Raw genomic sequence first — 70,763 nt, 5'->3', positions numbered from 1 at the left:
CAAATCCTTGTGATTTGTCATTTTTATGAGCCCTAGGTTGATGTATGTATGTGAAATTGGTTATGTTAGTGTATTTGGTGATTTTGATGCACAATTGGAGGGTTGGTGTTGCTTGTGGAGCTTTGGTGAGGCTTGGAGCTAAGGGTTGGTGGAGACTTCCATAGAAGAGGCTTAATTGGTTTGGCTACAAGAGGTACGGTTTAAGTTTCATTTAAGTACCGTGTGGTGTGATGAGAATTCCTAGGCTAGATACCCCTAAGATTAAGTTTAGATTATGTAAATGGTTGGTGCTAATATGCATAGTTGGTATGTAATATGAATTAATGATTGGGTTGAGAATTGTGTGGCCTTGTATGCTTGGTGTATTGAGAATTTGATGTATTGGGTAATGAGTATTGATTTGTGGTTTATGTATTTAAATTGTGAAATTGGGCCGAAGGCCGTGAATCTTGGGCCGAAGGCCGAAAAAAGGTAAGGAAGGTAAGTTGATGTGTGCATTGTATGATGACACAAATGATTGGATGAATCTCAGATAATGAATATATGAATGATTGGATTGGTTATTGAATAATAAGGTTTGAGGCGTTGAAGTGTGGAATTTGGTAACTTTGGGTGAAATTATATAGATGAGGTATGTTTGGTTTTGGTTGAGACATATTATGTGATCATATATGTGATTATGATTATTGATGCCTTGATGGTATGATGATGCATGAGAGATATGTATGTTGTGATATATGCTTGAGGGATGATTAAGGTTGATTTGTGGGTGAAACCATGTGATAGTGAGTATGATATTGATTATGTATAATAATGATTGATTGGAAATAGTATTGTTGGAAATTGGGATGAGGAATGATGTATGACATGTTAATGTGTTTGTAATTTAGTCATTTGTTTGAAATGGGTAAAAATGGTTATATGGCGGTTTTGTGAATTGTGGTAAAGTGTTAATGTATGAGTTGAGGAGACGTGATGTTGATTTTGGTATATTTTGATTGATTTCAAAAAGGGTTGAAATTGGCTTCTTTGGTTGATTTTGAAAAGGGTTGAAAATGACTTGTTTTGAAAATGGCACCTTGTGGTTTTGTATGAAAATATAGTTTTTGGGCATACTTTAACGGGACATAACTTGGACTCCAGATCCTCATTTTGTGCCAAATTTATTTAGAAATGAAATTAGATCCGAGATGTCCATGCCGTTCGAAGAACGGGCGAAAAATGATTTAAAATGAGCAAGTTATGTCCGTCGGAAGATTAGGGGTTGAATCTGTGAATTCTGCAACATTTAACTTAGAAATATTTTTAGCAGAATGACCCCCACGCGTGTGCGTCGTTTTTCAAGATGGCACCATCCACGCGTGCGCGTAGTGTGCGCGTGCGCGTCGACGTGCTGCACCAAATGCCCAGCCACTTTCCCGAGAGTTGTGTCAGAGTTGTGCCAGCTTTGTGCCCGGGGCACAAATGCACCCACGCATACGCGTGGCTGACGCGTACGCGTTGTTTGGCTGTTTTTCAATCCACATGTCCGCGTGGGCAACGCTTACGCGTCGATGGACCTTGTGGCCATCCACGTGTGCGCGTGAAGGACGCGTGCGCGTGGCCCTGTTTTCATGCCAAAGTTAATTTTTGAGTTTTAAAAGCTAAATCTCATACTTCTAAGCCTCCGATCTCACCCCATATGTATTAAATTATTATGATACGCCTAGCAATGAGAAAGGAGCTAGGGGACGTGGTAACTTACGAATGAAGCAAGGGAAAAAGTTATGATCAATAATGATCAAAGATGATTACATGAGATATGGAGGATGACGGTGGAAGTACCATGTATGCCATAAGCCGAAGGGCTATATTTAAAGATAAATGGCTGGTTCTTGATTGAACCATGAGCCGGATGGCTGAGTTATTGTCGGGTTACGGCAAAGCCATTATTGATTATAGATGAGTATAAATGCATATATGATTAATGAATGAATGTGTTACATGGATAATAATGGAAAATGTTAAAATGTGATGTGTGACCCCGGGTAGTAGGCAGTGGCATTGTCCACTTGCTCCGGGTTTGAGACGGGAAAGGATGCTTATGATAAATGAGTTTAATTATGGAGTTTTGAATAAATGTGTACTTGTGATACCTGGGCAATAGTAAGGGTGGTGGTTTATCCCGCTTGCTCCATGTTAATGTTTGAGATTTGACAACAATGATAATTGCTTTTTAACTGAACGAATGTATGTTTTGAGGTCCTGGGCAGTAGCAAGGGTTGTGGTTCGTCCCACTTGCTCCAGGTCAAAGATTGTGACGCCTCGGTAGTAGCGGCAGTAGTGGTAAATCCACTCGCTCCAGGTTGAGCTTTTAAACACCCGCCTGGGTAGTAGCCGCAGTAGTGGTTACTTCACTGGCTCTAGATTGAGCGAGTAGTAGCAAGGGGGTTGTAGCTCAAACTTACTTGCTCCGCAAGGGGTGTTTCTGTCCAATGGTTAGCTACTAGGACATGTCGGGTTGGCTATATAACCGACAGATGATATCATCAGCCATAGGGCAGGCATACATCATTTGCATATGTTTGAATTGTTTGGGTTTGCCTATTTGTTTTGGATTTCTACATTGTATATGCTATGTTACCTAATTATGTGCTACTTGTACCTTATTTGTGTATTGTTTACTTGTATTGCTTGTGTTTGTACAACTGAGAGGCCCCTCATGCTGGTGTCGGTGGATGTTGAGGATTTTTCTTGATGAGATGAATTGATGATGCGATTGCATGATGATGATGATCATTGAATGAGATAATTTGAGCTCCCTGGGTAGACGCAGTGATGTGGTTTCACTAGCTCCAGGTGAGGGTATGATGTATTGATATAGAATTACTGAGGTAGAATAACTGGTGATGGTTTTGCTTATGATTCTAAGTCTGATTTGTGGAAGAGTCAGCGAGTTGGGAAACATGTGAAACATGAATTAGATTTAGCACTCCCTTATGACAATTGCCTATTCATGGATTAGCGAGAACTTAGGATGGATAATTGGTGAAGAAGTTTAGGATGATTAGTGAGTTTTTATTGTAGTGCATTGTATTTATTTAGCACTTTTACCGTACTGGGAACCCATGGGCCCGGGGTTCTCATTCCGTATATATCTCTTGTTTTTCAGATACAGGTCCAGGTGCTCAGAAGTGAGTTGTGGGTCGTCTGAGAGACGGCGAAGATCCTTATTTTCTCTACTTTGTGTTTTGCTTAGAATCTCTACACCTTTGTTTGAAAAAGATTATATTATGTATTGAACTCTTTTGAACTTGCCTATAGAGGTTCTCATGTTTCCTTTGGGAGAGATTAGGATATAATGTTGTCAACTACTTTCATACTGTACCCTAGCCAGCCTAAACTTTGCGGGTCGCGGGACTAGTGGCTATTTACTTATGTTATATATATCTATCTGTTATCTATCTCTTAATCTCCTTTATGCCTTGTCTGTATATCGCTTTCGGCTTCACGATTTATCTTTTTGTTGTCGAAACGTGAGTGATACGTCTTCGCGATTTTATTTATACTCTTTTCAGGCTTCTCGATTAATACTCTTTCTGAAATTACCTATATTTATATATTAAAAATCCACCTGAGAGTCGTACCACTGTAATATCATTGACTTATGACTCGAGCATAAAGATTTGAATATTAGGATGTTATATATTATATCTGTCTTATGCTTAGCAGTTTTGTTTTGTTTACTAAATAATGTCTGTTGTGATTTAATCACATCAAAGTTATGTTTTAAGTTAGTCTCAGTGTGTCTTTTATTCCAATAAGAATATTAGTGCTATGCACATAATTCATTATCCTACTATTATAGTAAGTTGTAGATAAATATTCATGTTATATGTAACTCTTCACGGTTACTCATGCTTGGTTCTTATGTATTAACTCAATTTCATATATTTAAATTAGGATTATTATCTTTATTGATTTCATTATTCCTTTATTTACAATTTGTATTCACTCTATTTTTTAAATCTTAACACAAATGAGTACTGTTATTTGATATCTTCTTGACAAAATGTCATGTAAATACCTTTTTTATTAATTAATAAAATCTAATTACACTTATTTTGTAACCACCAAATTTTTGAAAAATTAAATAACAAATTATTTATGATTTATTATAATTGTTGAGATTTTTATTTTAAGAAAATGATTTTATTGATGGTAATTAAATAGAGTTTTATGATAATTAAAGTTTAAATTAATTAAAATTTTATTATCATCTTTATTATAATTGAATATTGCACATCATTTTAATAATTGAAAAATAAGAAAGAATTGTATAACTTAATTTAAGTAATTTTTATTATAAATAATTTATGATTTAATTTGAGTTTCTTATTTTTAGAAAATAATCTATTAAGAATGATTAAATCGATTTTATAAAATTCTTTAAGTAAATTAATGTTCTTGTATAACTTTATTTTATATAATTTGAAACTAAAGTTCTGGTAACAGAAAAATAATAAAAAGTTATATCATTTAATTAGAATAATTAATATTTTAGGTTTAAATTGTATTTTATAAATAATAATTAATCTATTCATTTTATAAATTAAATTAGTAATAATTATTAGAACTCAACAATATGTTGATAAATTGTGTTGTTAAATATTTTAAACGAAGTACATTTAGTTTTAAAATTATTATTCTACTCTTTAATTTTATCAAAATATCTATTCTATCCATATTCTTTTATAAAAACCAGACCTTAACCCTAATGGCCAAATTAATTCAGAAATCCTAATTCCCGAATTCCAAAACCTTAACCCTAATTTTGACCCTCCCTCACCGTCACTCAACCGCACCCCCACTACCCCTCTTTACCCTAATGGAACGCACCCATACTTACAGCGAGGAGAAGAAGAGATGGGAGGAGAAAGGGTTGTCCCGCCATCACTGCCGCAACCCTGGAGCCCATCACTGTCGTCGAGCAAGACGGAGATGAGGGAGTGATGCGAGAGGGAGGGCGAGGGAGACAAAGAGGGAGATCGCGAAGGAGAAGAAAGGGAAAGTGCCGCCTCTGTGGATCACCAGGTCATCGCCATCGTGCTTGATTACTGTCGCTGCTAAGGCTTGTCACCATCCTTGTAGCCATCGTCGTCGCCACACAGCTGCCGTCTAGTCATCGTCACCGTCGAAGGGAAAAGACGCGAACCAGGACACGCCAAGGGAGAGGAACTCGCATTGCATGCGCCGCCATCGCGGCCAGACCTCCATGGAGCTGTTACCGTCGCACTGTCGCTACGAGCTATCATGGAGCCACCCCGAGGAGGACTGATATGAGTATTATCGTCAGTTAGAAATTTTACACAAATAATTCCGTTGATAGTATAGCTCCCAACTAACAAACAATACTCAATTAAAGTTTAATTTTTAGTTGTCACAAGTACAACCCAATAAAAATAACCGAGAGTATTAGTCCCGAGTCGTCTTCTCAAGAAATTGTGGTGAGGTATGCATATTGTTGGTTATGGTATCCAAGGTGTGGGTTGGTTGATAAAAGGGCAAGAAAATAAATGGCAAGAAAATAAAGCAACAAACAAATAATAAAAAGAGGCATTCATGGCAAGGATGGAGAATCTAGGCTTTCTATCCTAGTCACTAATCATATCACAATATTTATCAAGAATCTATCCTATTAAGTCATCTCCAACGAAAGAAGGTACAATGTCATCTCCAACACTTGAAGAAAGTCTAATAAGACTAATTAATCTCAATCCAAAAGTCCAAATTAACTCACTAATTGAATTAGGAAAATATTAGCGTCAATGGAAACAATATTAACTAACAACTCTAGATCGCCAACATAAGTTGGGTATTAGTGACTCAAGATTGCCTAATTTCTCTTTCCAAGCCAATAATGCTCAAAAACTACTCCAACATCCAACCAAGCATTTTGTCAAACACTTGGAAGGCATAAAAGGAAAACATGGTAAAATTGCAAGAAATGTAAATCTACAACTACCCAATGCAAGAAAAGTAAGAATAACAACTCAATTAAATAATAAAGGAACATAAAACATAAATTGCATTAAAGAAATGGAAATCCAACAAGAGTTCATCAATATAAAAAGAGGCATAAAAAGGAAAATTAACAAGAAGAACTAAGAAAAATAAAGCCATTAAACAAGGAGAAGTAAAAGGAACTAGATGAAAACCAGAATTAAAACTTAAATTAAAGAGAAATTGACCTAAATCTACCCTAATTCTAGAGAGAAGAGGGAGCTTCTCTCTCTAGAAAACTACCTACAACATGATGTTAACCTAATCTAATTGCTCTCTCCCTTGTCCAATCTTGAATTCTGCATCAAATAGCCTCAGGAATGAGTTGGATTTGGGCCTGAAAAGCTCAAAAATTGCCCCCTGTATTTTTACTTTAATGAGGTCACGTGCCGCTCGTCACGCGCGAATTCCTTTCTCACGCGTATGCGTGGGTGACGCGTGCGCATGGCTTGCAGATCGCGTACGCATGGGTGACGCGTGCACGTGGCCTTCAATTCTCCAAATGTTCATTTCTTCATGAACTCTCCACTTTGCATGCATTTCTCTTCACTTCTTCCATCCAATACTTGCCTTATGAATCTGAAATCACTTAACAAACATATCAAGGCATCAAATGGAATTAAAGTGAATTAAATTTAGCTATTTTAAGGCCTAAAAAAGCATGTTTTCACACTTAAGCACAAATTTAGGGTGAATTACAAAAGCATGCTATTTCATTGAATAAATGTGAGATAATTTGATAAAATCCCCTAAATTAAGCATAAGATAAACCATAAAATTAGAGTTTACCAAGGACCCGACATGAAGAGAGAGAGAGAGAGAGAGAGAGAGAGAGAGAGAGAGAGAGAGAATGTGTGTGAACAGAGAGAAGGCATCGTGAGGTGGTTCTACCACCATTGCCGCCGTCTGGCTATCACCAGCAGAGGCTACTACTAATGGAGTTCATCGAAGCTACTGCCGCTCTATCCTTGGTTTCGTTTTACTACAGTAAGTGTCTCTGCTCCGGAAATCCTTTTGATTAATATTCCATTATATGTTGCTGAAGTTCTGGGGACGTAAATGTCATAGGGTTGAATTTCAGATATTGCATGTCGCGATTAAAGTCGTTGTTGTTACCGTGAGAGTGGAATGGAGCTGTGGTGGTGATTGCTGCTATTGCCGGCCGAGAAAAAGGGGGTTTTGGATGCGTTTTGGGTTTGTGAGTTTCGAAGAGTTGAGGTAGGGGCAATTTCTTAAACTCAATTTACTATCAAGAATTGTTTTAAGTTGATATTAATATGAAAAATATATTTCTATGATTTCGTAAGTTTTATGAATTGAACTGAGTTGCCTTGGATGAACGTAAATGCTAGTTTGAATGGTTTATTGATTGATTAAAGATGTTTAGTCAAGTTTTATACTTCGACTAAGGTTATTATGATGATGATTGGACTGTGGCTATTTCAAATTATTGAGTTGGAAAGCTGGTTTGATTAAATACTATGTAAAATGATTTTCTCAGTTTGCGGTTTAATTTGATATTGAAAATGAATTGGCGTTTGAAATGATTTGAGATATTGGGAATGGGTCTTGTTGATTTATTGAAAATGATTTTAAGAATTTAAAAGTGATTTGAAATATTGACAGGCGTTTGGTTAGGTTTGGTTGGGACCCGAAAAGAGTGGCAAAGTCTGAGTTTTAGAGGAGATGTTGCCAAAATTTTTATAAAACAGTGAAACTTTGTTTGGAGCGTTATTCAAAAGAAAATTTAATTTAAGGATCATATTATTTGATTTCAAATTATTAAGAAAAGCTTTATGTTTTTAGTTTTATTAAAGAACTACATTTTAAGGAATTATGATTCAAGGTGTTTAATGATTTTAAAGAACGAGATTGGTGGCCGTCCTCCCTAAAGTCTCGCGACCCTGCCATGAAGTTTATTTAATAAATAATTCTTTTAGTATTTGCAAGAGGTTTAAATCTAAAATGGTTTTGAAGTTGGTTTGGGAAAATCTTGATTAAGTAAGAATTGAGTTCTGTATGAAAGAAGAACTTGTTTTAAGTAAAGTGGTTTTGGAGGTTTTGGATAAGGTTATAAGGAGTGGTGTTGGTTTTAAATAAAAAATTATTTGAAGAGAATGTGATTACTGCCCGACAAAGATCGTGGTATTATACCGCTTGTCTGGTGTTGAGTATATATTGTGTTGAGTATATTGATTAAGATGGATTGTCGGGATCATGGTTATTTACCGCCCACGGGTTGTGAATGTGTTTGTAGGGATCATGGTTATTTACCGCCCACGTGAGTGTTATTTTTCCAATTGAAGATCTTGCAAGGTTTGTGGTGGTGTACCGTTCGCAATGGTGGGGTTCGTGGTGGTGTACCGCCCGCCAGGTGAGGATCGTGGTACTGTACCGCTCACCGGTTTTCAAGAGGACAATATCCAGGTTAACTGCCGGATGTGTCGGGTTCTGACAAAGTAACTGACACATGAGCTTATAGCCAGTAGGACAGACATGCATCATGTTGCATTTGTGTGCTTTGTTTGGGTGTGCTTAAGTGTTTTGGTTTGCTTATTTGTTAAACTGTTTAACTGGTAATTGTGATACTTGCTATAACTGTTCTTTATATGTGTTTGCCTTGAATTTGTTTGTGTTTGTGACTGATTCTGTTTGAGATTGAGTTTCAATGGTGAATTTTTTTATTTGGTCCAGAGGCCGAGATCTGATTATATATTGCGCTGGAGGCCGTGATTGGTTGTGTTTGGGCCGGGGGCCATGAATGATTGAATATAAGTTTTGGTTAAAATGTCATTTTGCTTGAAATTCTTGTAAGAAAAATACAAACTTTAGATTTGAATAATAAACTGATAATCACTGCGTTTCGAAAATAGTTTTATTTAAAATATCTTTTTATAACAATTCTTAAAAATTTCCTTGAACCCTTTCGAGGACGATGTTCTCACTCCCCTACATATTCTCTTTTCAGGACAGACAAGAAAGCTGAGGAAGTTTTATTTGATAAGTCCTTAGCTGTATTATTTCTGTTTGTACATATATTCGTCATAGTTTTTCCTTGCCTTTGTCATTATAATTTTGTAAGAGGGATAAGAGCTATATGATATGTATGTATCTAACATTTGTAAATTAATTGTATAAGAAGTTTTGTGTATATGTATATGCATATCTATTTTCAAGTTAAAAGAATTTTCGATTTCTCAAAGAAATAGTGATATGGTATTCAAGTTAAAGGCTTATATTTTATTATTATTAAGTTTAGAAGTTGCCGTAATACCCGAGTTATCAGAGTGGCGCAGCCAAAAGCGTGACATTCTGGTAGTGAAGGTGTTACATATTTCACAACTGTTGTCAACCAGTTCGTGCATGGACTAACATATCACAGTTAAAATTGTGTATTAAAAACCCTAAGTTTTATATATTCTTCTTAATGTATAACCTCTAATTAATCTATATTTATATTCATATTATATTTATATTCTCTTTTTACTTATTCACCAAACAGTTCTTTATACCATACCACATAATTTAATGGCTAAAAATTTAATCTTTTTTATTTGTCTTTTTTTTAATTCCCGTACTAATTTATTATGCAATGAGTACACGTACAACTATTCTCACTAGACTTGATTCTTCAAGACATTATTCCTAACACATTGATATCTTACAACATGCACTAATTACTTATGTCAAATATTTTTTGTTATCCCCGTTCTACGTAATTTATATCTTATATCTTATATGTACTTACTATAGCCATTAACATTTTCAAGAAGACTATTACATCTATATAAAGTACATCCACCCTTTGCAATTCATTGCTTTTTCCTTCAGAGATATTTCAACAATTAACAAGTTCCTCCTACTTCTTAAGTTTATAGTTTTTTTTTTCTTCGAATTCAATACTGATTGTCTCTCCAATATCATATCTTTTGCACATAGTCATTTTTTATACCATTATACGTTTAAATTTGCTTCTTATTTTTGTTAGTTACCAATATCAGAAATGGATACTACTCATTTCATGCCTCCTGAATTTGATCGTGACAGAAATTTGTACATGCAAGGGGATCCTCATAGGGTAATATTCTTAAATGATTGCTCATCAACTTATATCTTGATCAACATTTTGTACTTTTCCAATAATTATTTTGTGTATTAGTATTTAAAAACCTTTTAATTTTTTTATGTATTAGATAATACATGAGTTGTCTTCAATTTTTTATCGCACCTACAAAGATTATCTCAAGAGAGGGTGTCATTTGTGATCTGAATGATAATCAAATAGAACTGCATTTGGAGAAAGGCAAAACTTCTGGTTATAATCTATCAAGTTTAGAAAATTTACTGAAGTTCTACTCTCTTGGTGCGCGAAATTAGAACTCGCACAACTTAACCGGCAAGTGCACCAGGTCATCCAAGTAATACCTCAGGTGAGTGAGGGTCGATCCCATGAGGATTGTCAGACTGAGCAAGCAATAGTTATCCTGTTGGACTTAGTCAGGTAAATAGTAAAAGATGGTTGCTGGTGTAAAATCCATAAGTAATGAAAAGCAAGTAAATAAAGCCAATAAATAGGTTTGGTGTAAAACAATGATGAGAAAACAGTTAAGGCCTCAGAGATAATTACTTTTTTGGATTAAAACGTCTTACCAACTATTTTAACAATGAGTGAATCATTCCATGGCAAATCATAAGTTATCAAACCCTAATCTCTTAGCGATTTAATCTCCTCTAATCCTCACCAAAAGCCACTCTCGTGGTCATTCAATTCAAATCAGAGGGTGAAGTTCAGAAAACTAGTTTAGCACGACAAAAACCTCAATTACCCAAAGCTAACAGGATTTTATGTCACATATCCCAGTTAGTTCATGTAATTAGTAGTTTAGGAGGAGTGTTTTCAAGTTGTAGCTCAAGCAAGATAGCTTTCTCGAGAATCACAAGAGCTCATGTAGAATAAGGGTCATACTCTCGTTCCACCCAAATTCATAACATTAAGAACGAAAACAACACCTTAGAATTGAATCAAACATTAATTAAAATAGAAGAATAATAATCTTAATCCATAGAAATAAACAGAGATCCTAACCTTAACCAGGAGGTTTAGTTATTCATGACTTACAAAGAAAACAGAGTTTTAAAAAGTTGCAGAAGGAAGAAGATCCTAAACCTAATTAATCTTCTCCTTTAAATACTAACCTAATAATAAATGCTAACCAAAAAGATATTATTTTAAAATAAATATTACAAAGATAAAATAAGATAAACTTAATAAGTTCTAAATCCACTTCGGAGGCCCAATAGAATGTGAAACGAACTACTTGCTGGCGTTCACCGCCAGGATTGGGTGTTGAACGCCAGAGAGGGAAGCACGCCTCTGACTTTCTGGCCCCTGCTGGCGTTGAACGCCAGGTTGGCATTCAGCGCCCAAGGGGGATGATGCCAGCATTTTTTTTCTTGCTCCAAGCTTCTCCAAACTGCTCCGAATTTTACCTAAAACCATAAAAACACGAGAATAACTCAAAGTATCATCCAAAGGTGATTTTTGCACTAAAATCAAGTAAAAGTAATTAAAATCTAACTAAAAACAGTAAAAAAAAATAACTAGAAAAAGGGTATAAGATACTCACGGATCACAACACCAAACTTAAATTGTTACTTGTCCTCAAGCAACCAAAAACAATATAAGACCAAGGAAGAGCAAATACACAAGATTCAAGTTATCACTTAAGCTTAGGTCTAATTACTGAATGGAGCTATTGACACTCTATTTCTGAATAGCTTTGACATCTCACTATCCTTTGAAGCTCAGAAATATGGGTGTCCTTCAGAACTAGAACTCGGATGATATTATTAATTCTCTTCTTTAGGCTCTTGTTGATTCTTGAACACATCTTTTCTTTTCTTTGGTGCTTTTCACCTTTGAGTCTAGCTGTGTCTCTAAGTGTTTTGTCCTCAAGCTTAACTTGATACATAAACACCACAAGCACTTAACTGGGGAACTCTTTGAGTTCGACTTTTACTTTGCTTTTTCTCCGAGAAAGTGGTGCTCAGAGCCTTAGGCATACTCTATAACAGCATTGGGTCACGACTTTAAGTGTTCAATCTCAAGGTTTACTTGACACTTTCACACCACAAGCAAATGGTTTAGAAAAACCACTCTTTTGAGCTTTTGGATCAATTTTGACCCTCCTAATCGTTGATACTCAAAGCCTTGGACCTTTTTCTTTCGATTTTTCTTTTCTTTTCAATTCTTTTTGCTATTCCTTTTGCTTCAAGAATTAATCTTTTTCTTATTTCAGAGAATCAATAATATTTCTCTAAATTTCTATTCCTCAAGAACCAATATACTCAACTCTAATATCAAATATGCATAGTTGATTCATACATTCAGGAAATAGAGATAAGGCCACCACATCAAAGTAATCAAAATAACTCATAATATAACTCAAGATCTTATGTATTTTACTACTTCTTTTTCAATAGATTTTTCTTTTTAAGCTCGATGAGGGATACATAAGACATCTTGAAAAACGAAAAATAAACTACTACTAGAAAGAAAAGAAATCCTAAGAGTGATCATGCAACTAGAATAGAAAATAGATAACGAATTGAAATACTAGAAAAATAGATATAAAATAAAGATAGGAAGAATGAAACTAGACCACCTCAGTGATGGCGGCTAGTACTCCCACCGGGGAATCCTCTGGAGCGTGTAAGCTCCTCAGTGTCATGCCCCTGCATCCTCTGCTCCTCCATCATCCTTCTTTGATCTTCTATCATCAGATGGAGGAGGGCAGACTGGTCCTGATGCTCCAGCCTCAGCTGATCGACTGATGATGTCAGCTCCCCTAAAGATGAGGTCAATTGATCCTAACAATCATAGGGAGGGAAGTACATCCCTTGAGGCATCTCCGGAATATCCTGTAGAGATGGTGGAACTGGCTCTTGCTGAGGTCCTTGCACGGGCTCCCTAACGTGCTCCATACCCTTCTTTATGATCGGTCTCTCCTTATCAATCAGGGTATCTCCCTTTATGTGAGCTCCAGCTGCTGCACATAAGTGGTGAATAAGATGAGGGAATGCCAGCCTTGCTTGAGTGGAGGGCTTGTCTGCTATTCTATACAACTTCTGAAGGATCACCTCACCTCATTGCCGAGCATAATGCAGTGAATCATCACGGCTCGCTCGACTGTAACCTCAGAGCGGTTACTCGTAGGGATGATAGAGCGTTGGATAAACTCCAACTATCATCTTGCTACTGGCCTAAGGTCAAGCTTACCCAATTAATAAGGCCGGCCTTGAGCATCCCTCCTCCACTGAGCTCCGTGCACACAGATATCAGCAAGAACTTGATCCAACTTTTGGTCAGTGTTGACCCTTCGAGTGTATGAATGACGGTCATTTTGTGGCTCTAACAGCTGTAACACCACCCTCACACTCTCAGGGCTAAAATCCATAATGTGCCCTCTGACCATGGTGCGCCAATTTTCGGCTCTGGGTTCACGCTTGTATCATTCTTCTTTGTGACCCAGGCATTGGCATAAAATTCCTGCACCATCAATACTCTAACTTCGGCCATGGGGTTGGCCAAAATTTTCCAACCCCGTCTCAGAATCTGACATAGGATCTCTGGGTACTCATCCTCCTTTAGCTTAAAGGAGACCTCGGGAATCACCTTCTTTTTCCTCACCACATCATAAAAATGGTCTTGATGGCCCTTGATGAAGAATCTTGTGAAATTTCACAGCTCAGAAGTGGGGGCTTTCCCTTTTCTTTTCCTTGAGGACTCTTCGGTCTTTGGTGCAATGGATGTAAAAAAAGGAGTAAAAAACAAAGCATCCAACACCAAAATTAAAAATTTTGCTTGTCCCCGAACAAAGAGAAATATAAGAAAAAATAAAGAAAATAGAAGAAAGAGATAGGGAGGATGGGATATAGGCTTCGGCCTTTGGGTGGGGAAAGAGGAAAAATAAAGAAAAGGAATGTGTATAGTGAAGAGTATGGAAGAAGGAAAGAGTAGTGAAGGTGTGGTGAAAGTGGATGAAGTGAGGGGTATTTATAGAATGGGGGTGGGGTGGGTTCAGTCATGGGGAGGAAAAACTAGGGGGATTGATTTTGAATGTGGTTGTTGGATAGAGAGATAGATGGGATTGATGAGAGGTGATTGGGTGGAGTGAAAGGTGGGTGATGGGATGGATGAATGTGGATGGAAAAGTAGGTGAAAGGGGAGAGAGATTAGATATGTGGTTGTCAGGCACGTGGATCTTGGCTAAGTGAGTAACGAAGATAGTGGGTGATTGTCACGGGTCACCCCTTCATTCCGACTTAACTGAATTAAGTACGAGAGTATATCTTGGAGAAGAAGTAAGCATGAATTGAAAGAAAAACAATTGTACTTACATTAATTCATGAAGAACAGCAGAGCTCCGTACCTTAATCTATGAGGTGTAGAAACTCCACCGTTGGAAAATACATAAAAGAAGAAGGTCTAGGCATGGCCGAATGGCCAGCTCCCCCAAATATGAAAATCACATAAAAGTTATCAAAAGTTGATCCAAAGATGAAATACAATAGTAAAACGTGCTATTTATACTAGACTAGTTACTAGGGATTACAGAAAATAAGTAACTAAGTGCAAATAGTGCAGAAATCCACTTTCGGGGCCCACTTGGTGTGTGCTTGGGCCGAGCATTGAGCTTTACACGTGCATAGGCCTTTTCTGGAGTTAAACACCAGCTTAGATGCCAGTTTGGGCGTTTAACTCCCGTTCTGGTACCAGTTCCGGCGTTTTACGCCAAAAAAGGGGTCTCTAGTGGGCGTTTTAACGCCAGTTTGAGCCATCAAATCTCAGGCAAAGTATAAACTATTATACATTGCTAGAAAGCCCAAGATGTTAGCTTTCCAGCCCAATTGAGAACGCACCAATTAGACTTCTATAACTTCAGAAAAACGTATTTGAGTGCAGGGAGGTCAGAATCCAACAACATTTGCAGTCCTTTCTCAGTCTCTGAATCAGATTTTTGCTCAGGTCCCTCAACTTCAGCCAGAAAATACTTGAAATTATAGAAAAACACACAAACTCATAGTAAAATCTAGCAATGTGATTTTTGGATAAAAACTAATAAAAATATAATCAAAAGTAACTAAAATATACTAAAAACTATGTAAAAATAATACCAAAAAGCGTATAAATTATCCGCTCATCAGTCATCTAGCTTAAACACATTATCTAATTGCAGTTTGACATGCGAAACAGGCAGATATTAACCTAATAATATATTTTAGATATATTTATTGTTGCCTTCCTTAAAAAAGTATCCGTATAAGATTTTTTTTAATATTTTTTAATGAATTTAGTTGCGTGGGATGCTGGGGATCCAATTCATGTATGTCGATATTGCAAAGCTATGATGTGGGATGGTGAAAGGCTATCTAAGAGCAAAGGAAGTAATATCCCTATATTCCGCACATATTGCACGAGTGGGAAGGTTGAGCTTCCCTTTCTTAGGGAGGCACCCCATATTCTACAAGATTTGCATTTTGACGATGATGAACATGGTAGATACTTTCACAAGAACATATGTTCTTTTAACTCCATGTTTTGCTTCACATCTATGGCTAGTAAAATTAATCACAATATAAACAATGGATCTGCACCTCCTACATTCTCTCTTGGTGGTCAAAATTACCATTCAGTTGGAAGTTTGCTTCTGTCGCCAAATGATATTCCGAAGTTTGCATAGTTATACATATACGACACTGAAAATGAGATTCAAAACCGCATATCTGCCATCAGGTACATAAATTTTTTTTCAAAAGATACTATGTTATTTACTATAGAATAGTTTTCTAATAGTTTATTGAAAATATTATATTTTTTAAAGTTTGACTAGCAATAAATTGTTTTGTCTAAACAGATCTTCCAATTCGAATAATGTTATTGAGCTAACAATTGTTAGTGAGTTAAAACAAATAAATGATGGATCTTCATAATCCTCTTGCAAAGTCATTTCGATATGCACGTCATCGCTTCAAAGAAGATTAAAAAACTAATATTTATTATTGGTGATATTGATGAGTCAAGTTTGCAGAGAGACATCATTCTTGAGACTACCTCTAACAGGCTAAAAAGGATAGATGTCCTTCACCCATCTTACATGTCTCTACAATATCCTTTGATTTTTCTCTATGGGGAAGATGGCTTTAGGCCAGGTATTGAGAACTCTTTCACGCTTGATATTTCTTGTACTAAGAAGAGAAAGACTATAAGCAAAAGAGAATTCTTTTCATACAGAATATAAATATGTTTGGAAGGATCATTTATACTATTACATTCAAGAAGGTTATTCCAGCCGTTCTTAGTTGATTCATATACTATGATTGAGTTTGAGCGTCTTAGATATTTATGCAACAACCAACCTAAGCACAGGGTGGACAATTACAACTCATTGCACGAATCTTTAGTTAGGGGAAAAGCTGATGCGATTTCTTCTAGTCAAAGAATAATTCTTTCAAGCAGTTTCACCGGTGGTCCTAGATACATGTTCAACAATTGTAAAGATGCATTTGCCATTTGCAAGTATTTTGGATACCCAGTTATTTTATCACAATTACTTGCAATCCTGAATGAGACGAGATCAAACGTCTTTTACATGGCATTAGCCTTAAGGCCAACGATCATCCTAATATTGCCTCAAGAATCTTTAGTATTAAGTTAGATGAGTTGATATCTGATTTCAAGAATCGAGGTTCTTTGGCAATATTTCTGCATGTAAGTTATATATATATATATATATATATATATATATATATATTATTCTTATACTTTTTTGTTCATATTCTAATGTCAATTATTTATACAGATGTGTGCACAGTTGAATTTTAGAAACGAGGTTTGATGAGCGGATAATTTATACGTTTTTTGGCATTGTTTTTAGGAAGTTTTTAGTATGATTTAGCTAGTTTTTAGTATATTTTTATTAGTTTTTATGAAAAATTCACATTTCTGGACTTTACTATGAGTTTGTGTGTTTTTCCATGATTTCAGGTATTTTCTGGCTGAAATTGATGGACCTGAGCAAAAATCTGATTCAGAGGCTGAAAAAGGACTACAGATGCTATTGGATTCTCACCTCCCTGCACTCAAAATGGCCTTTCTGGAGCTACAGAAGCCCAATTGGTGCGCTCTTAATTTCGTTAGAAAGTAGACATCCTGGACTTTCTAGCAATATATAATAGTCCATACTTTGCCCGAGTTTTGACAACGCAAACTGGCGTTTAAACGCCAACTTCCTGCCTTATTCTGGCGTTAAATGCCAGAACTGAGTTACAAGCTGGAGTTAAATGCCCAAACTGGCACCAAAGCTGGTGTTTAACTCCAAGAAAAGTCTCTACACATGAAAGCTTTAATGCTCAGCCCAAGCACACACCAAGTGGGTCCGGAAGTGGATTTCTGCATCATTTACTTATCACTGTAAACCTTAGCTACTAGTTTTAGTATAAATATTACTTTTTCTCATTGTATTAGAGGGCTTTGGGTTATTCTGGTTCCCTCTCTGGGGCCGAAACTAATGAACACCATTATCGCTTATGTATGTCCAACGGTGGAGTTTCTACACCTCATAGATTAAGGTGTGGAGCTCTGCTGTTCCTCGAGTATTAATGCAAAGTACTATTGTTCTTCTATTCAATTCAAGGTTATTCCTATTCTAAGATATTTATTCGCACACAAGAACATGATGAATGTGATGATCAAGTGACACTCATCACCATTCTCACTTATGAACGTGTACTTGACAAACACTTCCGTTCTACATGAAAACAAGCTTGAGTGCATATCTCTTGGATCTCTCTTCAACGATTCGCATCGTCTCTCCTGACAACAGATCATCTGAATCCGAGATTAGAATCTTCGTGGTATAGGCTAGAATCAATTGGCAGCATTCCTGAGATCCGAAAAGTCTAAACCTTGTCTGTGGTATTCCGAATAGGATCTGGGAAGGGATTATTGTGATGAGCTTTAAACTCGTGACTGTGGGGTGCAGTGACAGTTCACAAAAGGATCATTGGATCTTATTCCGACACGATTGAGAACCAACAGCTGATTAGCCATGCGGTAGCTATGCCTGGTATTTTTCACCGAGACGAGAAATCTGATAGTTGATTAGTCGTACAGAAACCATAGAGGACCATTTTCACTGAGAGGACGGGAGGTAGCCTTTGACAACAGTGATACCCAACATACAACTTGCCATGGAAAGGAGTATGAATGATTGAATGAAGGAAGTAGGAAAGCAGAGATTCAGAAGGAATAACGCATCTCCATACGCTTATCTGAAATTCCCACCAATGATTTACATAAGTATCTCTATCTTTATTTTATGTTAATCTATCTTTTAATTATCAAAACTCCATAACCATTTGAATCCGTCTGACTGAGATTTACAAGATGACCATAGCTTGCTTCAAGCCGACAATCTCCGTGGGATCGACCCTTACTCACGTAAGGTATTACTTGAACGACTCAGTGCACTTGCTGGTCAGCTACGCGGAGTTGTTAAGAAAAAGTGTGTGAGATCACGATTTCGTGTACCAAGTTTTTGGTGCCGTTGTCGGGGATTGTTTGAGTTTGGACAACTGAAGGTTCATCTTGTTGCTTAGATTAGGTATTTTTCTTTTTATTTTCTTCTTCAAAATTTTTAAGAATGAATTCTAGAGTTTCAGAGGATGCCTTTATCATCACAGGAGCTAGTTGATTCCCATCAACTGAAGCTTTAGACTAACATTGCATGATTCCTGGAATTCTTATTAAAAATTTTGAGTTTCTTATTTTCTTTTTCAAAATAATTTTCAAAAAAAATACAAAAAAAAATTTATAAAATCATAAAATCAAAAATATTTTGTGCTTCTTGTTTGAGTCTAGTGTCAATTTTTAAGTTTGGTGTCAATTGCATGTTTTCTTTTTTCTTGCATTTTTCAAAATTTTATGCATTATGTTCTTTATTGATCTTCAAGTTGTTCTTGAGGATTCTCTGTGTTCTGATCTTTAAATTCTCTTGTTTTGTATGATTTGTTGTTTTTCATATGCATTCTCAATTTGTTATTGTCTCTAGTATGAAAATTTCTAAGTTTGGTGTCTTGCATGTCTTTCTTTTCTTAAAAATTTTTAAAAATATGTTCTTGATGTTCATCATGATCTTCAAAGCGTTCTTGGTGTTCATCTTGGCATTCAAAGTGTTCTTGCATGCATTTTGTGTTTGATCTTAGTTTTTCATGTTTAATTTCATTTTGTTGTTTTTCTATCATCATTAAAAATTCAAAAAAAATACAAAAATATGTCTTTTCAAGTCAATAATAAAGAGAATTGAAGATTCAGAACATACAGCAGAGGAATCACAGAGAAAAAGCTAGGCGTTCAAAACGCCCAATGAGGAAGGAAATCTGGTTTTTAAATGCCAGCCAGGGTACTTGGCTGGGCGTTAAACGCCCAAAAGGGTAGTATTTTGGGCGTTAAACGCCAGAATGGATACCATTCTGGGCGTTTAACGCCAGGATGACACAGGAGAGGAGATTTTGTTTTCAATTCCAATCTTTTTCAAATTTTCATGTTTTAATTCTTATTTTTGAAATCATATCTTTCAAAATCAAATCTTTTCAATCATATCTTTTTCATTTTTCTTCTTAATATTTTCGAAAATTTTAAAAATTTATTTTCAAAATCTTTTTCTTATTTTTATTTCATATTTTCGAAAACCTTGTTAACAATTAAGGATTTGATTAAAAAAATTTCAAGTTTGTTACTTTCTTGTTAAGAAAGGTTCAATCTTTAAATTTTAGAATCATATCTTTTAGTTTCTTGTTAGCCAAGCTATCAATTTTAAAAATCAAATATTTTCAAATTGTTTGCCAATCATATCTTTTTTTTAAAACCATATATTTTTCAAATCACATCCTTTTAAATTCTAATTTCAAAATCTCTTTCTAACTTCTTATCTTTTCAAATTTATTATTTCTTATCATTTTCAAAACCACCTAACCACTTTCTCACTTTTGATTTTCGAAAACCATTAACCATTTTTCAAAATTCTTTTTAATTAACTAATTGTTTTAAATTTTGATTTAATTTTTTTTGAAAATTACCTCCCTCTTATCTCTTTCTATTTAATCACTAACACTTCTCCTCTACAAGCAATTCGAACTCTTTCATTCTTTATATGTTCGAATTCGCCTCTATCTACCTCATCCTTCTATTCTTATTTTCCTCTGACACCTTAAGGAATCTCTATACTATGACATAGAGGATTTCTCTTCCTTTCTGTTCTCTTCTTTTTCATATGAGCAGGAGCAAGGACAAGAACATTCTTGTTGAAGCTGACCCTGAATCTGAAAGGACTCTGAAGAAGAAGCTAAGAGAAGTTAAAGCACAACAATCTAGAGAAAACCTTACAGAGAATCTCAGAAAAGAAGTAATGGCCAAACCCAACAACAATAACAATGCAAGGAAGGTGCTTGGTGATTTTACTACACCAACTTCCAACTTCCATGGAAGAAGCATCTCAATCCCGGCCATTGGAGCAAACAATTTTGAGCTTAAGCCTCAATTAGTTTCTCTGATGTAATAGAATTGCAAGTTTTATGGACTTCCATCAGAAGATCTTTTTCAGTTCTTAACTGAATTCTTGCAGATTTATGATACTGTTAAGACCAATGGAGTTGATCCCGAGGTCTACAAGCTTATTCTTTTCCCTTTTACTGTAAGAGACAGAGCTAGAATATGGTTGGACTCTCAACCTAGAGATAGCCTGAACTCTTGGGATAAGCTGGTCACGGCTTTCTTAGCCAAATTCTTTCCTCCTCAAAAGCTGAGCAAGCTTAGAGTGGATGTTCAAACCTTCAGGCAGAAAGAAGGTGAATCCCTTTATGAAGCTTGGGAAAGATACAAGCAACTGACCAAAAAGTGTCCTTCTGACATGCTCTCAGAATGGACCATCCTGGATATATTATATGATGGTCTGTCTGAATTGTCTAAGATGTCATTGGACCATTCTGCAGGTGGATCTATTCATCTGAAGAAAATGCCTGCAGAAGCTTAGGAACTCATTGAAAGGGTTGCAAATAACCAATTTATGTACACTTCTGAAAGAAATCCTGTGAGCAATGGGACTACTCAGAAGAAAGGAGTTCTTGAAATTGATGCTTTGAATGCCATATTGGCTCAGAACAAAATGTTGACTCAGCAAGTCAATATGATTTCTCAGAGTCTGAATGGATTGCAAGCTGCATCCAACAGTACTAAAGAAGCATCTTCTGAAGAAGAAGCTTATGATCCTGAGAACCCTGCAATGGCAGAGGTTAATTACATGGGTGAAGCCTATGGAAACACCTATAATCCGTCACGGAGAAATCATCCAAATTTCTCATAGAAGGATCAACAAAAGCCTCAACAAGACTTTAACAATAATAATGGTGAAAGAAATAGGTTTAGCAATGGCAAGCCTTTTCTATCATCCTCTCAGCAATAGACAGAGAGTTCTGAGCAAAACCCATCTAGCTTAGCAAATATAGTCTATGATCTATCTAAGGCCACTCTCAGTTTCATGAATGAAACAAGGTCCTCCATCAGAAACTTGGAGGCACAAGTGGGTCAGCTGAGTAAAAGGGTTACTAAAACTCCTCCTAGCACTCTCTCAAGCAATACAAAAGGAAGTGCAAGACAATAACCGTGACCAACATGGTCGAACCTGGAGAGAGTGAAAAGGCAGTGATTCCCAGTGAAGAAGACCTTAGGAAACGTCCACTGGCCATTAAGGAGTACCCCAATGAGGGACCAAAGGAATCTGAGGCACATACAGAGACCATAAAGATTCCATTGAACTTCCTTTTACCATTCATGAGCTCTGATGACTATTCATCTTCTGAAGAAGATGAAGACATTGCTGAAGGGCAAGTTGCCTAGTATTTAGGAGCAATCATGAAGCTGAATGCCAAGCTGTTTGGTAATGAGATTTGGGAAGATGAACCTCCATTGCTCATTAATGAACTGAATACCTGGGTTCAGCAAATTTTACCTCAAAAGAAATAAGATCCTGGTAAATTCTTAATATCTTGTACCATAGGCACCATGACCTTTGAGAAGGCTCTGTGTGACCTAGGGTCAGGTATTTACCTCATGCCACTCTCTGTAATGGAGAAACTAGGAATCTTTAAGGTACAAGCTGTAAGAATCTCACTAGCGATGGCAGACAAATCAATGAAACAGGCTTATGGACTTGTAGAGGACGTGCTAGTGAAGGTTAAAGGCCTTTACATCCCTGCTGATTTCATAATCTTAGACACTGGGAAGGATGAGGATGAATCCATCATCCTTGGCAGACCTTTCCTAGTCACAGCAAAAGCTGTGATAGATGTTGACAGAGGAGAGTTGGTCCTTCAATTGAATGAGGACTACCTTGTATTCAAGACTCAAGGTTCTCCTTCTGTACACATAGAGAAGAAGCATGAAAAGTTTCTCCCGATACAGAGTTAAACAAAGCCCCCACATTCAAACTCTAAGTTTGATGTTGGGAGGCCACAACCAAACTCTAAGTTTGGTGTTGAGAGGCCACAACCATATTCTGATTATCTGTGAGGCTCCATGAGAGCCCACTATCAAGCTATTGACATTAAAGAAGCGCTTATTAGGAGGTAACCTAATTTTTATTTATCTATGTTAAATTTCCATTTTCCATTATTATTTTATATTTTCTTTAGGTTGATGATCATGTGGAGTCACAAAAATAAACTGCAAAAATCAAAGCAAATTCAAAAACAGCATTAAAAACAGTACACCCTGGATAATGAGCTTACTGGCGTTTAAATGCCAGTAAGGGTAGCAAAATGGGCGTTAAACGCCCAGAATGATGTGCTAGACTGGGCGTTTAACGCCAGAAAAGGGCACAAAGCTGGCGTTTAACGCCAAAAAGAAGCACCAGACTGGCGTTTAACGCCAGAACAGGGCAACAAGCTAGCGTTAAACGCTAAAAACAGGCAGCAACCTGGCGTTTAACGCCAGAATTGTACTCAAAAGGCGTTTTGCACGCCTAATTGGAGTAGGGATGAGAAGTCCTTGACCCCTCAGGATCTGTAGATCCCACAGGATCCCCACCAACCTCAACTCATTCTCTCTCTCCCTCACACCTTTTTATAACACTCTTCCCCAAATACCCTTCACCAATCACCTCCATCTCTCTACCCCAAATACCCCTCACTAATCAAAATCCATATCTCTTCTCCAAAAACCCCACCTACCTCTAAATTCAAAATCCTTTCCCTCTCAAACCCAACCCCAAATACATGAACCTACCCTTCCTCCCACTCCTATATAAACCCCTATTCCTTCCTTCAATTTCACACATCACAAACACCTTATACCCCCTTGGCCGAACTCACCCTCTCCCTCTATTTCCTTCATTTTCTTCTTCCTCTCTTTCTTTCTTTCTTCTTTTGCTCGAGGATAAGCAAACCTTTTAAGTTGGTGTGGTAAAAGTGTTGCTTTTTATTTTTCCATAACCATTTATGACACCTAAGGCCAGAGAAACCTCTAGAAAGAGGAAAGAGAAGGCAAAAGCTTCCACCTTCGAGTCATGGGAGATGGAGAGATTCATCTCAAAGGTCCATCAAGACCACTTCTATGAAGTTGTGGCCAAGAAAAAGGTGATCCCTGAGGTCCCTTTCATGCTCAAAAGGAATGAGTATCCGGAGATCCGACATGAGATTCAAAGAAGAGGTTGGAAAGTTCTCACCAACCCCATTCAATAAGTCAGAATCTTAATGGTTCAAGAGTTCTATGCCAATGCATGGATCACTAGGAACCATGATCAAAGTATGAACCCGAATCCAAAGAATTGGCTTACAATAGTTTAAGAAATACTTAGATTTCAGTCTGGAAAATGTAAGGTTGGCGTTCAACTTGCCAATGATGCAAGAAAACGCATGCCCCTACACTAGAAGGGTCAACTTTGATAAAAGGTTGGACCAAGTCCTCATGGATATATGTGTGGAAGGAGCTCAATAGAAAAGAGACTCAAGAGGCAAGGCGGTTCAATTGAGAAGACCGGACCTTAAGCCTGTGACTAGAAGATGGTTGGAGTTCATCCAATGCTCCATCATTCCTACTAGCAACCGATCTAAAGTAACTGTAGATCGGGCTATCATGATCCATAGCATCATGATTGGAGAGAAAGTGGAAGTTCATGAGATTATACCTCTGGAACTATACAAGGTTACTGACAAACCTTCTACTTTAGCAAGGTTAGCCTTCCTTCATCTCATCTGTCACCTATGCAATTTAGTTGGAATTGTCATAGAGGAAGACATCCTCATTGAAGAGGACAAGCCCATCACTAAAAAGAGGATAGAGCAAACAAGAGAGCCCACTCATGGACCTCAACAAGAGCATGAGGAAATCCCTCATCAAGAAATCCCTGAGATGCCTCAAGGGATGCATTTTCCTCCCCACAACTATTGGGAGCAACTCAACACCTCTTTGGAAGGCTTAAGTTACAACATGGACCAACTAAGGGTGGAGCACCAAGAGCACTCCATCATTCTCCATGAGATTAGAGAATATCAAAGAGCTATGAGGGAGGAGCAACAAAGGCAAGGAAGAGACATAGAGGAGCTCAAGAGTTCCATTGGATCTTTAAGAGGAAGAACTAGCCGCCATCACTAATATGGACCCGTTCTTTGATTTCCTTGTTCTTATCTTTCTGTTTTTTTATTTTTATGCTTTATGTGTTATCCATGTTTGTGTCTTTATTACATGATCATTAGTGTCTAGTGTCTATGCCTTAAATCTGTGAATAATTCCATGAGTCCTTCACCTTTCTTAAATGAAAAATGTGCCTAACTACAAAAGAACAAGAAGTACTTGGATTTCAAATTTTATCTTGAAATTAGTTTACTTATTTTGATATGGTGGAAATACTTTTTATTTTCTGAATGAATGCTTGAACAGTGCATATTTTTTATAGTAAAGTTTATGAATGTTAAAATTGTTGGCTCTTGAAAGAATGATGAACAAAGAGAAATGTTGTTGATAATCTGAAAAATCATGAAATTGATTCTTAAAGCAAGAAAAAGCAGTGGAAAAAAAAGTGGCGAAAAAAAACAAGCAGAAAAAGCCAATAACCCTTTAAACCAAAAGGCAAGGGTAAAAGGGATCCAAGGCTTTGAGCATCAGTGGAAAGGAGGGCCCAAAGGAATAAAATCCTGGCCTAAGCAGCTAAACCAAGCTGTCCCTAACCATGTACTTGTGGCATGAAGGTCCAAGTGAAGAACTTGAGACTGAGTGGTTAAAGTCGTGGTCCAAAACAAAGAGAGTGTGCTTAAGAACTCTGGACACCTCTAACTGGGGACTTTAACAAAGCTGAGTCACAATCTGAAAAGGTTCACCCAGTTATGTGTCTGTGGCATTTATGTATCCGGTGGTAATACTGGAAAACAAAGTGCTTAGGGTCACGCCTAAGAATCATAAAGTAGCTGTGTTCAAGAATCAACGTACTGAACTAGGAGAATCAATAACACTATCTAAAATTCTAAGTTCCTATGGATGCCAATCATTCTGAATTTCAAAGGATAAAGTGAGATGCCAAAACTGTTCAAAAGAAAAAACCTACTAGCCCCGCTCATCTAACTGGGACTAAGTTTCATTAATATTGTGAGATTTATTGTATATTCTCTTCTTTTTATTCTATTTTGTTTTCAGTTGCTTGGGTACAAGCAACAATTTAAGTTTGGTATTGTGATGAGCGGATAATTTATATGCTTTTTGGCATTCTTTTTGGCTGTTGTTTTTCATTTTGCACTGGGTCATCCAAGTAATACCTTACGTGAGTAAGGGTCGATCCCACGGAGATTGTCGGCTTGAAGCAAGCTATGGTCATCTTGTAAATCTCAGTTAGGCAGATCCAAATGGTTATTGGATTTTGATAATTAAAAGATAGATAAAATATAAAATAGGATAGAGATACTTATGTAATTCATTGGTAGGAATTTCAGATAAGCGTGTGGAGATGCTTTGTTCCTTTTGAATCCCTGCTTTCCTATTGCCTTCATCCAGTCATGCATACTCCTTTCCATGGCAAGCTATATGTTGGGGGATCACCGTTGTCAATGGCTACCATCCGTCCTCTCAGTGAAAATGGTCCGGCTACGGGTTACGTGGGGCTAATCATCTGTCGATTCTCGATCGTGTCAGAATAAGATCCAATGATCCTTTTGCGCACTGTCACTGTGCCCAGCACTCGCGAGTTTGAAGCTCGTCACAGTCATCCCATCCCAGATCCTACTCGGAATACCACAGACAAGGTTTAGACTTTTCGGATCTCAAGGATGCTGCCAATTGATTCTAACTTATACCACAAAGACTCTGATCTCACGGAATGGAAGGCTCTATTGTCAGGAGAGGCAACCATGCGTCGTGGACCAGGAGGCCAGGAGATATGCATTCAAGATTATTTTCAGGTAGAACGGAAGTGGTTGTCAGGCACGCGTTCATAAGCGAGAATGGTGATGAGTGTCACTTGATCATCACATTCATCATATTAAAGTGCGAATGGATATCTTAGAACATGAATAAGCTTGAATTGAATAGAAAATAGTAGTAATTGCATTAATTCATAAGGAACAGCAGAGCTCCACACCTTAATCTATGAGGTGTAGAAACTCCACCGTTGAAAATACATAAGTGATAATGGTGTTCATTAGTTTCGGCCCCAGAGGGGGAACTAGAATAACCAAGATCTGATCCCAAGATCAAAGATGATCAAAAAGATGAAAATACAATAGTAAAAGATCCTATTTATAGTGAACTAGTAACCTAGGGTTTACAGAAATAAGTAAATGATGCAGAAATCCACTTCCAGGCCCACTTGGTGTGTGCTTGGGCTGAGCATTGAAGCTTTCATGTGTAGAAACTTTTCTTGGAGTTAAACGCCAGCTTTGGTCCCAGTTTGGGCACTTAACTCCAGCTTGTAACTCAGTTTTGGCGTTTAACGCCAGAATAGGGCAGGAAGTTGGCGTTTAAACGCCAGTTTGCGTCATCAAAACTCGAGTAAAGTATAGACTATTATATATTGATGGAAAGCCCAGGATGTCTACTTTTCAACGCAATTGAGAGCAAGCCAATTGGGTTTCTGTAGCTCTATAAAAGCCATGTCGAGTGCAGGAAGGTTAGAATCCAACAGCATCTGCATTCCTTTTTCAGCCTCTGAATCAGATTTTTGCTTAGGTTCCTCAATTTCAGCCAGAAAATACCTGAAATCACAGAAAAACACACAAACTCATAGTAAAGTCCATAAATGTACATTTTGCATAAAAACTAATAAAAATATACTAAAAACTAGCTAAATCATACTAAAAACTTCCTAAAAACAATGCCAAAAAGCGTATAAATTATCCGCTCATCACAGTGCAACCACAATATAAGCCTAAATCACCCAATGATATTGACTGCATGATATCAGCTGAAATTCCTGATAAGACTAACATGCCTAGACTTTATGCAACTATTAAGAAGTTCATGGTTCATGGTCCGTATGGGAGGCACAACATTAGTAGTCCATGCATGCTAAATGGAAGGTGCTCTGAGTTTTTTCCAAAGCCATTCAGGAATAGAATTATTATTGACGAGGGTGGTTTTCCAAAGTTTAAAAGGGTGGATAATGGTCATACAATAACTAAGAAGAATGCAGTTCTGGATAATTCTTATATTGTACTATACAATCCTGATTGACTCTTAAAGTATGGTTGTCATATTAAAGTGGAGCATACATATCAGACTTCTTTTATTAAATATTTATTCAAGTACGTCCACAAGGGTAATGATAGGGTTACTGCCTTATTTTACCAAACATTTGGTGATGGGTCTCCTCAACAAGTTGTAGATAAAATACGTAACTACTATGATTGTTGTTACATTTCTGCATGTGAGGCAGCTTGGAGGATATTTGGTTATGAGATTCAGCTTAAAGAACCTGTAGTGATTCGTCTACCATTCCACCTACCTGACGAGCAACCAGTTGTTTTCAAGGACCATGAGAACATTGCTAATGTTATTCAACGTGTAGATGGTAAGGTTACTAAGTTAGCTGCTTGGATGTTGGCTAATCGTGAGTATCCTTTTGCTAAATCTTTAACATACAGCAAGTTTTCTACAAAATTTGTATGGAAAGATTATTCATGCATATGGTTTCCTCGCAAACAAGACTTTTCTATTGGACGGCTGACTCATGTTCCACGTGATAACGGTGAGGATTATTACATGAGAATATTGTTAAACATACAAAGAGGATGCATGAGTTTTACTGATTTACATACTGTGGATTGTGTGGTATACAACTCATTCAAGAAAACATGTTAGGCTTTGGAATTCCTACAAGATGACAAGAAATTTGTTGATGCAATTCTAGAAGCAAGCACTTGGGCATCTAGAAACTACTTAAGAAATCTGTTTGTTGTGTTGTTGATTTCTAGTAACATATCTAGACCTGAATTGGTATGGCAGCAGTGTTACCAACAATTATCTGAAGATTTGTTATATTCGCATAGAATTTTTACACTTAATCCACGTATATCATTCAACATGTTAAATTAATTTTACTTATAAGATTAAATAATATTCTTTATCTTAAAATACCTCATTAATTGCTTAACACTTTTTTTATCTTCATTTTAGATATTCAGCTTAGTGATGATCAACTACTGAATATGACTCTTTTAAAGGTTGAGATGATGTTGCAAGCTAATGGTAGGTCACTTAGAGAGTTTAATTGTATTCCTCTCCCTGATTTAGATATCATTGATGGCTTAGATATTCAGCTTAGTGATGATTAACTACTGAATATGACTCTTTTAAAGGTTGAGATGATGTTGCAAGCTAATGGTAGGTCACTTAGAGAGTTTAATGGTATTCCTCTCCCTGCTTTAGATATCATTGATGGCTTAGATGATCGGATAATAGCTGACGAGCAAACCTTTGATATTGTTGACCTATGGGACTAATAGAAGTTATGTTGTCCCAAATGAACTGTGAACAACATGCTTTTCATAGAATAATCGAAACTGTGAATAATAACCTTGGTGGTTTTTTCTTCATATATGGTTATGATAGAACAGGCAAGACATTTCTATATAGGGCATTTTCTGTAGCTATTCGTGTCAAAGGAGAATTGTTTTTAATGTTGCTTCAAGTGGAATTGCATCTCTTTTGCTTCCAAAAGGCCATACAACTCACTCTAGATTTAAGATACTTTTGGAATTTAATGAAGATTTTGTATGTAGCATAAAACAAGGGTCTCCACTTGCTAAGTTGATTTGTAAAGCAAAGCTTATTATATGGGATGAGACTCCGATGCTAAACAAGATTTGTTATGAAGCACTCAACAAGTCTTTCAAAGACATACTTAGATCTTCATCATCATACAATGAAGACCTATCCTTTGGTGGTAAGGTAGTCGTACTTGGAGGTGACTTTAGACAGATTCTACCTGTTATACATATGGGATCTAGACAAGATATTATACAAGCTACAGTTAACTCATCTTATCTGTGGTCATCGTGCAAAGTAATTACTCTCTCTCAGAATATGCGTTAGTGTGCCTGAATCTGAGTCTATTGAAATCAAACAATTTGCTCAATGGCTTCTTAGAATTAGTGATGGTCTTGAAGGATATTTAATTGATGGTGAGTCTGAGGTCAATATTTTAGAAGAAATTCTAATCAAGGACAATGCTGATAGCTTTGACAATATCATTGAATTTGTATATCCTGATATACTTATTAATTTACAATAGTCAACTTTTTTTAAGGAGAGAACCATTCTTGCTCCTACAATAAATGTTGTGCACGAGGTAATAAATAATTATATAATAAAGTATATTGAAGCAGACGAAAAAGTTTATCTGAGTTCTGACTCCATGTGCATTGAAGAAGGTAGCATGGAGTCAAAGCTTAATACATTTACTCCTAACGTACTAAATGCCATTAACTGTTTAGGGTTACCACCTCATGAACTTATACTAAAAGTAGGTGTTCCTGTTATGTTACTAAAAAATATTGACCAATTTAATAGATTTTGCAATGGTACAAGATTATAGGTAAGGAGATTAGGTAATCATGTAATAGAGTGTGTTATTTTGACCGGGAATAGAGTAGGAGATGTTGTTCTAATACCTCGCATGAACTTGATTTCTACTAATCCAACGTTACCTTTTAGATTCTAAAAAAGGCAATTTCTATTAGTCGTCTCATTTGTAATGACCATTAATAAGTTACAAAGACAAACTCTCAGCACAGTTGGGTTGTATTTACCCAAGCTGGTTTTTATACACGGACAATTATATGTTACTTTATCAAAGGTTAAATTTAAAATAGATTTTAAGAGTGTTGATTCAAAATAACACAGGTATATCTGCTTTAACATCAATCAGGCACGGACCTAGGCTTAGCAATGGGGTCACTTGGCCCTCACTCTCATTTTATTTTTTTAAACAAAAAAATATACATATATAATATGTCTCCATTTTAAATTTTAAATGACCCCATTATAAATAAATTAAGCCCAATTATTAAAAATCCTAAACTTATTTTATCTTTCTATTATTTTGACTATTAGTTAACCTAATCAAATTTAGTATTCTTCCATTCTCAAATCCCAACTGTCAGTCTATCACTCATTTATTCTCTTAAACTCTTTAGTTTCATATTTTTAACATTTTTTTCTATTCTTTGTCTAGTGGTCATCTTCTCTTCATCAAAAGGTAAATTTTCAATTCTTTATTTTGTTTTATCTAACTCTCTATGACTCTATCTATCTTTCAATTGCAAATTTTAATTCAAACAATTATAGTTTAGGTATTAATCTATTTTTCTATTCTCTTCATGAATTTAAATATTTTATTTTATTCTCAATTTAGTGATCCTTATTATTTATTTATTTATCTTTCGTTCTATTCTATTATATGTAATTATGTTGCATATAAATTTCTAAAATGAATTGATCAATTTACTAATTTAGAATAAATATTTTTTATTTTTAGAAATAGTAATGGAAAAATATTTCAAAAGAAAACTATAAATATCATAAAGAGTCAACTTCATAATCGAAAGAGAGACCTTTAATCAAGTTGATAATGAAACAATTATTCAACATTTTCAAAATACAAAAACAAGAAGAGAAGTACCTTTAAGATTTAAAGAGAAGAAAGTTAGCGACTAATATAATTTTTGAATTTTTTTTGTATTCAAATAATTAATATGCACTTTTATTGATATTAATTAATTATATTAAAAAATTAAGATTACGATGGATTATTATTATTTTATTAATTTTTATTTTTGATATTAATTCATATATTTAGTTTCTTTATTATTATTATTATTATTATTTTTTAATCTTTTATTCTAGGTGTTTATTTTTATAAATCTTGCTAAATTAAACAAAGTACTGTATATCTTCTTTTTATTTCTCTTTTATATACACATAAAATTTATTATATTATTTCTTTTTCATCTAATACTTTTTTTTCTCTTCTATTTATATTTCTTTCCTTCAATATTTTGTTAGTTCTTATTTTTCTAAATTTTACTTTAAGTTATGTATTTGTTCTTATTATACCTAACGCTTTTTATTTATGTGTAATATACATTCTTATATATTTTATAGAAATATGATTTGATTTTATTAACTTGCCAAAATTTTTTGAAAAATCTAAAGCTAAAGTATAAAAATATATTTATAGATATTTTGTTTTTTTTTAACTAAAAAATGTAATCTTTTTTGCCATATTTGTTGAAATCGTAAATTAAATATGAATATTAATTTTTGAAATAGAATAAACATATTTTAAATTTTTTGCATTTAAAAATAATATTTTATCAGTGTTAGAATTATTTAGATGGATAAGTAATAGTGAATATAGAATTATTTAGGATGGATAGAATTAAGTATATCTTTTTATTAAAAATACGAATTTAAAAATATTATTTTCAATTCACAATAGTCAAGCTCTAATTGAACGATTGTATGTTCAAAATTTTTTTAAATAAATAAAATAATTTTAGATATATAATTTTTTAAAATTTAATTAATTCAAGATATTTATTATCGTCGATTAAAAAAATAAAATGAAATAATAATTTGATATTTCTATACTCTTAAAATATTATTTATTTATTTCTCTAGCATTTTTTATCATCCAGTGATCACATTATATAATTTAATTCAATAAAATTATTTATCATCATTTGATTGAATAAAAATTCTCTTTTATCTGAAAATTTTATAATTTCTCAACCTCAAGATCATCCATGTTAAATCATTAAGAAATATAACTGAAAATGTGGAAGCGTTCCTTCATTTAAGAGCATGATTGAGATCAGAGAGTTTTGCTTTTGTAATTCTTTGATCTTTGTCAATCAAAACCTTCTGTATCCCGAATAGAACTGAATCACAACTCAACTACGGGAAAAGGGCTACGAATGCGGGTTTGATGTGTTGGAGACCAAAATTTTGAAGTTATTATTTATATTTGAGTGTGACACTCATTAAACTCTAAAACCCAAATAAAATAGTATTTCTGGTTTTAATCTCATTTTTCCAAATCAAAAATAATAATGACTTATTTAATTCAACATTTATGACAATAAATAAGATCACCGTTATATAAGTCATTTAATGTAAAATTACTTAATTTACAATTATAATTAATATATCTATTATCCATAAATATATTAAGAAATAATAATTTCCTAACAATCTTTCACTTGGACTATACATATATATTTTGATTATTTTTCTGAGATAATCACATCTTATAAATTTTATGCGCACATCTAAATGTTATTTTCTTGATTACTTTAATAATCTGGTCTGTCTCATATATTGGTTATGAAATTACCGCAATTTTTATCACCTTAGTGTCGCAACGAAACCACGACGATCGCCATACTAAAATACTCAACCACATAGATCAAATTTGGATGAGAAAATTCAGAATTTACATGCAAAATAATCTCATGCGTGCCTATTTTCAACTGGTCTAACTTGAATAAAAAATTTATTTATTCGGTGACAGACTCATATGAAACTGCAACGACAACGCCCGGGCTCATAGCGACGGAAACCAAGTAATGAGTCTGTGGAAGAAGAAGAGAAGAACTTAACGAACTCAAAATGAGAGAGAAAGATAGAGGGGGAAATTTATCTAAAAAACAAGGACTCGACAGGAAAAATGTGACAATAGGCTCAACAACGACGGTAACGGGATAAGCAGCGACGGGACATGAGCTATGAATGGGTAGGTGGCGATGGGCTCAACAACGACGATGACGAGAGCCATGAGTTTTTTGTGAAGAAACCGCGAAGAAGAAGACTCTGGGTGAGGATGGCTGGGGTTTCTCTGGCATGACTATAGAGTATGGATTGAAGTTGTGAATCACTGAATATGTGATGTGAGGCAAATCATATTTCCTAAAAAGTGTTTATATGTATATATCCAGGACAGGTACACCCTAAACACGATCCCGAGCAAAATCTACCCTGACTCGGGTCAAGTTATTACCCTCTCCAACTAGGTATGGACGGGTTGGGTGTCCTGTATTCAGGTATTCCTGCCTAGTCTAACCACGTATTGATGCTCTGTTTATTAAGGGTTTACTGCTAGCCAATGAATTGCTACGCACACAAAACAAGATTCTACTCCTAATAATTGTTTAAGCGGACGAGTGAGATGACTACTCAACAAATTCAAATTGATTAAGATAAATACTAATTATTTTTAATATTAAAAATCTTAAGAATTTAATTTTAATTATAATTTTGTACAATATTTATAATAATAATTATTATATATATTTATTTTATTTTTTTAATAAAATTTTTATATAATTTTATGTATTATTCCGAAAACATATACTAGTAGATTAGTAAAATCCATGCAGATCTAAGGCCACCAGAAATTGCCACGTATACAGAGAAACTGGAACGTCGAACCAATAACTTGGTGCCACGTTTCACAAGAGGAAGTGGCATTGCCAATCGAATAGATCGTAGACTTGGAATTACAAGTCGTTCCGTAGGGTCGTCCACAACATTGACGTTCTCCACGTCAAGGGATACAGAATAAGCCAATAAAACCAAGCCACGTTTCGAGACCACATCTTCAACCGTCAGATCATCCACGGTGGCAAAATGGAGCGAGTCAGAGCCCCGGTTCTGAAGTCCTCGTAACGATCACGGTAGAAATGCAAAACCCAAGTATATAACGAACCAGAGATGAGTGACTGCACTGGTAGAAGTGTGCAAAGCCGAAGAAGGTACTAGAAACAAAGCTAGCTACTACGATGAGGAAGTGGACGCTCCCTTCCGCTCTTCTTCTCCTTTCTCTCCTCCTTCTATTTGCAGATCAAGGTGAGCCATCTTCATTTATTACACTTCTTCATCTTCTTTTCTGCTTTCTGTTGTTGCTAACCGTTCCGTACCAGCTAGCTAGCTCTTCTACTTCTTAGCATTTCTAAATTTGAATCTGATTTACGATGTTTGGATAGGTCGCAAGCTTCAGGCAAATGCCGAATCTGATTCTGACGAGCTTGTAGATCCACCTAAGGTTGAGGACAAGATCGGTGCCGTTCCTAACGGTCTTTCCACAGATTCAGATGTCGCCAAGAGGTGCTTCATATTAGATTTTTGTTTTCTTCAATTCTGTTAATATTATTTTTGCTTTTGTTTTTGGTTAACCCATTATTTGGTGATTGAAAATGTGTGTTTGTGTGATTCTTAGGGAGGCGGAGTCGATCTCGAAGAGATCTCTTCGCAACAACGCGCAGAAGTTTGAGTTCCAGGCCGAAGTTTCTCGGCTTATGGATATTCTTATCAACTCTCTCTACAGCAACAAGGATATTTTCCTCAGGGAGTTGATCTCTAATGCTTCTGACGTAAGCACATTTCCTCTTATGCAATGCGTTTCGATAATCTTAGACTTCAATTTTCTGTTGATGATGGAAGCTCCCCGTCGTATTATTTTAGGCGCTGGACAAGATTAGGTTTCTCTCTCTCACCGATAAGGAGATTCTGGGGGAAGGTGATACTGCCAAGCTCGAAATCCAGGTTAGCACTACAAATGTTTGACATTATGTCTAAGTAATGAATATATTAGCCCAAGTGTTGTTTACATGGTTTATTTATATGTTTGTTACTAAGACATTTTACTGCTTGTGGTGAAATGACAGATTAAGTTGGACAAGGAGAAGAAAATCCTTTCCATCCGAGACAGGGGTATTGGTATGACAAAGGAGGATTTAATAAAGAATTTGGGGACCATAGCAAAATCTGGAACCTCAGGTATATATGATATAGCTTACGGCTTATGGCCTTAACTGACAGAATTCCCATTTCTAAGGAGCAAATGCATTAACTGAAAACTATCCATACATGCAGCGTTTCTTGAGAAAATGCAATCAAGTGGTGATCTCAATCTTATTGGGCAGTTTGGAGTTGGTTTCTACTCGGTGTACCTTGTGGCTGACTATGTTGAAGTAATTAGCAAACATAATGACGATAAACAGTATGTCTAATTTTTACACCTGATATGGCTTTTTTATTGAGTTTGTTAGACTGTTGTCCATGGAATCTTGACCTTCCTTTTTCTTCTTAAAAATCCCAGGCATGTGTGGGAATCTAAAGCTGATGGAGCATTTGCGATTTCTGAAGATACATGGAATGAACCACTGGGACGTGGTACTGAGATTAGGCTACACCTCAGAGATGAAGCTGGGGAGTACTTGGAGGAGCATAAGCTTAAGGTATGAACCTAACTTTTAGTATTGTTTTGTAGAGTTTAATTTTGATATCCTGACATTTATCTAATTAGATTCATGCATTTAGATTATTTTTTAAGTAGCAGATTTGGAAATTAGTTATTTTTTGCTAATATGACAATACACTGTTAGTTGTTTGTGTAAAATTCTTTTACACAGACCAAGCATGAAAAATTTAAATTCTTGTTTTATAATAGAATTAACAACATGAAACTATACTGATTAGTTTACTTGCACATAGGACTACACCATGGGCTTTTGTTATATTAATCTAAATTGCAAGTGTGTACTGTGCACTTACAACAGGCATATAATGCGTATTTTCTTTGCTAAGGATTATACATGTGTATAGAGGTGTATTCTCAGGGCAGTTTTTGTTTCATGGTTACAAGTACTGTACCTTTTTTATTCAGAGCTGTTGCCAAACTTTTAAGTGGGCGCCTCTTTATTTTCCTACTAAGTGTTTCATGTTTATCTTGTATTAACATATATACAATTTTTTGGTTGTTTTTTGTTGCTTCATTTTGTGTTGCTTGGAATTCAATTATAGTGCATTGTGGAATCTAATTCACTACCTATTGATTGACACAGGAATTGGTAAAAAAATACTCTGAATTTATTAACTTTCCTATTTATCTCTGGGCAAGCAAAGAGGTTGATGTGGAGGTCCCTGCTGATGAAGATGATGAATCATGTATGTGTTTACCATTTGTAACATTGCAAGATACTGATTTGTTTTTTTATCGTTAACTTTTCTCCATTCTATAATACTATCACAAATTTTGCTATCTTTCATACCTTAGTTTACTCTTTGATCAGCTGAAAGCAGCTCTGAGGAAGAAAGTAAAGATGATGATGCTGAGAAAAGTGAAGATGACGAAGAGAAGCCCAAGACAAAGACAGTGAAGGAAACGACTTATGAATGGGAACTTCTAAATGATGTGAAAGCTATATGGCTGCGAAATCCAAAGGAGGTTTCAGAAGAAGAGTACACCAAATTCTACCATACTCTTGCCAAGGTAATGTTTCCATCTTAATTATTCACTGGACATTGTGAGGGCATTAACTTGTTAATGTTCATAGTTGTGGGTTTAACTGTTCATATTTCCTGCAGGATTTCGGTGATGAGAAACCTTTAGCATGGAGTCACTTCAACGCTGAAGGCGATGTTGAGTTCAAGGCAGTGCTTTTTGTGCCACCTAAAGCCCCTCATGATTTATATGAGAGTTATTACAACTCTAACAAATCCAATCTGAAGTTGTATGTTAGACGAGTCTTTATTTCAGATGAATTTGATGAACTGTTGCCTAAATACCTCAGCTTCTTGAAGGTAACCAAGTTGTGCTGTTATTGCAATTTAGTTTGTTTTAACGCGATCAGAATATTTTTTTTCTGAGATGTCCTTTTGACATTGAGAACAGGGCCTTGTTGATTCTGACACGTTGCCACTTAATGTCTCCCGTGAAATGCTTCAACAACACAGTAGCCTGAGGACAATCAAGAAGAAACTTATCAGGAAAGCCCTTGATATGATCCGTAGGATTGCTGATGAGGATCCAGATGAGTCCACTGACAAAGATAAGAAAGGTAGGTTATACTAAATATATTGGTTTTGTGTTCTGGGAGTGCCAATACTTAGTTGGTCTCCATGGGTTTCATGCAATGGGGGTTCAGATCCTCCATGCTTTCAGCATGTTGCATCATGCATAAATTTTGTCTTTCATATATTATGTTTTCCATTGTATTTCTAAGCGGTATACTTGAACCCATAAACCCTTAAATTTGACTCTGCTTCCTCCAACTTTATGCAGAAGAGGTATCATCTGACAATGATGAGAAAAGAGGTCAATATGCTAAGTTCTGGAATGAGTTTGGAAAGTCCATCAAACTTGGCATCATTGAAGATGCTACTAACAGAAACCGTCTGGCAAAACTGCTGAGAGTTGAGACGTATGTTACTTGATTCCTTGCATTTCTTTATTTATTTGCTGCAGTATTATTTCCCTCCTTTCATTAGTTGACAAAATATTGTATACTTGATTACTTACAGCTCCAAGTCTGAAGGTAAATTGACGTCTCTTGATCAGTACATCTCCAGAATGAAATCTGGACAAAAGGATATCTTCTACATAACTGGAACTAACAAAGAACAACTGGAAAAATCTCCTTTCCTTGAGCGGCTTAGGAAGAAAAATTACGAGGTATGATTTTCTCGCTGAATATACTTGTTTTCTGTTTCTTACTCTCCATAAATTTTCTCCAGTGGGAGCTAAGATGTATCTTCTAAATGTTTGTATTTTAAACCGGTGCAGGTTATTTACTTCACTGATCCAGTTGATGAATACTTGATGCAATATCTTATGGATTATGAAGACAAAAAATTCCAAAATGTGTCCAAGGAAGGTCTGAAAATTGGAAAGGACGCCAAAGCCAAGGAACTAAAGGAATCCTTCAAGGATCTCACAAAGTGGTGGAAAAGTGCACTTTCCAGTGAAAATGTTGATGATGTGAAGATATCTAACCGTTTGGATAACACTCCTTGTGTGGTGGTGACTTCGAAATTTGGTTGGAGTGCTAATATGGAGAGAATAATGCAGGCACAAACTTTATCAGATGCTAGCAAGCAAGCATACATGCGTGGCAAGAGGGTTCTTGAAATCAATCCTAGGCACCCTATTATCAAGGAGCTCAGGGAGCGTGTAGTAAAGAACCCTGAGGTACATTCTTGACTTGAATACTTTCTATTAGCTTTTGCCTTTAATTTGTTGTGCTAATAAAAATTGAGGTGATGATAATATCATTAAAACAAGCCTTCTTTTCTTTTCCTTTTTCCAAATTTGTTTTTTTGCATGCTAGAATTAAGTCCTTTCCATTGATTGATTTGATTCTTATGAATGCTCTCGAAGTGATACTGATCTCTGCATACCTTATCTGAATCATTGTAACCTGAGCAGAATGAATTAAGGTTTATTTTGAGTTTTTGACCCAATTTGGTTTGTTCTTCAGGATGAGAGTGTGAAGCAAACAGCACAGCTGATGTATCAAACTGCTCTCTTTGAAAGTGGTTTCTTGCTAAACGACCCCAAGGATTTTGCATCTCGCATTTATGACTCAGTGAAGTCCAGCTTGGATATTAGTCCTGAAGCAACTGTGGAAGAGGAGGAAGAAGCTGAAGAAGTTGAGGCCGAGAGTGAGGCCAAGGACGGTGCATCTGCTGATGCTGATGCGAAGGACGAGTTGTAGATTTTGAGGCAGACATTTCCGTACTGACTTCAGTTCCCCTTTTCTTTGTTACTTGGTCTTTAGCAATTTGAGAAGCCCCTTTCAGAATGATTTTTGCTTCCATAAGAAAGTCTAATAGAGAGAAACATTAGTCGTAAGTTACTGTAGTCACTTTATCCCATGGAATTTCGCTTAGCATTTTAGTACACGGATGAAGAAAATTACGCTGTATTTTTATGTGGAAAACTGCATCATGTCTTATTTACAGTGACTAGCAAACATCCGTTATCCCTTTTTTATTTATTCCATGGTGTCTGATGGCATCACGTTGGGGCAATAGATCTACTGACACCCCGTTGTGGATATTTATCCATCCTTATATTGGAAACAAAGTCTCTCAAAGATATAGCAAAGAAAGGTAGAATAATGTCGCTCATTAAAACCCGTGATGCTTAGGTCTTTTGCGGAATATTTTTTTCTCCCCTTGATCGCGGTAAAGTACTAAATATTTTATTTGTTGATACATTAAAATTAAGTTCAATGTTAAATTATTTATGTTTAGCAGATCAGGCATGTCAGTTATAACTACTATGTAATCAAGTTAAATCAAAACAATTAAGCATAAGTCAGGATGGCCGAGTGGTCTAAGGCGCCAGACTCAAGTTCTGGTCCTCGTGTGAGGGCGTGGGTTCAAATCCCACTTCTGACAAAATTGATGTTTATATAACTAATAAGCCTTTTTTGTAACGCTTTGAGAAGATGACAAGCACAATATATAGGGTAAGTGTAGTGTGAGGGTCACTGAGGCGTGCAAATTGTCGAGAAAGTGGTAGCATAAGTACGCGACCAGGACCAGGACCACCACCCATAAGTATGACGAAATTAAAGCTGCCATTGGAGAAAGACATATAGTTTATGCTAGTAGGATTTAATAGTTTACACTTCACACTACACAAACACTATCTGATCTAGACAACCCAAAAAAAAAAAAAACACTATCTGATCTGATCTGAAACGCATAATGAAGGGATCAAATATTAATTATGCTTCCTAGCTAGCTAGCATAGCCTAGCGTCTATTTCAGTTGCCCCCTAAAATAATGATATCATCCACAAATAAGCGTCAATTTCAATATTTAACATTTTGACTTTAATACTTAATGATGAGGTGTATCCACCTGTGATAGGGTAAGTGCCACTCAACCATAGGACGCGCATGGTAGTGAGTAGATTGGATATATGATATGTAAACTTCAACCACTCCTAAATAAAATTAAGTCATCATTGGCAAGGCTAAAGTCAAATTTTCCCTTCTAACACACACCCTTTAATTTTATTTGATCCTTTGGAGTCGATTTTAACTAATAATTAGATCAGGATATGCAAAAGAAAAAGTCTAGGGAAATAACTAGGTGTAGTCAATTTAAAGATAATTAGTTAAAAAATAGTTTTTATTTTTAATTTTGAATTTCGAAAAATTAGAATAGTGGAAGATTTTTTTTGTGATGGACTTATTTTTTAACTAGTTTGTTTTGAATGAGCTATTTTCTAGTTGGTTTTCTAGTGAGATTGGATAAAAAATATAAATTAATATCATATAAAATTAAATTTTGAGGGGAAAAAGGAATAAAGGTACATATTTGATTGAAATTAGAATGGGGGATAAGATATTAAGATAGGGGAAGATCCAGCAGATCAGTAGTGGAAGAGAGATAGCTGGTAACAAACGATTGGTTGGTGAGGAATGGAGGATTACACCCACTTTTAGCTTACTGCCAAACCATCATAAAAAACTCCGGTGCTCCATCACATTCACACCACTTATATATATTTATGGATCGGATGCTAATTAATTTCAATTATAGCGGTCCCAGGACCAACAACAGATATTAGATAGATGCATCGAAACAAAAAGCCCCTTACCTTAAATACGCCCCAACACTAAATTTAATGAACACTATACTCAAATAAAGACTGATATACTCTGCTTTAGGTAGCTAGTAGGAGTTCATTTAGCAGTTTTTGATCATGAAACATGGTCTAACATTCCCGAACCAATAAATGAATCTCATCATCGCCCACAAACAAAGAATTCTATAGTATATGCCTACGTATCCCTCTTCTTTTTGCGAGAGCTTTCTGCTTTCTGCTTTCCCTTCAGATGACTCACATGCTTGTCGCCATGTCTATGTACGGGCCCTACTGAACTCACGTCACGTGACCCATACAGGCCGGATGAACTAAAAATGAATGTTTCTAATGAGTAGGGCCCACCATACAAAATTAAAAAAAGAAGACATGGCTCACATGGGCCTGGCTCCGTGGAAGATGCCCAAGGAATTAACATCAATAAGATGGGGGGTAAAAGTGTAAAACTAAAAGAGCAGTTGCCACAAGCGCCAAATTGCCATAATGACGATGAAGGCTGCAGTGGATTGGGATTCCCTAGCACGAGTGCACGCTGACCATGGTATTTCACTTTGGTCTAGTGCACCTACGTACACCATTCCTCCCTTGCTCACCTGTGGTGATGTTGGAGTAGAGGACGAAGATGGAGATGATGACGAAGAAGATTCGTTACTATCTGAGTTCGAGTTTTGTCCCTCCCACGATTTCTTACTACTGCAAAATCACATTCATCAAAATAAGGATAATTAAACACTATTCAAACAAGTAGACTAATGGTGAGTAAAATTGAGAGCTTACCCTTAAAATGTGTGTAAGTGTAAAGTATTATTTTGGTTGTTCTAATTTGGTGTTTAATGTTTCAGATGTCTTATTTTAATTTCAAAAAGTTTTAAATTTTTTATTTAGACTCAAAAAGTTTTAAGGTATTCAATGTTATTATACAATTAAATTTGACATAAATAATAAAAGTCAACAGTTGATATTAGTATATAATTAAAATCGATTCACCAATGTAAAAAATTTTCTTTTAATTATAGAGCATTAATGATTGATAAATAAGATTTGGATTTTTTTTAGAGTAAACACCCAATCCGGTCCTCGTCCATTTTCACGAAGGACAAAGCGATCTCTGTCCAAAAAAAAGGGACACTTCGACCCTCAACCTTTTTATTTTGGGACAATACGGTCCCTCTGTTAAAAAAATTATTAAATAATAATAGAAATTAATTTTGTGGGGGTTTTATTTGTATTTTGTGGGGGTTTTAAAGCTCCACAAACTATTAATAACTTTGTTTTTAAAAAATTCCTTCATCAATGGTGGTTAAATGAAGAAAAACCATTGATAAAAATGATGCCACAAAATAAAAGTAATTATAGTATAATACCTTTTAAAGGAAAAAAATAACATGGAATAAGAAATAAAAGAAGAAAACTTTAATGTTGATAATATTGGTATTGGTGATGATGACGGTAGAAGAGATAATGATGATGATAAAATATGGTTACACAATAAAAATAATAGAAGTAAGAGTGATAATAATGAGGATGAAAAAGATAATGGTAGTAGTGGTAGTAATTGGTTATATTGAAAAGATTTTTGTGGGGGTTTAAAACCCCCACAAAATACAAATAAAACCCTCCACAAAATTAATTTTTATTATTATTTATTGAATTTTTTAACAGAGGGACCGTATTGTCCCAAAATAAAAAGGTCGAGGGTCGAAGTGTCCATTTTTTTTGGACAGGGATCGCTTTGTCCTTCGTGAAAATGGACAAGGACCGGATTGGGTCTTTACTCTTTTTTTTATAAAAAGATCTACAAGAAAAAGTGTCATAAAAAAATTTTGGTTATGTTTTTTTTTATAAGAAGTTACAAAAAAGTTTTGGTTATGTTTTTTTTTTAACACAGAATAAGATATGAATTAATAATAACATTCTTAACATTTATGTCCGTCATTCTCATAATTATTTGTATCAAAATTAACAATGAAAAATATCAAATTCATTTAAAATTTTTTAAAATAAAAATAAAACATTTGAAATGAATTAAAATTTAGTTTAAACGTTGATAACCAAAATAATATTTTAGCGGAGGTTTAAAAGTTCATTTGAATATTAGTATTACTATACGGTGCTAAAATCTAACTAACATGATATGGAGATTGGATACTAGAAACAGTACTTATTTTATTCAAGAGACGGTTCCCTATTTCTGAGACCACATGCTGAATTTAAAACTAACGAAGCTAACAAGGATTGAAATTTGGAGATGCATGTTTCACGGGCACACATACAGCTCTATTATCATGTACCCACCATACTATTGTGCAACAATCCATACCATGAGAAAATTAGATATAGCAATAAAGTGCGACAAGAAAAAGGTTTTTGTTTTTGGTCGACAGTAATTATGAAGTCTATAAAAGTAAGAGCATACCCACTGCTGATACTATACTAAATTACTAATCACCGAATATGATGTAATTGTTTGTTGTTTAATAATTACAAGTTCTATTATTATTGTTGCAACTTGGATACTAACTACTACTTTATGTCCATTCTTTATAATATTGTTCACAAATCACAGTCAAGACAAATAGTGTGTGGGACAGAAAAAATGCCCACAAGCCTAAATGCCACCAACGTTCATATTCATAGAAGGACGAAAATACCCTTTTAACCGTTAGCGTGAAAAATAAAAAAATGAGGGGCAATGTAATGAAATATTGAAATCTAACCTGGGGTTAGTATCAGGGGAAGGACAAAACGTAATGGTGTAATCGGCAGATGCGCACGTAAATGTGCTCGTCTTGTCGTCATACGCGTAGCTATACGCGCGTGGGCACACGCTCTTGAACACCTTCGAGTAAGACGAAGGCTTGCAAGTGTCCGGTGAGCGGTACGCGCCGTCGCAGCAATACTGCGGCAACCGGAACGCATCGCACGCGCTCTTACACGCCACGCCACGTTTCCCATCCTCGCTCATAACCCTCAGCTCCGATGGACAATCGCCATTGAGGTCTCCCACGCACCCCGTGATGGTGCAGTTTTCGCCGGAGCCACCCTGCGGAACCACCGTGATCGGGAGGTTGTAACCGTCGACCAAGCTGACGTCAAAGAAATCTAGTCCTCCGGCGCCATGGAGGGTGAACTCTGCCAGGGTTGCCGGCGGCGTGGCACCGCTGCCAGCACATTCTAGTTTGCCGGAGCCGCAATCGCCAGTGCCGCATGAGAATTTTCCGGCGGAGTCTTGGGCGCAGAGTGTCCTGCCCCAGAAACGGCCGCCCCAGGTGGTTGGTGCCGTGATGGTTTTGGACTCGCCGGTTCGGAGGGCGAAGCCGGTGACCGGAAGAGGGTCGACACCAGCGTTAGTGAGAATTCCCGGCCACACAGTGTAGTCACATTTGTTGAGTAGTGTGAAGGTAGTTGCTTTCCCCTCTGCAAATTTGTGTTCACACCCACACACATTAACATAAAATGGAAAACAATTTCATTATAATTTGGTAATAACATGCTTTATGAAGTGATTTACTTACCTGATACTAATACACACAGCGTTATTAGTACTGGGATTGGATTTATTAATGTGAGCTTATTATGCTCCATGTGGAAGTTCAATTAGTTAGTGTTTGTGAATAGCTAAAAGAATAAGAATGAGAACCTAGGAAGACGGTGAAGAAACGGTGGAAATGGAATCTGCTGTGAGAATAATTATTATTTATAGGCAGAAATTAATAATAAAGCTGGCGGGTAGACAGGCAGGGAAGTAACGTTCTGCTTCAACTCACCATTTATAAGGATTTTATGTTTTCGTAACGCTATATTATTTTGTTATTAAATATAGGGATAATTATTTCATTATAAAATAGTATTCGAAAGGTTTGTATTGTTAAAAAAAAATCTAAAAAGATATAAAAACGTGATTAAAAAATAAAAGATATTATTCTTTTTAGAAAGGTTAGACAAATTTTATATCTACATGTAATTTAAATTTTTATAAAAATATTTAAATAATTATTTAAGATATGAATGAAAAAATAAAATTCTATCACTAGATTTCTTTTTCATCTTTTTTTAATTTCAGTCATTCATTAAAAAAATACAAAAAATATCTAACATAAAATCATCAAATTTTAAATATAAAAATATTTCATTAATATCTGATTAATTATAAATTTTTTTAGAATTTGCTTTAATATTCATACATTCAAAGTTATTTTTATCATTAATAATATAAATTTGAGAGTATCATTTTGGTGATTTATGTTGCTGACATAAAATATCTACTATACGTCTATACCTAGCTAGATAGAAGTTGAGGGGGTCTCAATAATTTTCATGGGTGCAGTCGTGCAGACAAAGACAGGCATTTGGTAGTGGGAATTCTGATATGTGTTAGACACTCGAATTTGCTGCATGATTTTTATTTCAAGGCGATGGCTCAATTTGTTGCGTGTGGCAAAGCTCTGCCACATTTTTCTTTGGCATTTTGTTAGCGTTCATATATATTATCTTTTCGGCAAAATGCTATCATTTCTTTATGTTTTCATTTTTTCCTTTTCTCTTAGTTGGTCAAACTCAATAAGTACTATAGTTAGATGAAAGTAGGCATTTTATGTGTACGTACTACATAGTACCTAATCTGGCTTGATATTATCTTATTCATCTTATTTTGTTCAGTAAAATCTTCTCGATAAAAATAGCAGAAAACAAAAGAAACAGGATGGAGCTCCATTGTGTATTGTTCTGTTTACATATATTTTTCCTGCTTATGTATAAAACATTTTGGATAAATTATGCAATTTGTCTTGAAAACTACTTGATCTCTAATATAAAATTCTAATAGGGTCATAACTAGCTAGCAGATTAATCCGTCTTTTAATTACCAAATAAAATCGTTTAAGCCGTCTTTTCGTCTTATACAATTGGTCACAGTCTTTTCGCCAAGGACGAAAATTCCCCTACCTATGTTCATAATATATTAAATGTTTTAAAATAACTTAATTTATCAAATTTATATATATACACACTTTACCCAAAACTACCTCACTAATTACTAATATCAAGTAGAAGAAGAAAAGACACACTAGTATTTTGTAACTTTATTTCTTGGAGAATATTTTAACATAATCCCAGTCAATATAAATTAGCAAAATATAATATCAAGATTAACAAATAGGCAAATCATGCGCAACAAGCTTTCGTCAGAGATTCGGATATAGCAGCATACTAATTAAGTCTTTGTTTTAGTGCATAATCATGGAAATCCAAATAAAATGGCCACTATGTTCTCGTGTAATTTTGTATTCAAGGATTGATCAATGAGGTATTAGGTATTCAAGTGATAGTAATGTTTGAGCAACCACCCAATTAATCATCTCGCACGCTTCCAATATTTTTTAAGATAACACCAAAGATGACGCAAAAAAGCAATGAATCCATTCTAAAGACGGTATTTTATTATGTTAGTACCAATTTGCATTTCAAGCTTTTTTTAGTTTCCTATCATGACAAATACCATCGCTGTGTAGGTAGCAACGCTTATGCAATGAATATGGCTGATTTTTGCTTGGCGAAATAAAGTGTATGGGTATTAGCTATGAAATGGAAAGTACAATAATCATGAATCATGACATATTGATATTAAACAGTAGGATATGTTGCATAACTTGTGAATTATATAGAGAAGACAGCTGGTTGTAATTCAAATTTTCATGAGGGATTTCCAAACTTAAGGTGCTTGAGGTGACTCAAAGAAGCCTAATTCTTAATATCCGTTGGTCCAAGTGGCTAAGCTCAAATAGGGAGAAGCTTTGTTCTGCCTCTGGAATCTTGACATTTAACTTAGAGAGCTATGGAAGTGCTGAGTAGAAGGCGAAAGGAAGTGGTGAGAGTGCAAGTAACCAGAAAAATGAAGTGTTAGAGTAATAAGGAAATTGTTTATAGGATTTTAGGATGCAAAATGCAAGGGAATAGGCAGGGCTTGGAGGAGAAAATGCTGGTTTATGAAGCAGAATAAAAGAAGAGGGGGGTGCGTCCCACATCGTTTGAAAGTGTTATGGAGAAGAAAGTGGGGTGTTATAAGATGACAAGAGCAAGAAATTAGAAAGCATGATCCTTCAGGCAGTAAAGGGGATATGAGGAGTGGATGGATCTCGCCATTAAGAATGCGAGTTGGGTGTCCTTCCCAAGCCTGGTTACGACAATTTGGGCACTCCCCCTTTTTCCAATCTGATCCCTGTCTTGAAGGACAACAAATTCTAATTTAGTCTTAAGTTTTTTAAAATTAAAATTTTTTGCTAGCATGGTTTAAACTCTTAATATTTTTGTTTGAAGGTAGGGTGTATTTTTTACTAAATGTAAAAATTTTTTAGTCATTAAGTGGATATTGAATTAAGGATTTCAAATCAAATACAATAAGTGGACCTTGATACTAAGGAGAAGATTATTAATGTTTTTAACATAAAAATTTGTTTTAATTTAAATTATAATTAAGTTATATAATAATGTTATATTTTTTTTAATTTGTGTGGGTTATTAATAATTTGCGTGGTTGGATAGAATTAGGATTGGGATACTTTTAGAGTGTGATTCAAAATATACTCTACTTTTGTCACTTCTAGATAGATGATAGGAAAGAAAGGAAAAAACATAGAAGAGGTTCAAAAAACATAGAAGAGGTTCGATTTGCACGAAGAAAAAATTATGTTAATATCTTTATTTGTATTATTATATGTGAAATAATATTTATTTTATAAATATTATAATTTTATATATTTAATTTAAATTATTTATCTAATACATATAATATTTAAATGTAAATTTTTATTATAATAATTTATTAAAACTATTAAAACTAAATTTGTATTAATAATTATTGATAACTATAACCAAGTAGTATTGGAAACATAAAAAAAAAATATTTTTCCTTCTCTTATTCTTTTACTTGTGATGAAAAGAAAATTTTTTGTGGGAGAATATTGTTGGCAAGACCCACAATTTTATTTTCTTTTTATATTTTTTAATATCCAAACAAAAGAAAAATACTTTTTTCCATTCATTCTTTTTTACCTTTTCTCTATCCTCTCATTTTTTTAGCAAACCAAACAATTAATTAATAGAGAACTTTGAAATGCTTTTCTTCAATAACTAAAATGTCTCTGCACTGTATAGTATCATTTATAGAGGTTTCAGTCATAAATGACCTTTTATAGAAAATTCAGTCATAAATGCATTTTACGGCTAATTTTTTTGTATATTGTTTAAATATATGTGTAATACATTATTATTAGAAGATTAGGTGTTTTTTTTTTGATATGGTGTTTTATTCAAATCGGACGGTCCGATTTGTTTGAAGAGAAAAATAAATTACAAATCGGAGGGTCCGATTTGTTTGGAGAAAAAAATAAATTACAAATCGAAGGGTCCGTTTTGTATTTTGTATTTTTTTTATTTTTTAAAATAAAAATCGGACGGTCCGATTTTAACATTAAATTTTTTTTTTTTCGAATTCACAAATTGGACCGTCCGATTTGTGATTGTTTGTTTGAGAAAAAAAAATAAAACAAACAAATCAGTGCATCCAATTTGTACATCCCATACCAATGTGAAACACACTTCTGTTCACAGCTTCTTATTATACACTTCTCTCTCTCCCACATAAAAAATAACAAGCGTGCATTTTACTCATTCTCATATGCTGCTATAAATTGTAGGACGATACATTCACCCACCAAAGAATTGTCGAACAATCTAGTTATACTTCTATTTTGCTGTACAAAAATTTGAGAACTAATAAGATCTGGGGTTAGTTACTTATAAAGATATATACATATAAATTAAGGATGAAGAAATGAATAATGAATACTATATAGCAAGAAAGAAACTGGACTAGCAACGCCAGCAAGAGGAAGAGAAGAAATGAATTCAGAATGAAAGGTCTCAGTATCCTAATCCATCCATGATATCCAAAACGTTGTAGTTTTGTTGCTCTGAGCCGAGTCTCGTACCCATACCCGTACCCAAGAACTCCTTGACAGGCGAACTGCTAGCGCTTTTGGCCATGTACCGATCTCTTCTTGATTCTCTTTTCTTTGGAGCATCAAAATCCATGCTTTTGCTGATTCCAGGACGGCTCCTCCTTGTAATCACCTCCTCTAACAACCTCCTATCCTCTTCAGAGACTTCACGTCCCAGCGTCTTGTCGCCGCTGCCGTCTGGGGAAAGGAACTCAAGCATCTTGGGCTGGAATCTCCCTTTTGGAGGAGATCGCATAGGCATTTGCTTCAGGGTATTCTGTCTGGATCTTACAAAGCTTATCAGATGGTGAAGCCATGCCAACAATTCAACGATGTAGTTATCGATTTTATGCTTATCAGCATAATAGAGTGTCTGGATGCGCATCAGCTTACTACTTTCAGCGGGTGTACTCTCACCAAAGTCGTTACCACTGCAAATCAGAACAAGAATTATCATCAATTCATGAAATTCAAGCTGTTATTAGTTCACACAGCACATGTAAACACAATCATAATCCCACAGATATACAACTTTATATATAGCTAACCTTGTGTTTGCCCATTCACCGATCCATCCAAAACCTTGATGTGCTCTGTCCAAAGTAAAATATGTTACATAAAGCAATTGCATAGACTTCTAATGCAATTTTATATATGAAAATAGGGCCAGCATGGGAAACCAAAAGAGTTGAAAGCATATCTTACTTGATAGTATTTGTGGCAAATGGAAGAAGGCATTGAAGAGTCTTATCCATTTCGGCTTTAATCTGAGTGATCGGCAGCTACAAAAAATTGTTATTTTATTTAGGATAATGCACAACGATGTAAAATTCAATCTTCATGAGCAGAAGTGACCAACTCGGAGAAAGTGACACCATAAAAAATGAGTGGTAGGAAATGAATATATCTGCAACTTGAAGGGCATACCTCTTTTGTGACATCAATGGATTGCAACCGAGAGGGAAGAGAACTCTTGATATTATTAGGCAAACCATGATATAACGTGTCCCTTGTATTTGGGGGAAGGGCTGTTGGGCGAGAGGCCTGATAGAGAGAATTTTTTATTTAAAGAAAAACTGAGGTGATGTCACTACAAATTTAATTAGCAAGATAAAAACTTACAATCATATTTATCTGATTGATGATATTAGCATAGTGCAGTGCAAGACCAGCTTCGCCCAGTCTTTGAGACCCTTTACTATAGTTATCGGCAGCAGCTGTACCTACCATGAATTCACAATTTCATTAATATTACAATCAATCATCATACCACCCTTACAACCTACCAATAAGATTGACATGATAGATAGAAAACACAAGATTTTCACATGTCTTGATAAATGACTAATATAAAATCGAGGATTTAGGGATTCTTTTTGTAGTTTTAAGAGTTTTCCCAAATGCTCTAAGACAGTATGCTAATCCAAGCAGAAAAATCATGTACAAGAAAAACAGCTGTAAAATTACAATAAATAATCCCTCTCATTCATGTGATTCAAGCTAGAAAGATAAAACTGAGCAACTAAGTGGAAATTTGAGCCAAGAAATTTTAAAGAAAACTTGGGAAGCACCTATTTTCAGAGTTTCCATCCTTAGTAAATGTATTATGTGTAAATAATATGCTATAAATATCTTTCATTTCAAGTAAGTTTAAATTCTAAACAAACACGAGTTCAGACTTCCCAACAAACATGTCATACAGACAGAATGCAAATAATTTTCTTTGAAGCATGGCAGAGGGTCGTGATAAATTGAGTAAATTTAGACTTCAAAACCTAAGGTCGGAAAATCTGATGAATTCTTAATAAATAAGGACAAGTAGATGCCCTCTATGCTAGCAGCAACATATGGTTTTTATCTCAGAAAAGACACGTGTCATACCGTTGTTTCCGAGGAACTCATGAATAGTTTGATGCATATAGGTAACGATATCAACAAGCTTTTCAACTATCTGCAATAAAGCAAATCACATAGAATAAGTACATTGCTTTAAATAGACGTAGACATAGAACATTTACTTCTAGTCAACTAAATAAGGTTTCGTTCCAACAAAGGAACCGAAAAATACAATTAGGTCCAACATTAGGAATTATCCCTTCATTCATACCTCTTCCATGTTTCTGGACCAAAGAGACTTCTTTTTCAAGCTCCTCACAATCTTTCTTTGATGCTTTAGCTCACTTTGAAAAAATGTGATACCCTCACCTGAAATTACAAGGTATATAGAGCTGTCAATCATTAATTAATTTCTGCATACTTCGCTTTGCATGTGTCTTGCATATACTATGTACATCCGACTGAAGATCAAAATTGATTATCATTGGAAAAACAAATATCATTAGACACTCTAGGGAAAAGCATATAATAAATTTTCTAACCTTTTAAAGGCAGATTTAAGGACTCCATTTCCTTAATCTTTTGCTGATAATCTTGTTCAAAACGGTCATAAGCATTTAATTCATGGTACAATTCCTACATACAAAAGGATAAAAACAGTAATTCAAAGATGGACTACACAAAAATCTGGAATGGTACCCTTATTTTAACAAGTAAAGAACTCAAAAGAATACCAGAAGTATAAAATGAAAATTATATGAACAACATATAGATACAAGCATAATAACTCAAAAGTCAAAACTATGTAAAGATCAAAGATCTATTAATCAAAATCATTCAGCAAACACGGAATAACCAGAATGACTTGTGCATCCATCAGTTTGTTGAGGCATGCAAAGATTAAAAAAATTGACAATGGGCTTACAGAAGTCTGCTGAGCTAGACTGGTAATCTCCTGCATTGTCTTTTCTGCCTCTTCCTTGGATTGCATATCACCCAAGGCATGGTCCAAGTCTAATCTGAAATTTTTGTTCAAAATCCGAATGAGAAATGTTTCTAAATTGTAATACTCTAAGAATTCAATCATGGAAATTAGTATAAATGTGTAATCGTGTGATAGCACCTTGAGAAATATCGATCTAGATTGTGCCACTGTGGATCTTTACACATATTTCCAAATCTTGCTACTTCCCGTGAGAAACCACAAAGTTCATCCCTATAAATTGCCCCAAAACAAGAGATAAATAAAATAAAAAGAACTTCAAAACTCTGAAAGACAACACTGATCCTTGAATGCACTAAACCTTTTGTCAGCCGCAGCAAGATTAATTAACTCAGTCATATCAGTTGAAACTAATTGTTGAACTCCTTTTGATTGTAGAATCTCCTTTTTAAGGAACTGAATGTTCTCTTCAGAAAGTGATTGAAACAGAATTGACCCTTTGGTTATTGTATTAGCTACTTCAAAAGCCAATATAGATATTCTTTTGCCTCTAGAAGTCATTCCAGAGGCAAACCCGCTATTGGTGTTTAACTTTGGCATGCCACTCCCAAGTGAGTCTAGAACATCAACGGCCTTCTCACTAGCTCTTCCCAGAAAAGAGCCCCTGTGGATGAACTGCCAAAAGGAAATATACACAAAGATAGTAACTCCACAATTAGAATTAACAGCATACTGTATTTGAGGGAAAATCACTAAATCAAATAATGAAGTCAAATCTATGAACTACAACAGAAACAACACAAGTGAATCCACTTCCAAGTCAAAATTTTGTAATTTCTCTAAATCCATGGAAAACTAACTGCATCCCATTAAGACATAGAAAGATCAGTACAGATTGGAAAAATACCTGTTTTGCCCCTTTTGGAGCGGGACTGGAGGATTTGAGTTCGCCGGAAAAATCAGCGACCTGCTTCTTTTGCTTTTTACCACGACTATTACTCCTTGAATCTGAAAAAGTTTCTGACTTTTTGTTGATAAAGCTATCTTCCTTCTTAAGCTTCCCAGAAAACCCCAAAGTATTCTTCCCTCGCAGCTCAGCATTGCCCTCAGCCATGCCAGCTGAACAAACCGCTCCCATTTTTTCTTCAAATAGCAAACCCAATGCTTCCGCTAATTCAGCTTTTACTTCAAAATCCGCAGCTTCAAGAAGAAAAAGAAAGAGACTTTGTTAGGTGAGAGGTGGAAAGTGGAAAAAAAAACAAAACGCCATCTAGGAGACCATGGCGGTTGAGTAATGGTAATATTAGTACCTAATTAGAACTACCTATAGAGAGTAATGGTTAGGGAGATGGAGAAGAGTGGAATTAAAAAGGAGGAGAATGGAGATGGAGATGGAGAACGAGATAGGGAAAGAAAGAAAGAAAAGTCGCTGAGAATTTACGACTCTGGAGGGTTTGACTATGATGAATTGAAAGATAGACATACATGGCATGACGTGTTTGTGCTGTGCTGTGTTGTGTTTTGTAGCGTCGACGACGATATTCGTAACGTTGAATATTTTGAAACCCAAATAAATGAAAATGAATAAACTAAGGTGCTTATTGGTAAAAGTAAACCCTTTATTTAATTAAATAAATGAACTAAAATTAAAAAGAGAAAGAGAAACGCGCAAATGGAATGTAAGGATTGGAAATTTCATAGGATCGAGTATTTGACTCGGAATGAAGGGAGACGTGGCATGCTATGAGACGAGATCATTGAATATCTATCTATGGGCTCGTGGACATTAAACAAAAAAAAAAAAAAAGCGTTAAAACCCAGGCGGTGGTAGTATTAGTACAACTGCAACCAGCTTGCCACCTTATTCCCCCTCTCTTGATTTTTTCTCCCTGCCTTCACTTTCGACGTAAAACTAATTACAACTAAAACTCTGCATTTAGGATAAAATAGTTCGTAGTGAGTAAATAATAATTCTGCAATATAATAATCATATATCTGCATCTTAACTCGTAAGTTTAACAACCATTTGACGTGATAAAACGAGCTAATATTATCATACACATTTGAAGGCTACGTGTAACCTAAATCAACACATGGTCAAATGTATGTTTCACAGTTTTTCTTATTCAAAGACTTTGAGTAGTCATATAAAATTACTGCATAAAAATAGCATAGGTAAGGTTGTGTTTCAAACGTTAATTTTTTTAATTAGTTTTTGAGAAAAGGACAATTTAGTCCTTGACCTTTTAACTTGCAGACATTTTCGTTCATGAGCATTGGAAAATACATTTAAATCCCTGACGTTCCTGAAAATAAGACCGATCAGTCTCTTCGTCCATGAGCCACCCTCAGAGCAGACGGAAAATGCTGAGCTGGCTCCCCCTATGCTTACCTGGCTCAATAGCGTTCCCACGTGGCACGTTAGTGGGATGGAAGTTTTGAAAACGGGACACATAAGTCCCTCTCACTCAAAACGACGTCGTTCTGAGTGCTGCCCTAATACTAAAATTCGTTTGGGTCGTTCTGATGTCCTGCCAGCCGTACCAGTGGCAGCGCCGATCGCCGATGGTGCGTGCTTCACACTTGTGGTTTTTCGGATCAACTTTGTTTTTGTTCATTTTAGACACTGAATGGTTACTTGTCGAGAAAAAAAATTTGATTTTTTAAAATTGGTTTTAAGGGTCTACGCCAAGTTTGGTGGCTGATAAACCAAAGAGTTCGTTCTCTTCGTGGTTTTATCAGAAGCAAAATCCCAACTCTGAGGGTGTTTCCTGATGCAGGCTCTTATCCCAGTCTTCACAGGTAATTCAATTGTGATTTTGAGTATTTAATTCAAGTTGCAGTTGACCATTTTTTATTTGAAGTGATAAAGCTTGTTTATTTGGGAATCGGAATGTGATGGTATTATTGCTTTAGAATCCGACTGTTCCTATTTCCACATCGAACTTCACAATTGGTTCTAGTAGAAATTCCAACTTCCCGCTGAAGGATCATACTGCAAGTGGAACTTTGTGCAAGATCAAGCAATCCCAGGTACATATTAGGGCCAATGTAAATTTTCAATGGGGTTTTGGAATTTTTATTTGATGTGGTTCTGTGAGGTATGTCATGTCCGGGTTTTTTGTGTTTTTTTTTTTTGTTGTTCCTCCATGCACACCCCTCAGAACTTGCTAGTGGATTATTTTGCCGATTACTATTTTAGAGACTTCTAAGCACAGTAAATACTTATCTGTAGTCGTGTGCATGGTTGCGTTGCTTTGTTTCCCCCATTTTCTTGGTTTCCAGTTGCTTGAGGTGAATATCTTAGGAAGTGTATGTGCAGTATGGTTACTGTTGTTTCTGGAAATGACCAGCGTGAGGGGAATGCAGTAGCTGTGCTTGAAAGTACTGGCAGCAAAGGATCTGTGCTAGTAAATGGAACGCTCGTCAAGAAGAGTACCAGCTGTGTGCTTAACTCGGGTGATGAGGTGGTTTTTGGTTTGCTGGAAAATCATGCTTATGTATTCTTTTCAGTTAATTCTAGTTGAATGCCATCCCCATATTTTCCATTTTCAGTGTGTCTGTGTATTTTCCTTGATTTATTTTGACCTAGGTTTTTCAGCAACTGCATCCTAAAACCGCAGTTAAGGGTGCAGAAGTTCAGAGTGGTGGTGGGAAGTTACTGCAGATTGAAAAGAGAATAGGTAACCCTTCAGCCGTAGCTGGGGCTTCTATTTTGGCTTCTTTGTCTAGCTTTAGGCAGGATCTTACAAGATGGAAGTCTCCATTTCAGTCTGCCAGTAAGCCTCACCAGGGTACTGACGTTTCAGAGAGTGAGCTTGATGGCATGGAAGGCAACTCAACTCCAAATGAAGGGATTGACAAAGCCACTGATACTGGAGCAAGCGACAAGAATTCTCCTATGGATTGCGATCCAGATGATGCAGTCACAGAGGCAGGCAATGTAAAAATCTCTGGGGTGAATGATTTCCTAAGGCCTTTCTTCCGGGTCCTTGCTGGATCTAGTTGTAAACTGAAATTGAGCAAAAGTATCTGTAAACAGGTGTTGGAAGAAAGAAACGGAGCGAGGGATACACAAGCTGCATCATCTTCGGGTACATCTGTGTTAGAGGGACTAATGTGTTCCGTTTTCAAAACCTCCATCCCACTTACTTGCCACGTGGGAACGCCGATGAGCCAGGTCAGCATAGGGGGAGCCAGCTCAGCGTTTTTCATCCGCTCTGAGGGTGGCTCATGGACGGAGGGACTGATCGGTCTTAATTTAAGGAACGTCAGGGATTTAAATGTATTTTCCAATGCTCAGGGACGAAAATGTCCGCGAGTTAAAAGGTCAGGGACTAAATTGTCCTTTTCTCTTAGTTTTTAAATAGATTTTAGAGCATAATACAAAGCTCACGTGAAATATACTCCAATATATTGTCATAAAAAAAACACAAATTATTTTGTATATGTAAAAGTTATTGGTGTTTTTTTTAGAATATTAATGTTTATGCTATTTAACAATATTGTGAATATTTAAAGTTATTCTGACATAACACATAGGTGACGTGTTGGAAACATGGCATCCATTTACATAACACGCAAGAGGCGTGTTATTGTGCTAGAATAATTATTTTTAAGTGTTGTGCAACTATTTTAAAGTAGTTTGACTGCTTTTTCAACATATAGGGGACGTGTTGTCAACCTACTAGCATGTATGCAGAAGATAATGCATGTTTTGAAAACCGTTATACAACAGGTAAATATTTCTGTATTACTCTTTGTTGGTCCCGAGAGATAGAGGAGGCTAGATTAGTCGAAAGATGATTATCGGTTCAAGGATGTAAGGTGTCTCTAGTGTGCTAGTTATCATGTTAGGTAGCTAAGTGTAGAGCGGATAATTGTTGAAAGCATCTAAATAGAAAAAAGGGTCGAAAATTATCGGATTTATCGACAGAAATAATCTAATGATATAAATGTCACCAGTAATAGTTTACTATCGGACTTTGTCTCTTTAACGCTAATAATCGGTGAAAAAATTTAACAGTAAATATGACTTAATGACTAATTTTTGGGTGACGTTGTCATAAAAAAAATCTAACGGTAACATTAACGCCAATAATTAAGTTTCGCGCTATGATTACTATCGAAATTTTTTGTTGGTAATTCTGGCAATAATATTTTTTTAAGAATTTAAAGTTAAAAAATAAAACAAGCAGCGTCAGATTTTATTAGACACAAAATCTGATAATAATATTTTTTGAATTACAAAATAATTTTTTAAAATATTTTTTATAATAATTATAACTTGTTTAGAATTAAATAAAAATTAATAAAAAATTGGTCCCCTAAAACCTGTGCCTGTCAAGTAAAAGATGCAGTAAATATAGAGAGCGATTGAGTAATCGTCGAATATGAATCACTCATTTTTTACCCCAATTACGTCAGAATGATTTTCGATGCTATCTTTATTATTAATTATATCTACTTGAAATAAATAAATATATATAGTGGCAAATAATTCACAAAAGAAAAAGTGTATATTATAAATGCAAGTAGCCATGAAGATGACAAATACAGATAATAATGGATGATGAATACAAACATTATACGAGTGAGGGATATGAAGAGAAGTTTGAAATATATATATATATATATATATATATATATATATATTAATGATATGTTTGTGAGAGTTACAAGGATCTTACTAAATTGAATTATAAATTTTTTAAAAATTTCGATAGAATTTTGTCTATTATTAGCAACTTCTACTAAATATAATTTTTAACTTTTATAAACTAATGCATGTCTTTAAATAATTTTAATGAAAATTCAACAAAGCTTTTGTTTAATTCAGAGATCTCCACTAAATAAATTTCTCAATTTTCATATGAATACAATTGCAACCATATATTAAAAGTTTAATTACTTTGCAAGTTTTTATAGTTTTATCAAATTTTCAATTAGATTTTTATACTTTTTTTTTCCATTGAGTCTCTATACCATATAATTTTTTTCAATTTAGTCCCTATTAACATTAAACGTTTACAAATCGTTAGTGAATTATGAATCTACTTATATACCCTTATTTTTCACTTATAATTAGGTTCATATGAACTAATATTTCTCCCTTTTTTTTCTCTTCTACTTTCTATAAGACACACAGTATGCTTCTACAATTGCTTAGTCAATTCAACCATCTCTTTATGTTCTTTAAATTTCGGTAAAATACTTCTATCTATTTCTAACACATGATTAAAGTTAGAACTTATTATTTCTTTTTAGCATGCAAGTTGGAAAATTAATACATCCAATAAAATGGAAGAAACTATAACAATTTATAAAAAATTTTTACTGCTGAAATAAAACAACAACATTCACAACTCATAAATCATAAATTTAGTACATGAAATTTATTATATTATAGTTCATATTATGCTCTTCTTTGGATAAACTTAGAGCTTTTTATTTAAATAAAATAAAGAGGGATTGATATTATCAGATTTTTCTAAACCAAAAATTAAAATGTGAATCCTCTAAACCTATTAATATATTAATTGTCATAGGGCTGTATGTATTAGATAATATATTAAACACCATATCCTAAGACAATTTATGCATGAAACTCCTTCAAAAAATGTACATAAACCGTTTCAGGACACTAAGTTTTCCAAGTTGAATGTAACTCGTCACAGGGTAGGATGGATTACATGTTAATCGTGCTACTAAGGTATTGTGAGTTACCTTTTTGCACGTAAATCGTGCTACCCCCAGTGGTTCAAGTAAAAAATATGTAATTCACTCTATCCTAGGACGAGTTATATTCAATTTAGAAAGTTCAGTGTCCTGGAACGATTTATTACATTTCTTGAAGGAGTTCTATACATAAATCGTCCTAGAGTGTGGTGTTTAATATATTATCAAATACACATAGACCTGGAACGATTTATATATTAATAGATTTAGAAAATTCACGTTTTGAAATTTGGTTTAAAAAAATATGATAATATTAATGTTTCTTTATTTTTATTTATTATTTTATCTTTTTCTTCTAGAAACAAAATTTGTTATGCTTATCTTTTTCTAAGTTAGTCATGCTTATTTTTCTCTAACAGAATCATCTAGAGATTCTAGTTGCTTTAGCTTATTTTAGTAAATTAGTATAAATAAATACCATGTTCTCCCATATACAATAACATACAATAAAAATTCTTCGTATTTTCTTTCTTACTCTTTCACAGTTTTATTATGGTATCAGAGCCATGGTATTCTCCTTGGGGAGGATACATAAGCTATCATCTTTCCAGTGAGAAATCACCATGCTTTTTTATTACCACTAAAAATAATTTCATTCTCGCTACTAATTTGATACTTTCTCACTTCACCAAATAATCTATCCTTTTTGTCTTATCCTTCCAATTCTAATGGACCCAAATTATCGTGTTATATGTGCCCCCTCCCCTCTTTTTTATTGCGTTCTATGTGCCTTCTCTCGTCTGTGCCTCCTTCTCGCAGTTACGTCTGCACTTCCTTTCTGCAGTTCCGTCTGCGCCTTCTTCCCACAGTTCCTTCTGCATTCTGTTTTAGTAGTTCCATCTGCACTTTTACCACGCTCTATGCGCCCTCCGAAGATCAATCTTATCGCGCTCAACAACATCTCCTTCCTTTCTTATCACGCCCCTCTCGCTTATCGCGCTATACGCGTCCTCTCTCTTACCGCGCTCTACGTGTCATTTGAAAATCAATCTTCTAATGCTCTACACGCTCTTTGAAGACCGCTGCTTGCTCTTTCTCCCTCAAGCATAATGTCTCCTTCTATGTTTCTGCATTACCATGCCGCATGACCTTTCTTATCGTGCTCTTTTAATATTGCTGCTTGCTCTTTCTCTCTCAAGCACAATATCTCCTTCTATATTTCTACATCACTGTGCCGCACATGTCTTCCTCAACCTTTTCATCGGAACTTATCCAAGTTGTGAATTATTGACATCTTTCATACACCAACTTGCGGGGAGCATATTAAATTTTTATTTTATTTTTTAATTATTTTATCTTTCTCTTCTAGAAACAAAATTTGTTATACTTACCTTTTTTTTAAGTTAGTTATGCTTTTTTCTCTAACAGAATCATCTAGAAATTCTAGTTGCTGTAGTTTATTTTAAAATTCAAAATCAGTTTAGTAATTAATATAAATAAGTATCATTATTCTCTCATATACAACAACAACATATAATAAAAATTCTTCATATTTTTTTTACTCTTTCACAATTTTATTAATTTTATTTAAATAAAAAAGCCTAAAATTAATGCCTTCAAATCATCTTTGCTAGTATTTGATGCCTTGATAATAAGTAAACTCATTATCAGTTTCCAATTGGAATAGAAAAAACTAAAGATCCAGAGAGGTTAGCAATATTATCCAATTTACAATGTATATAATCATTTACAATTTTTGAAATTTGAAAATAAAAAAAAATTGTAAATCAAAATTATTAATCCCATTTATCTTTCCAATTTTAATATTAACAAAACTGGTCAATGCATAAAAGGGGCTGATTTTTTTCATATGACAATGATTATGATATAATGCAATAAAATGGAAAGAAGATGCCACCGGTGGTAGTGGGCCGAGATAAGGTGGTAGGAAGGGGAAAGAAGAAAAGAAAATGGAATAGAAGAAGAAGATTGAAGAAAGAAATGAAAACAGGGCGCGCTGGTGTTAGCTGCGTCGTGGACGCGATGCATGCGCGCTATGCACGCGTACGCGTGGATGAGAGAATGGGAGAGGACGCGTACGCATCAGTCGACATGCACGCGTGGATGTGATTGTGCGATGCGCACAAGAGTAGCATGAATCTCGCACAACTCTCGGATTCATGTACCAAGAGTTGGCTGCAGGCGATCGACGCGTACGTGTCACATGTGCGCACGCGTGGATGGGCAGGTTGGAAAGCGACGCATAAGCGTTGCCCACGCTTACGCGTGGGTGGGAGTTATGTTCCCAGCACAGTTTTCGCACAATGTTCACAAAACTCTCGAGTTTTTAGTACCAAGAGCTGTCAATGCGCAATCGACACGTACGCGTCGCCCACCCTTACGCGTGGGTTGCGCGGACAAAAACAGGGACGCACACGCGTCATCTACGCTTACGCGTGGATGCACGAAACAGCAAGGGACGCGTACGCATCAAGCGCGCGCACGCATGAAAGGGGTCATGCGTGGGGCATAGTATTGGCACAAATCTCGCACAACTCTCGGGTTTGTGAACCAAGAGCTCGAGAAATGCAAGGGACGCGTATGCATCCTTCATGCTTGCGTGTGGATTGCCCCTTTTTTTTAAACATAAAGAAATGCATTTTCAACACAATCTTGGTAGGTATTCAAGCTAAAAAGGTCAAAAACACTCAAAAATCTATGCAATACTCAAAATGAAGTGCTTTCTTCAACATTAAGAATCCAACTTAACCAAGATCAATGACAACCTTCATGAATATCTCAAGCAAGTAAAGCAAAACCAAGCCTATCTATGCAAACCCTAAAACTAAGCAATCACCAAATCAAGCAAAGAGTCTAAGAACTACATGCAATAGATACAAAAAAGAAAGATTTTACCGTGGTAGGTGTCTCCCACCTAGCACTTTTCTTTAACATCCTTAAGTTGGACGGTCATTAGCTCATATCTCTTTGCCTTCGGGTGTTCTTCTTGGAAATATTTCCAAACCTAAGGCATTGTGAGCAAGAATTACAAAAGAGAGATGTATCTTTAAAAAGTGTAGGCCACCAAAATTCACAGTCTAAGACCTTTTTTGCAGTTCTCTGAGGTCCAAAATGGCCACCTCCATCAGAGGAGTGGCAAGCCTCCAAGATAGACTGGAATTCGGCTTGTGGGATGCACCTCCTAATTACTTGGTCCGCACCACATCTCCACAAGTATAGGTCATCCCATATATAATATTTGGATTCGCTTTTAAGTTTATCCCTTTGATGTTTAGAAAAATTGGGAGGAAAGGTACGAGCAACCAAGTAATTGGCAATAGGTGCATACCAAGGGATCACTTCGGATATTGCTAGCAAGCCCGCAAGGGAAAATATATCATTAATAGGAGTGGGATCTCCCTTTGTATGCTCAAGGCGACTTAAGTGGTCCGCCACTAGATTTTGTGAATCACTCCTATCTTTGATTTTTAGATCAAATTCTTGCGATAACAACACCCATCTTATCAACCTTAGTTTAGACTTTTTCTTGGCCAACAAATATTTCAATGCCACATGATCTGAATATACTACCACCTTTAACTCAGTGGTATTATAATTGGATTGGGCTCCATCCAAAGTTTTAGAGGCATAGGTAATGACGTAAGAATTTTTACCTTCACGCTGAGCTAGCGCCGCTCCCACTGCATAGTTGGATGCGTCACACATAATCTCGAATGGCCTACTCCAGTCTGGCCCTCTTACAATGGGAGCTTGGGTCAAGGCAATTTTGAGCTTGTCAAATACCTCCATGCACTCTTCACTTAGATCAAATTCAACATCCTTTTGCAGCAACCGAGAGAGAGGTAGTGCCACCTTACTAATGTCCTTAATAAATCACTGGTAAAAACTTGCATGACCAAGGAACGCACGGACTTCTTTCACAGAAGAGGGGTAAGGCAAACTAAAAATAATATTGACCTTTGCTGGATTCACAGAAATACCATTGTTACAGACAATGTGTCTTAAAACAATACCTTGTCTAACTATAAAATGACATTTCTCAAAATTAAGAACAAGGTTTGATTTAGTACATCGCTCTAACACTTTTGAAAGGTTGTCCAAACAAAGGTCAAAGGAGTCCCCCCATACACACTAAAATCATCCATGAACACCTCCATACAATGCTCAAGAAGATCCGCAAATATACTCATCATACACCTTTGGAACGTAGCCAGTGTGTTGCACAAGCCAAAAGGCATTCTCTTATAGGCATAAGTTCCAAATGGGCATGTGAAGGTAGTTTTTTCCTGATCTTCCGGAGCAATGTGGATTTGAAAATACCCAGAATAGCCATCTAAGAAACAGTAATGAGATTTACCAGATAATCGATCAAGCATTTGATCGATGAACGGCAATGGAAAGTGATCCTTCCTAGTGGCCATGTTCAAACGCCGGTAGTCAATACACACGCTCCATGAGTTTTGCACCCTTGTAGCTACGAGCTCCCCACTCTCATTCTTGATTGTAGTAACACCAGATTTCTTTGAAATGACTTGTACGGGGCTTACCCACTCACTATCCGAAATTTGATAGATGATGTCAGCTTCTAATAACTGGGTCACTTCTTTCTTTACGACCTCTAGAATAGTGGGGTTCAAACGCCTTTGGGATTGCCAAATAGGTTTAGCGCCTTCTTCTAGGAAGATTCGGTGTTCACACACTTAAAGGCTTATGCCCACTAGGTCCACCAAACTCCACCCTATAGCCTTTTTGTTTCTCCTCAAGATATGAAGCAACTTCTTCTCTTGTTGGGAGGTGAGCTCCCTTGCAAAAATTACCGAAAGCTTGTGATCTTCATCAAGATAGGCATACTTGAGATGGGGTGGAAGTGGTTTCAACTCTACACTTTGTTCATGATTCAGTGCTTGATCATCCGGTAAGACCGGAGGTGGGTAGGTGTTCTCTTCACATCCGTGGGGGCTCCCCACACTTGGATCTTGGATCATACTCTTCTCATTAAAATTAGCATTGTGTACTTTGGCCACAACATTATCAATCAAGTCACACCGGAAAATTGAATGATCCTCCGGCGGGTTTCTTATGGCTTCATCAAGACTAAAGCTTACAACTCTTTCGTCAATCTCAAAAGAATAAGTACCCGAAAAAGCATCCAATTTGAACCGAGAGGTCCTCAAAAATGGCCTCCCAAGCAAGATAGATGATGTTCTTTCGGATTCACTAGGCGGCATCTCAAGAATATGAAAGTCAATTGGAAAGATCAACCCCTTTATCTCCACTAACACATCCTCCGTTATACCAACCACATATATTATGCTCTTGTCTGCCAATACAAACCGAGCCGCCGACTGTTTCAACGGTGAGAGCTTCATTATATGATAAACAGATAGATGCATAACACCAAGGTCATACATGCAATCTACGAATTGGATACCATCTATGGTGCAAGTGACTAAGCAAGGACCCGGATCACCGCACTTTTCTGGTATTGCACCCATCAAAGTCGGGATAGAGCTTTCCAATGGAATAGTTTTTAAATCATGAATTCTTTCCTTGTTCATACACAAATTTTAGAAACTTGGCATATTTAGGAACTTGGCGAATAGCATCAAAAAGAGGGATAGTTACTTCAGCATTTTTTAACATCTCCACCATTTTGGGATCTAGCTCTACATGCTTCTTGGTCCTTCTTGCCAATGTAGGAAATAGAATGGGAGTAGCCTCTTCCAAGACATTTCCCTTCTTAGAAACTTTATCTCTTGGTTGGTTGATTTCTTCTTCAACTACCTCACGTACCTCATCCTCCTCTTCAATTTCTTCTATCTCAACCACATCCTCTTCTTGAGTGACCTTCTTTGGGCTTGGTTCCTTGGGATTTTCTCTTGCGATTTGGTGCTGGACCTCAAAGTAATGGCATTGATACCACCCTTGGAGTTGGGTAAAGGTTGAGAGGGTAATGCACTAGAACTTCAAGCTTGAGTAGTGGAGGTAGAGGGTGGTTCCATACGGGCTAGAAGAGTTTGGATGGTAGAAGTAAGACCGGTGAGGCTAGAGGCAAGTGTAGTTTAAAATTCTTTTTGTCCTTAAAGAATAGAACGGAGTGTCTCATCTTGGTTGGAGGAAGAGGAAGGATAGGTGATTTGAGGAATTTGTGGATGGTTGAGTTGAGGCGGTTGCCTTTGGTGAGGCAGTTGGTAGGTTTGGTGGTTTCTTCCTTGGTTTTGTTGTTGGTATGGAGGATTTTGTTCATACCGGTTTTGTTGGTGGTTGTTATTCCACCTTTGATTCCCTCCATTGTGCCTACCTCCCTTGTTGTAGTTGTCCCTCCATCCTTGGTTGGAATTGTCTTGCCAACCATGATTATAGTTACCCCCTTGATTATAGTTGCCTCCTTGTTGATGATACCCTTGATTTGGACGGTTGTAGTAGAAATTGGTCACCGTTAGGGTATTGTCCTCTTGGAGACTTGGACACTCATCCATGTAATGAGAGTAACAAGAGCGAATTCTGCACACTCTTTGAGAAACCAACTGTTGACATTGTTGTGGTTGAGGAGGTGGAGGTTGTTGTTGATTGAGTTGGAGTTGCTTGAGGATATTGGTCATCTCCTCCAAGGTTTTGGTAAGGGCGGCGGTCTCACCATTAGAAGAAACTTCATTTAAGGCCCTTGGGTGATTGTTCCTTTGTCTAGAATGTTAGGTGGACTCGGCCAAATCGGTGATAAGTTTCCATGCTTCCTCCGCCATTCTATACTTTGTCAAGGAACCATTACTTGAGGCATCCAAGAGGATCTTGTCTTGCGGCTTCATTCCTTGGCAAAAATAGCTAATCAACACTAGAGTGTCAATCATGTGGTGAGGGCATGAGTCAAAAAGTTTCCGAAACTGTTCCCAATACTCGTAGAGAGTCTTCAATTCACCTTGACAATGCATGAAATCTCTTTCCTCAATCTATCCGTCAAATCTGGAGGAAAGAATTTGTCTAAGAATTCCCTTCTAAGAAAATTCCAATCGCTAACAATCTCATTGGGCAAAGTATAAAACCACTCTTTATCTCTCCCCTCAAGAGAGAATGGAAAAGCATACAACCAAATAGCAATCTCATCGGAACCTTCCCGCCTAGTGGTAGAACAGTCACCTTGGAAGTCCCTAAGGTGTCTAATAGGATCTTGAGCGGAAAGTCTATGGAACTTTAGAAGATTGATCAAAGCGGTTTTGAGCTCAAAGTTAGCATTCAAGTCCGGATGACGCACTTGAAGAGGTTGAAGCAGAAAATCTGGGGCATCGGCTTCTTATGAGCGGATAATTTATACGCTTTTTGGCATTGTTTTTAGGTAGTTTTTAGTAGGATATAGTTACTTTTATGGATGTTTTCATTGGTTTTTATGCTAAATTCACATTTCTGGACTTTACTATGAGTTTGTGTGTTTTTCTGTGATTTCAAGTATTTTCTGGCTGAAATTGAGGGACCTGAGCAAAACTCTGATAAGAAGGCTGACAAAGGACTGCTGATGCTGTTGGATTCTGACCTCCCTGCACTCGAAATGGAGTTTCTGGAGCTACAGAACTCCAAATGGCGCGCTCTCAACAGCGTTGGAAAGTAGACATCCCGAGCTTTCTAGTAATATATAATAGTTCATACTTTATTTGTGATTAGATGACGTAAACTGGCGCTAAACGCCAGTTCCATGCTGCATTCTGGAGTCAAATGCCAGAAACACGTCACGAACCAGAGTTGAACGCCAAAAAAACACGTTAAAACTTGGCGTTCAACTCCAAAAGAAGCCTCTGTACGTGTAAAGCTCAAGCTCAGCCCAAGCACACACCAAGTGGGCCCCGGAAGTGGATTTCTTTCAAAAAAGAATTTTTTTTCCTTTTGTTTTCGAAAATTATTCAAAATTTTTAAGAATGAATTCTAGAGTTTCATGGTAACATGTTGAAGCCTGGCTGGCTATAAAGCCATATCCAAATTCTTTTGGATTGATGCTTCCACTTGTCAACATAAAAGGCATGTATATGGTGTTGGATGAAGTATTAGTTGTTGCATGCCTGATTTATATCCTAAAGCTGGCTGGCTATTAAGCCATGTCCAACCCTTGGATTGGAGCTTTAGGCTAACATTGAAAGATTCCTGGAATTCTTATTAAAAAAATTTTGAATTTCTTATTTTCTTTTTCCTATATGTTTTTCGAAAAAAAATATAAAGAAAATACAAAAAAATCATAAAATAAAAAACCAAAATATTTTGTGATTCTTGTTTGAGTTTTGTGTCATGTTTTAAGTTTGGTGTCAATTTCATATTCATCTTGTTCTTGCATTTTTTGAAAATTCATGCATTCATAGTGTTCTTCATGATCTTCAAGTTGTTCATGGTAAGTCTTCTTGTTTGATCTTTAAATTTTCTTGTTTTGTGTTGTATGATGTTTTTCATGTGTATTTTTGCATTCATAGTGTCTAAGCATTAAGGATTTCTAAGTTTGGTATCTTGCATGTTTTCTTTGCATCAAAATTTTTTCAAAAATATGTTCTTGATGTTCATCATGATCTTCAAAGTGTTCCTGGTGTTCATCTTGACATTCATAGTGTTCTTGCATGCATCATTGGTTTTGATTTATAATTTTCATGTTGTGAGTCATTTTGGTTATTTTTCTCTCTCATCATTAAAAATTCAAAAATAAAAATAAAATATCTTTTCCTTTTTTCTCTCATAAATTTTGAAAATTTGAGTTGACTTGGTCAAAAATTTTTAAAACTTAGCTATTTCTTACAAGTCAAGTCGAATTTTCAAATTTAAAAATCTTATCTTTTCAAAATCTTTTTCAAAAATCAAATCTTTTTCATTTTTTATTATTTTTGAAATTTTTAAAATTTATTTTCAAAATCTTTTCTTATCTTTATTTCAAAATTTTGAAAACTTTACTAAAAATTAATGTGATTGATTCAAAAATTTGAAGTTTGTTACTTTCTTGTTAAGAAAGGATCTTTAAATTCTAGAATCATATCTTTTAGTTTCTTGTTAGTCAAGTAATTAAATTTTAATATTAAAAATCAATTCTTTTTCAAAATATCTTTTTTTATCATATCTTTTTCAAAATTTTATCTTTTTAAAAAAAAATTTGATCTCAAAATATCTTCTTATCTTCTTATCTTTTCAAAATTGATTTTCAAATCTTTTTCAACTAACCAACTAACTTTTGTTTATTTTTTTTTATCTTTTTCAAAACCATCTAACTAATTTTAGCTCTCTAATTTTCGAAAATTACCTCCCTCTTTTTCAAAATTCTTTTAATTAACTAATTGTTTTAAATTTTAATTTTAATTTTAATTTTAATTTTAATTCTTCTTTTACTTTTCAAAAATCACTAACCATTTTTCAAAATTAATTTTCGAATTCTCTCCCTCTCATCTTGTTCTATTTATTTACTTATTTACTAACACTTCTCTTCCTCTCAAGAATCTGAACCTATCTTCACCCTTGTGTTTGGATTCTTACCTTTTTCTTCTTACATTCCCTTTTTCATCTACTAACATAAAAGAATCTCTCTACTGTGATAAAGAGGATCCCTATTATTATTTTCTGTTCCCTTCTTTTTCATATGAGCAGGAGCAAGGACAAGAACATTCTTGTTGAAACAGATCCTAAACCTGAAAGGACTCTGAAGAGGAAACTAAGAGAAGCTAAATTACAACAATCCAGAGATAACCTTACAGAAATTTTTGAAAAAGAAGAGGAGATGGCAGCCGAAAATAATAATGCAAGGAGGATGCTTGGTGACTATACTACACCTACTTCCAAATTTGATGGAAGAAGCATCTCAATCCCTGCCATTGGAGCAAACAATTTTAAGCTGAAACCTCAACTAGTTGCTCTACTGCAATAAAACTGCAAGTTCCATGGACTTTCATCAGAAGATCCCTACCGGTTTTTAACTGAGTTCTTGTAGATCTGTGAGACTGTTAAGACTAATGGAGTAGATCCTGAAGTCTACAGGCTCATGCTTTTCCCCCTTTGCTGTAAGAGACAGAGCTAGAACATGGTTGGACTCACAACCTAAAGATAGCCTGGATTCTTGGGATAAGCTGGTCGCGGCCTTCTTGGCTAAGTTCTTTCCTCCTCAAAAGCTGAGCAAGATTAGAGTGGATGTTCAGACTTTCAAACAAAAAGATGGTGAATCCCTCTATGAAGCTTGGAAAAGATACAAACAGATGACCAAAAGGTGTCCTTCTGACATGCTTTCAGAGTGGACCATTCTGGATATATTCTATTATGGTCTATCTGAGTTCTCCAAGATGTCATTGGACCATTCTGCAGGTGGATCCATTCACCTAAAGAAAACACCTGCAGAATCTCAAGAACTCATTGACATGGTTGCAAATAACTAATTCATGTATACTTCTGAGAGGAATTCCGTGAGTAATGGGATGCCTCAAAGAAAGGGAGTTCTTGAAATTGATGCTCTGAATGCCATATTGGCTCAGAACAAAATGTTGACTTAGTAAGTCAACATGATTTCTCAAAGTCTGAATGGATGGCAAAATACATCCAACAGTACTAAAGAGGCATCTTTTGAAGAAGAAGCTTATGATCCTGAGAACCCTGCAATGGCAGAGGTAAATTACATGGGTGAACCTTATGGAAACACCTATAATTCTTCATGGAGAAATCATCCAAATTTCTCATTGAAGGATCAACAAAAGCCTCAACAAGGCTTTAATAATGGTGGAAGAAATAGGCTCAGCAATAGCAAGCCTTTTCCATCATCTTCTCAGCAACAGACAGAGAATTCTGAGCAGAGCACCTCTAATTTAGAAAACTTAGTCTCTGATCTGTCTAAGGCCACTTTAAGTTTCATGAGTGAAATAGGGTCCTCCATAAGGAATTTGGAGGCACAAGTGGGCCAGTTGAGTAAGAAAATCACTGAAACTTCTCCTAGTACTCTCCCAAGCAACACTGAAGAGAATCCAAAAAGAGAGTGCAAGGCCATTGACATAATCAACATGGCCGAACCTAGGGAGGAAGGAGAGGACGTGAATCCCAATGAGGAAGACCTCATGGGACGTCTCTCAAGCAAGAAGGAGTTCCCTATTGAGGACCTAAAGGAATCTGAGGCTCATATAGAGACCATAGAGATTCCATTAAACCTCATTCTGCCATTCATGAGCTCTGAAAACTATTCTTCCTTTGAAGAGGATGAAGATGTAACTGGAGAGCAAGTTGCTCAATATCTAGGAGCCATCATGAAGCTGAATGCCAAATTGTTTGGTAATGAGACTTGGGAAGATGAACCTCCCTTGCTCATTAATGAACTAGATACATGGATTCAGCAAACATTACCTCAAAAGAGACAAGATCCTGGCAAATTCTTAATACCCTGTACCATAGACACCATGACCTTTGAAAAGGCTCTGTGTGACCTAGGATCAGGCATAAATCTTATGCCACTCTCTGTAATGGAAAAGTTGGGGATCATTGAGGTATAGCCTGCCATATTCTCATTGCAAATGGCAGACAAGTCAGTAAGACAAGCTTATGGATTGGTAGAGGATGTGTTGGTAAAGGTTGAAGGCCTTTACATCCCTGCTGATTTCATAATCTTAGACACTAGGAAGGAGGAGGATGAATGCATCATCCTTGGAAGACCTTTCCTAGCCACAGCAGGAGCTGTGATTGATGTTGACAGAGGAGAATTAGTCCTTCAATTGAATGCATCATCCTCTGCTAGTTGTTCTTTTCTTGGCTTTTTGCTGCTTCGAGTTGAGGTATTTAATATTTTTCCACTCCTCAAATGAACAGCTTGGCACTCTTCTGTTATTTGTTTAGATATTTGCTGTCTTGTCTGATCCAATTGTGCTTCCATATTCTTGTTAGCATTTTGAGTGTCTTGTAGCATCTCTTTAACTTCTACTAACTGTGTTGTTAGAAAAAGTAATTGCTGATTAAGTTCAGCAACTTGTTCTGGAGGACTAAGTTCAGTGGATACTGTTTTAGTCTCTTCTTTCATGGAAAACTCACTATTTAAATACAGATGCTGATTTCTAGCAACCGTATCTATGAGCTCTTGAGCCTCTCCAATTATTTTTCTCATGTGTATAGATCCACCAGTTGAGTGGTCTAAAGATATTTGAGCTTTTTCTGTAAGTCCGTAGTAGAAGATGTCTAACCGCACCCACTCTGAAAATATTTCAGAGGGGCATTTCCTTAGCATCTCTCTGTACCTCTCCCAGGTGTTGTAAAGGGATTCATTAT

General features: G+C 35.7%; 7 protein-coding genes and 2 non-coding genes across 15 annotated transcripts; 6 read left to right on the top strand and 3 right to left on the bottom strand.

The window, feature by feature from the left end:
• Positions 1-14,042: 14,042 nt before the first annotated feature.
• On the top strand, positions 14,043-15,785 carry LOC140174892 (uncharacterized). The gene is made up of 2 exons (XM_072201638.1): positions 14,043-14,094; positions 15,400-15,785. Exons 1-2 carry the CDS (start codon positions 14,043-14,045, stop codon positions 15,783-15,785), a joined length of 438 nt encoding a protein of 145 aa, XP_072057739.1.
• Positions 15,786-27,535: 11,750 nt separating this feature from the next.
• On the top strand, positions 27,536-29,082 carry LOC140174891 (uncharacterized). The gene is made up of 3 exons (XM_072201637.1): positions 27,536-27,793; positions 27,887-28,411; positions 28,939-29,082. The coding sequence occupies exons 1-3, from the start codon at positions 27,536-27,538 to the stop codon at positions 29,080-29,082; spliced, it is 927 nt and encodes a 308-aa protein (XP_072057738.1).
• A 5,160-nt stretch (positions 29,083-34,242) lies between these two features.
• On the top strand, positions 34,243-39,559 carry LOC112705649 (endoplasmin homolog). The gene is made up of 15 exons (XM_025756535.3): positions 34,243-34,489; positions 34,627-34,747; positions 34,860-35,013; positions 35,105-35,185; positions 35,308-35,419; positions 35,516-35,642; positions 35,742-35,880; positions 36,487-36,589; positions 36,715-36,914; positions 37,010-37,225; positions 37,317-37,482; positions 37,707-37,845; positions 37,946-38,096; positions 38,208-38,612; positions 38,902-39,559. The coding sequence occupies exons 1-15, from the start codon at positions 34,423-34,425 to the stop codon at positions 39,136-39,138; spliced, it is 2,418 nt and encodes an 805-aa protein (XP_025612320.1). The 5' UTR covers positions 34,243-34,422; the 3' UTR covers positions 39,139-39,559.
• Positions 39,560-39,742: 183 nt separating this feature from the next.
• Positions 39,743-39,826, top strand: TRNAL-CAA (transfer RNA leucine (anticodon CAA)). The gene has a single exon. It is a non-coding gene; the product is annotated as a tRNA-Leu (tRNA).
• A 1,236-nt stretch (positions 39,827-41,062) lies between these two features.
• Positions 41,063-44,886, bottom strand: LOC112705651 (pathogenesis-related thaumatin-like protein 3.5). The gene is made up of 3 exons (XM_025756540.3): positions 44,561-44,886; positions 43,763-44,462; positions 41,063-41,738 (listed from the first exon to the last, which is right to left on the bottom strand). Exons 1-3 carry the CDS (start codon positions 44,628-44,630, stop codon positions 41,492-41,494), a joined length of 1,017 nt encoding a protein of 338 aa, XP_025612325.1. The 5' UTR covers positions 44,631-44,886; the 3' UTR covers positions 41,063-41,491.
• Positions 44,887-47,156: 2,270 nt separating this feature from the next.
• On the top strand, positions 47,157-47,263 carry LOC112708603 (small nucleolar RNA Z279/snoR105/snoR108). The gene has a single exon (XR_003156453.1). It is a non-coding gene; the product is annotated as a small nucleolar RNA Z279/snoR105/snoR108 (small nucleolar RNA).
• A 1,458-nt stretch (positions 47,264-48,721) lies between these two features.
• Positions 48,722-53,628, bottom strand: LOC112705650 (protein PSK SIMULATOR 2). 7 transcript variants are annotated; one of them, XM_025756536.3, is made up of 13 exons: positions 53,307-53,628; positions 52,729-53,021; positions 52,183-52,496; positions 52,002-52,094; positions 51,804-51,897; positions 51,421-51,514; positions 51,150-51,247; positions 50,924-50,993; positions 50,165-50,265; positions 49,970-50,086; positions 49,748-49,824; positions 49,591-49,635; positions 48,722-49,473 (listed from the first exon to the last, which is right to left on the bottom strand). In XM_025756536.3, the coding sequence occupies exons 1-13, from the start codon at positions 53,311-53,313 to the stop codon at positions 48,966-48,968; spliced, it is 1,911 nt and encodes a 636-aa protein (XP_025612321.1). In that variant the 5' UTR covers positions 53,314-53,628; the 3' UTR covers positions 48,722-48,965. The 7 variants fall into 7 exon arrangements, with proteins under 7 accessions (XP_025612321.1, XP_025612322.1, XP_025612323.1 ...); XM_025756537.3 differs by having other exon boundaries at positions 50,165-50,259; XM_025756538.3 differs by having other exon boundaries at positions 53,132-53,502.
• A 622-nt stretch (positions 53,629-54,250) lies between these two features.
• On the top strand, positions 54,251-56,299 carry LOC112708290 (uncharacterized). Its single transcript, XM_029288240.2, has 6 exons — positions 54,251-54,389; positions 54,445-54,454; positions 54,602-54,623; positions 54,738-54,854; positions 55,175-55,321; positions 55,414-56,299. Exons 1-6 carry the CDS (start codon positions 54,251-54,253, stop codon positions 56,185-56,187), a joined length of 1,209 nt encoding a protein of 402 aa, XP_029144073.2. The 3' UTR covers positions 56,188-56,299.
• A 6,921-nt stretch (positions 56,300-63,220) lies between these two features.
• On the bottom strand, positions 63,221-64,015 carry LOC112708289 (uncharacterized). Its single transcript, XM_025760474.3, has one exon. The coding sequence runs from the start codon at positions 64,013-64,015 to the stop codon at positions 63,221-63,223; it is 795 nt and encodes a 264-aa protein (XP_025616259.3).
• Positions 64,016-70,763: the final 6,748 nt, after the last annotated feature.

The sequence above is a fragment of the Arachis hypogaea genome, chromosome 8 (genome assembly GCF_003086295.3).
Source record: "Arachis hypogaea cultivar Tifrunner chromosome 8, arahy.Tifrunner.gnm2.J5K5, whole genome shotgun sequence".
NCBI lineage: Eukaryota > Viridiplantae > Streptophyta > Magnoliopsida > Fabales > Fabaceae > Arachis > Arachis hypogaea.
Note: the sequence above shows the minus strand (reverse complement) of the source record. Positions and strands in the feature narration are given on the sequence as shown.

Coding starts and splice junctions, on each gene's coding strand:
- LOC112705651 (XM_025756540.3), bottom strand. CDS start 44,630: ATGGAGCATAATAAGCTCACATTAATAAATCCAATCCCAGTACTAATA. Junction 44,463..44,560: donor GCTGTGTGTATTAGTATCAG/GTAAGTAAATCA, acceptor ACAAATTTGCAG/AGGGGAAAGCAACTACCTTC. Junction 41,739..43,762: donor TCCCCTGATACTAACCCCAG/GTTAGATTTCAA, acceptor GTGATTTTGCAG/TAGTAAGAAATCGTGGGAGG.
- LOC140174891 (XM_072201637.1), top strand. CDS start 27,536: ATGATATCAGCTGAAATTCCTGATAAGACTAACATGCCTAGACTTTAT. Junction 27,794..27,886: donor TTCTGGATAATTCTTATATT/GTACTATACAAT, acceptor TATTTATTCAAG/TACGTCCACAAGGGTAATGA. Junction 28,412..28,938: donor TACATACTGTGGATTGTGTG/GTATACAACTCA, acceptor ACTCTTTTAAAG/GTTGAGATGATGTTGCAAGC.
- LOC112705649 (XM_025756535.3), top strand. CDS start 34,423: ATGAGGAAGTGGACGCTCCCTTCCGCTCTTCTTCTCCTTTCTCTCCTC. Junction 34,748..34,859: donor GATTCAGATGTCGCCAAGAG/GTGCTTCATATT, acceptor TGTGATTCTTAG/GGAGGCGGAGTCGATCTCGA. Junction 37,846..37,945: donor AAACTGCTGAGAGTTGAGAC/GTATGTTACTTG, acceptor GATTACTTACAG/CTCCAAGTCTGAAGGTAAAT.
- LOC112705650 (XM_025756536.3), bottom strand. Junction 50,266..50,923: donor TGAGTTCCTCGGAAACAACG/GTATGACACGTG, acceptor AATTCATGGTAG/GTACAGCTGCTGCCGATAAC. Junction 49,825..49,969: donor CCATTGATGTCACAAAAGAG/GTATGCCCTTCA, acceptor AATTTTTTGTAG/CTGCCGATCACTCAGATTAA.
- LOC112708290 (XM_029288240.2), top strand. CDS start 54,251: ATGGAAGTTTTGAAAACGGGACACATAAGTCCCTCTCACTCAAAACGA. Junction 54,855..55,174: donor GCAAGATCAAGCAATCCCAG/GTACATATTAGG, acceptor GGAAATGACCAG/CGTGAGGGGAATGCAGTAGC. Junction 55,322..55,413: donor TGCTGGAAAATCATGCTTAT/GTATTCTTTTCA, acceptor ATTTTGACCTAG/GTTTTTCAGCAACTGCATCC.
- LOC140174892 (XM_072201638.1), top strand. CDS start 14,043: ATGGAAGAAGGAAAGAGTAGTGAAGGTGTGGTGAAAGTGGATGAAGTG. Junction 14,095..15,399: donor GAAAGTGGATGAAGTGAGGG/GTATTTATAGAA, acceptor TAATGAATTTAG/TTGCGTGGGATGCTGGGGAT.
- LOC112708289 (XM_025760474.3), bottom strand. CDS start 64,015: ATGGGTGCAATACCAGAAAAGTGCGGTGATCCGGGTCCTTGCTTAGTC.